The sequence below is a fragment of the Barbus barbus genome (assembly GCF_936440315.1).
Source record: "Barbus barbus genome assembly, chromosome: 8".
Lineage (NCBI taxonomy): Eukaryota > Metazoa > Chordata > Actinopteri > Cypriniformes > Cyprinidae > Barbus > Barbus barbus.
This window is the reverse complement of record NC_136736.1, coordinates 27,889,835-27,950,782: the sequence shown is the minus strand read 5'-3', so window position 1 is coordinate 27,950,782 and position 60,948 is coordinate 27,889,835. Positions and strand designations below refer to the sequence as shown.

Sequence of the window (60,948 nt, the reverse complement as noted above, 5' to 3'; positions counted from 1 at the left end):
CGACGACTCATCCAAGAGGTCACAAAAGAGCCCACAACAACATCTAAAGAACTGCAGGCCTCACTTGCCTCAGTTAAGGTCAGTGTTCATGACTCCACCATAAGAAAGAGACTGGGCTAAAATGGCCTGCATGGGAGAGTTCCAAGACGAAAACCGCTGCTGAGCAAAAAGAACATAAAGGCTCGTCTCAGTTTTGCCAGAAAACATCTTGATGATCCCCTAGGAACTATGAATTCACTACAAATGTTTATTGGATACATTTCAAACTCTGATTACTAGTATTATGTTTCTGAAATTGTATGATGCGTGTATGACATTAGAAATTAGAAATGTTAGAAATACAAAAAAACCTACAGCATCAGCAACTATATGACCTTCATTGTCCTTAAATTTATATTGTAATTCTGTATTCCGTTTTCTATCTCTATTTACTGGCATAATTGGAATTTAAAGGCATTCTGAATAGTGCAGATTCTGCACAAACCTACATACACAAAATGGCACATTCACCCCGCGGGAGACAGTTAGAGGGAGTCACAGTGGACAGCATCCATCTTTGGGTTGATGAGGTGTTTGGAGGACACTGTTGTGCGGTGAGGTGACAGTGACATAACACACATCTTCAGCCAGCAATGACTCAACCAGATCCTGTCCACTCAGCTGAAGAAATCATTTTCCACCCTCACACACACACACACACACATATTTTCATCATGTCGTCTAGAGAGGTGACTGAAGAGATTATTATTGAAGGAGTGGCAGGAATGAAATTTGTCCCAGGAATATAACTACTATTGTCCCTCGAGACACAGATCCGGCATTTCATTTGAACTCACATCCTTATCTAATGTGGGGAAGACACGATCATGCTGTTCATACACAAAAGTAGCGGCCACACTGAAAATTCAATGTCATCACACAATGACCAGTGAAGCAACACTTTTCAAACAGGTAATACCTCCATCACTGAAGAAATGTAATAGAACTGTCAGTGAGTAATAGGACTTCACTCAAGGGCCCTTTAGAATGCAGTTCTTTCTAACCTTATCAGTCAATCAGTGAACTTATAAAGAACCGTGTGGAAATTCAGACACCTTTTCAGTAGATGCACAAAGCCCTATTTATTTACACCACGACAATGTGAATTGCTGGTGAATATCACAAACAAAACCATGGAAATATATGAAAAGCTTTCCTGAATCAAAAACCAAAAACAATACAACCCAGAGGATACAGTTTTTTTTTTAATTAACTTGCAATTGTGACTCTCTTGGAATGCAATAAAAGTAAAATAGCATGTTATAACAGTATATCTTTGTTTATGAAAACATTTTCCTATTGCTACCAGTTGCTTGCCATTTCATTTGTTGAGAGACAGCAGTATCAACAGCTTGATGTCTCAAATGTCTGTCCCAGACAAACAAACAGAAAATACCTACACTGAGAAATTGATGATTGGTAGGCCATAGCAGCACAACACAAAGAAATGTACACAGCAAACAAAAGGCCACAACACAATGGAAATACTCCCAAGAAGAAGAAACAGTTGCTCCTAGACATCTCGCAGAGCCACACACATATTATTATACAAAACCTCTTAAAAATACTCACACAATGCACATTCAAAATTATTTCATTAGCCTATAATTACTTCACTTACATTGAGAGACTGTTGTCATCTTCTTGAGTTTCATAGGATTTTGATGCATTACTGCCACCAGCTGAACTGGAGGGTTAAAAAAGATTAAAAACGCAGTAACAAGTGTAATATTATTACAATATAAATAAGCAGTTTTTAAGCAGTAATTTATTCCTGTGATGGCAAATCTGAATTTTCATGAAAATTCTTAAAAAAGTAAAATTATTCTTCAGAAATCATTCTGATTCAGTGCTCAAAAACCATTTTAGATCAAATAAAAGAACATTCATTTGAAATTATTTTTTCTTATAACAATCTTTACTCTCACTTTTGATCAATTTAATGCATCCTTGCTGAATAAAAGTATTAATTTCTTGCAAAAAATCATTTGAAGTTTAACTGTAATGCTTGTCTTTCAAAGTTATATACAATGCAGGATGGTATGTGTCATAGTGAGTTTTCATGTAATTTTTCATATTTTGTTTGTTTTTATGTGTATGTTTGTTGTGTTGTGTACCTAAGAACCACAATATTATAGGAATTAAGTATTTCCTTGTTGCCGTGCCAAAATTTTGTAGCAAATATTGCCACTTAAAAGCCTTCAAGAGCACAATCTGGAGCTTTCTGTCATAGACATTTAGATCATGTACATGTTGCATTTCCTGGGAACCGAAACCAATACTTTGACATTTATAGTGCCATAATCTACCAGTTGAGCTACAGGAATGTTAGAATTGCTTGTCTAATCTAAATGATTTTAAGCAAATAGTTCAGAAATGCATTGATTCTGCCTCAGTGACAAACAGCAAAGCAAAACTATTTTGTTTAGATATTATAAAAAACAGACACTTATTTATCTTAAAGTTTGCCATAATATACAGTACATATTATCAGTAAGTGTTTGCTGAAACTGGCCTACATACATTTAATCAGAGGGCAGAGGCCAGTCTCAACAAAAACAACAGGTGAGCAAAGATCAGCACCGGCTGCATACTGAGCTTGGATCCGCCGCAAAACATTTCCATGCAAATCATCCCATTCATCACTCTCCGTGTCACACGCGTACACATGCACATGCATGCAAACACATAGTACACATACGGCCTCACACAAACACGCTCGCCTATCTGTTTACTGAACTGAAGCATGCTGCCTGTATGATGAATGGGGATTTTTAAGAAAGCTCTCCAGCTGCCTCTCCTCCGCCCTGTTCTTCCCTGTCTTTCCCACTCGCCCCTCCAGCTCAAGTCTGTCTGCCTCTGCTTTTGTATTTTGAAAGTCTCCCTTCTCATTAGTATTTCACAAGTCTCTCCAGGGGTCTTCGTTCTACCCTCTCGACAGACTGTCTGAGAAGCACACTGCCGTCCACTCATTTATCACAAACCTGTGAAATATCAGAGTATGACTTTGACTTGATCATGGGGCTGAAGTGTGAAAAGAGCTCATTTAAAAAGTGTTCATACAGAGGTAAGACAACAGAAACCTAGTTTTAAGAACTGAAAGGGGTCTGAATAATCAAATAAACAGAAAAGTAAAATGTATTAAGGCTGTCAATCAATTCAAAACTTTAACTGCATGTGACTGAGGTGAATTAATTGAATAATTTGCCATTAATCATATCAATATCTGCTGAGAATGAAACTTAAATAGAGACAAGTCATCACGTTATTTTGGCAGACTAGTAAATCATGTAGTAAAAAGTGGGTTTAGAAGCCGATATATTTATAATAGAATTGAAGAATCAGTACACAGAAATCTATTTTGCAGTCAAGTTTGACAAACTGTCTCAAGTAGACTTCATTATAACTAAGCCATTCATTATAATAAATTACATTAAAGGAATAGTTCAATCAAAAATGAAAATTTACAGTAGATCAGTTTGTTTTTTCATCAGAACAGATTTGGAGAAATCTAGCATTACATCACTTCACCAATGGATCCTCTGCAGTGAATGGGTGCCGTCAGAATGAGAGTCCAAACAGCTCATAAAAAAATCAATTGCAAACAACATCGCAAAACAAGTAATCCAAACAACTCCAGTCCATCAGTTAACATCTTGTACAGCTTATTTTGTAATAAACTAATCTATCGAGATGTTTTTAACTTCAAAACATTGCTTCTGGCTAAAAATATAAATTTTCCATCCAAAACCTGTCTTATCTGAATCAGAAGAAAAATATGCACATATCAAGCACCCTTTACATGTGAAAACATTTCTAAACAAATATTTTGATGTTTTTAGCAGATGTTTGGATTTTCATTCCGATGGTACCCATTCACTGAATTCACAAAAAAAAAAAAAAATAGTTTGGATTCTCATTCTGACAGCACCCATTCGCTGTAGAGAATCCATTGGTAAACAAGTTATGTAATGCAAAATTTCTCCAAATCTACATCTACATTTTGGATGACCCGAGGGTAAGTCATTTTTCATCAAATTTTCATTTTTGGGTGAACTACTTTTAAAGTAAAATATTAAAATGACACCTATAAAAAATTTAAAAACCATTTCCTGATCGGCTCAATGAAAGGGACAGTTTGAGAAAGTTAAAACAATGGCCCTTTTCCAAATGATGCACTTAATATGAACTTGAGTTCGTATGGCCTTTACTCTTCTGCTCTGGTCCACAAAACCATAGGGTCTCATTTGTCATTTTATGATTCAGCAAGTGCTCATAAAAGCCACCTTTACTGCTATGATTCACCCTTGATAGTTCTTTTTGTGAAGAGTGTGAAAAGTGGACCATGACCCAACAGCCCATGTGGCCAAGTGTGGACTTAAAGCAGGACTGCAAGGGCTAAGGGCACCATTTGGAAATCAGAAACGGACACAAACTTTTCCATTCCAAGGATCTTGCCATTCATACAAGAGGTATGTTAGCAAAGCAGCAGTGTAACACTGTCAATGTAGCTTTATACAGGAAACACACTGATTTCTGGGTTAATTATTACTTTCACTGTTCCTTTTAATTATGACCATAAATTATACAATAGTAAAATATGACCTGCAGCGAGATCACATTTAGATTGAAATGGAAATTAATTTACACAGAAGTGTGGCTCAAATCATCAGGATTTAGTTGCTTACTGAATGTTCTTGTTTGAATAACTATTGCTGCATTTTTCTTAAAAAGAAATTGAAAAGTTTGCTACAGTATTTAAATTGGTTTATAAAAGCCAATGTTCCTATAATTAATTGTTGTTAAATAGATTTGTAGTTCTGTCGAGTTCAATATATATATATATATATATTTTAAATCTATGCTACACTATCATGAGTTCCCCAAAAAACATTTCAGGAAACATTTAGGTATTTTTCTTTGTGCAAAGAACATTTAAAAAATTTCCCCACAAAGAAACTTATGTATTTGAAACGTTCCATGCACTCTTTAGAATTAAAGTTCTTCTATGGCAATGCTGAAATACGGTATGCTCAGTTTAGCAACTAAAATCACTCCAAACATGTTGAACTACTACACAAAAACTCTCAAATGCATTAGCTAATTAAATGTTCATTTTAGCATATAAAACTAAGTGGATGTTTAAAAATGAACCTCATTCAAACCACAACATATGCTGCAAGTATTATAGTTTGCAAAAATAATGAATGGTACACTGTAGAAGCCAATTACACAGGATAATGTCAGTGCATCTCCATGAACTAAAGCCTAACAAAATGTGGGTCAGGCCAAATAGCAACGATCCCGAACGCACAGATATTTCAATAAAGAAAGTGAGTATGGCATTAATATACCAGTTTCGCAAGAAGGTCAACTCACTTTTTTTTGCTTAACAAAGCAGGATGTATAATTCCAGAAGGTCATCAACTCAATTTTCACAGTTTTTGACAAAGGCCACATTATTGGAGAAGTTTCTCTCATTGCAAATCACACAATAGCTTACACAAATTTCCTGCAACCTAATTTTCCCCCATATCGTTTCCTGCCCCCCCTACTGTGTTGCTTTCCTTTTTTTAAAAAGATTCAAATGAACAGAGACTTGCAAAACTATTTGTCATTTGAATGAAGGCATAAATCCAAACTGCACACATCAGCAGCATCTCAAGCATTTTAAATATTCTTTTGATTTTTGACATAGTTCCAAAATCATGTGCCTATATGAATCCAGATGAGGCTTCGTGGGTGGGTGTGCCACGAAAGAGGGAGATGTGTAGAACACTGTCCAGGATCTTTACACAATTACAATGCCGTGTTTTTCAAAGACATAAGGAAGGCTTCAAGGCATGTCCGATTGCAATATTTGCCTACGGTTGTCATGGTGCACACAGCAGAGAGGAAAAAGGAACACGCAGATGAGGACGTAAACTCAAATAGTAGTCTTTAATATAGACATCAGGACAAGACATGGCAGGACAGGACAGGACAGGTCAAGGATTACATACAGGAAACACCGGGGGGTAACGAGTAGACCAGACATCATCTAACTGAACAGACAGGACTAATATACAAGGGATAATCATAGACAATTAGACAAACACGGCTGGACAAGAATTAACTAATAATCACATCAGACAAGGACAGGAAACAAACCAAATATGGACACAAGAGGCAGGAACACATGACACACACGACAGAGGACTGACATAGGTCATAATTATAAGATGCATCCTTTACTAATGATGAAATTCCCCAATCCTGCGTGTGTGGCTCAGCAGTTGGCTAAAAAGAAAAAATTCCATTCCATTTCTGCCAAGAAGTAAGCATTGTAGTCATTAAATATTTGATGTCTTAAGCCTTGGAATGCCTTTGGCTTTGTACACACTCATTTTATTGTATTTTTGATTAAAACGCCCCATTTTCATATTAAGTATTTTAAGAAGATAAATCTTTTTTAATTGATTTAATACTTTAAATCAGCTAATCTCTGACCTTCCCAGAAGCACAGTAAAGGGGTTCTTTTTCGTTCAAGAGAAAACACATTTAAAATAACAAAACAACAACAGCATGAAGTTTTCCAAAACGTTTGCACTGGCAAGTCATTCTGAATCACTGAGATGAACACCAAATTTGCATTTTGGCAAGATTTTGTTCAAAATATCTGAGTTGTTCATTCCTCAGTTTGTTTGAAGTATATCAAGGCCTTAACTTTGAGGACTTTTATTTTATAAGTTCATTATAGAATTTTCTTAAAGGCTGGCTGATGGCCCAATTTTATGTAACGATCTTCTTTGCTGTCAGAATTCAAAAGATATAAAATATCAGTTGATCAGTGGTACGGCAACAACGCACACATGCTGTCAAACATAACACTGCCTGTGTTTCCATTTCACTTTGGTCTTTACAACATTCCAGAGAATACTGGATCGTATTCTTCTAAATATTTACACTTCACTCCGAAAAGAGGAGGATAACGTTCCCTGTTGAATGCATCGTATCACATCTATAATTCAGAATGCTATCACAGCAGAAATCCTGAATAAAGAGTTTCCTATAAATATGCATTCAAGACTTGATAGGGTTTTCAACTAGGAAGGAAAAGTTGTGGTGGGGCTCTTATTTTCCCATTCTCTCCTCTGGTGTGGCTGATCAGCGATTCTCTAAGAAGCTGTTTTGAAGATGCTTACTCAGGCCCTTTTGTTGTCCTGTGCTCATTGAAGTAATCTTCAGCACTCATTGTAGGAATTTGGTGATTGACATGTTTGCAAAAGTGCTTTGCTAATATATAGTGACAGTTACAGTGTCAAATACATTGATGTGAAATATTGAAGAGTTGGAGTTCACTGTAACAAAATCCTTTTTTTTTTTTTTTTTTTTATAAATGTATTTTTGATTTCACTTTGTAAAACTGATTTAAAGGTGCCATGGAAAACTAAATTTACCTTGGCATAGTTGAATAATAACTTCTGTACATGGAAATGACATACCGTGAGCCTCAAACACCATTGTTTCCTCCTTCTAATGTAAATCTCGTGAATGCAAAAGACCACTGAAAAATAGGCGAATCAGAACATAACACCGACTGTGACGTTACAGTCGGGATCACTAATAGTTACACCCCCAACATTTGCATATACTCGCCCATGTTCTAGGCCAGCTGCCAGCCGAACCTGCATAGCCGAACCAGTACAGCCGAACCATCTGAATTTCTTCAGGTATTGTGAAGAAACAAGCGAGGACAACAGCGAAAATAGCAGATCATGGAAATAAATGTTATGTTCCAGGCTGTGCAGGGGATGTGAAGTGCAGGGATGGGTGTCTGTATTCAGAAAGGCACGGAAAGCAAATAACGCGTTCTAATAAAATAACGCTAGGCATATGAGTCACTAGGCATATGGTTAGCTTCGTGCTAGTGGTAGCCTGTTACATAAGATTTCACTTACCACATAAACAGAGTAAAGAGAGATGACTGAGGATGAAGGCGAATGATTTACAGAACCTGAGCACCACTGACAAGCAGCTGATCTTGTAAAATATGTGGTAAGTACTGTCGCTCCATAGAATAAACAGAGTACGAGCGATCGCGAATCTCGAATGTGAAAGTGAAACTAAAAATCGATCATGCATTCCAAAGCAGTTTCAATGCCCTGCATTTTAATGGCAGCTCCCTGATGCCCGCATTTTATTTACAGTATAATTAACCAACGATATAACTGCACGAGAAAGTATTGAAATATGTATTTTCCCTATGTTTCCATCCTGCTGTGTGAGCCGCACTGTGAAACAGCCAATCAGAGCAGAGCTCAACATTATTATTCATGACCCTTCCAAATTATTTTACAACAGACCATTTCATTCTAGGGACAAATCCTAGGGTTTTAAATGGACATGTAAAACCGTTTCTGGAGATTTTTTGCCCTTTACCTAAGCCACATACCTTCTATACAGATATCAGAGAGCAATTTAAAATATTGTATCAATGCATTCTATGCCACCTTTAATACAAAATAAGGATTGTTTATCCATTATGTTGATGATTGCTACATAAGTGTACTCTGTGAAATCATTGAAAAATGCAAAATGAAACAGGCTTAACTTCTGAAAAAATACATAACGGACACCATCCCAAACCTTTCAATAAACAATAAATACTACACTTATATAGTAGCCTTCTCCAAGGTACATGTTCAAAAAAATCATGCAATGACACAGTATCTGTACTGTCTTGTTGATACTAGAAAAATATCTTTACCTGCAGTACAGAGTTGTTCCAAAACGTCACAGAGGTGTTGAGAACGGTCTTCATCGCTGGCAAATGCTAGAACTCATTTCAGTTGATTGTAGATAAACCTCCACTTCATCCAGCAATCTTCTAGTTAATAAGAAAACAGACTACAAACACGTGACATGAGTGCTAAAATATAGAGAAATTTACATGCATTACCCTGATAGCACATATACATCACGGAGACGTCTGCATTTACATCTGGGAGACTATTTTTTAGTGTTTGCTCATCTGCAATACCTCTATAGGATGTTTCCTGTCAGATGTCAAATAGACATTAATCAGATGTTTTAAAATGTTTATGATTTAGATTGTATGTAAAATTGACATCTTAAAGACATCTGTCAGATATTTCGCAAGTGATACATCTGACAGTAAAATAAGGGGTGAACGCCATTTCATGTTGACTTTAAAGGTGTAGTTCATCAAAAAATGACAATTCTGTCACTATTTACTCACCCTCATGTTGTTCAAAACCTGTATGAGTTTCTTTCTTCTGTTGAACACAAAATAAAATATTTTGAAGAATGTTATTAGCCAAACATTTGCTATAGTTGCCATTGACTTTCATAGTATGGAAAAAAAAAAAATACCACGGAAGTCAGTGGCTAATGTTTGGTTTTGTGTATTGTTCAAAATATCTTTCTTTTGCGATCAATAGACAAAATATATTCTTATGGGTATGGAAGAACATGAGGGCAAATAAATGATAAAATTGTTTAAATTTTTTAAGTATTTTTGGTCATTTATAGTTTCTATACAGCCAAAACTCCAATCCAAGTCTCAGTGAAACTGTGGATAAAATCAATCATTTTAGATGACTGAATCAAGCTCTGTGGAATGAGCATCTCAGAAATGTCTCTTCGAGAAAGATCATGAAGAACTATTCATTTCAATTTTCTATTGGTTCTATATCTATTCTGTTGGTATTCTTGAAGCATAATGGAATGTCTGTCTACTGAAGGGAAAAGCACGCTGATGGATCTGGTAAAGGATTTAGTTTGGAGATGAAACTGATTACATCCGTGATGGTGAATGTTCTCTTTTATCTTAAAAATGATGAATAGTACCTGGTCTGTTTATCACAAGTGCAAATACAAGCATATAGTGACAGATCATTGCCCTAGACATTTATGAGTTGTCGTGTTTAAAATGTTTCCCTTAAATTCAACAGTGGCATCCCAATCTTCCTGCAGCTGCTGTTTGGGAGCTGCTGTCATGGTGATGCTCACGTGGGTCTTCCTCACCTGGGAGAACCAAGTATGAAATCAGATATTTAAGATTCTGGATGGAAAACAGATGAGTAAGGCTTTGCTACTTTGCTACCCTCTCCCCCCCCCCCCCCCATTTTCTTCCAAAGTTCACAGTGTTTTTTATAAGCTTGAGCCTCTACTAATTTTTGGCATCCTTTATCCTAAATGTATTGTCTGGGATGCATCAGAATGTATTATCAAGTCCCATGTGGCCACATGCATTCACAAGAGCGCAGCACAAATCAGATCAGATCACTCAAAGCACATTCAGAGGTAGTCAAAAACATCCATTCATGTAGCATTTGGAGTGTTAAAATGAATGCTTCCTGATGTGTGCAGGACAGCAGCGAAGAACCGCCTACAGACCTGTCAATCATCCACCGTACTAAAACAAGATTTTTCTGGTAAATTCAACATGCAATAGCACAGACTTTACATCTGAAGTAAATTTAACAGTAGTCAACAACAACAAAAAATTATGTTCACAGCATTTAGAATGTAAAAGTATCTTTAGAACAATAGAATGGATGAGCAGAAAATAAAAGAGTCACATTTGAGATGCATGTTAATTGGATCACTTGAGACATTTTCTAGTTTGTCTACAATGTTCTTTCTTTATATCTCTTGCTTTTTTGTGCTAATTAGATGAAAATATAAAATCACTTTTTCTCCTCTTCTTTGAGCCACGCTTACCTTTGATGCATATTCAACATGTGTTTGACATAAGCACATATCTGTGTGGGTTGCAGCGTTCCTCATAAGCAAAAAGTTAGATCAAAGAAAGTGGGTTGCTGCGACTGATCAGAACAGGCAGACCAATGTTAAAGTTCCTTCCAGAACACTGTAAATTGTGGGTTAACAATCTCTCTGTCTCACAAAAACTAAATGAAGGCTGACCTAGTCACCACAGGCAGGAATTATTCTTCTTGTGCTCATTTAAAACACAGACACACATTACACAATTATAATGATAACTCAGATATTCATCACACACTTATCCTATCTTTAAGTCCTCTTGGGAAGTTCCTACTTACAAGTTTATAAATCATGAAGTGTGTTCATGTGATTTTGGTTGGAATAAAATGCACTCTGGACAGACTCATAGTGAAATTTCAAACATAATTTGTTAATTCACATAGTCTTTTCCGCAGGTATTTATGACATTTTGGTGCTATTCATGTGTGTTCATCTCATAAATGTGATCATTCCAACATGACCGGAAGGCAGCATTAGTTCTTGACTAAAGAGTAAGTAATGACTGCTCTCCTGTTGGATATTGAGATTGATTGTTTTTGCAGATTAAATGAAAGTGAAAAGCTCTTCAGTGCCTCTCAATAGCAGGATTTATGTTAAAATATCATAATATTATTTTTCACATCAAATAGTATAATGTCTGGCGCATTTTAAGAAATATTTCAAGTAAAATCTGTCAAACAAATACACACAGGCACACTGTTCATATCATTATTTGTCATGTCATGAAAATATCTATTTTTGTCTTGCTTGATGTAATAGCCAAGGCTTTATATTTCAATATTTCCTATTAGGTTTTATTATTAGTATTTTCTAAGGGGACAGATGGACAGCAAGGACTGCAGGCAATTCGAGGAGAGACTGAAAGAGATTGAGCGAGACACAAACAGAGGGAAAAAGGGAGCATAAATAAATGCTGAAATATAGGTCAGAGACTGGTGGCAGCCGAGCCTTTGTCATCAGGGAAGACCAAAGCAATCTTCATGTGCATGTGCGTGTGCGTGTGTGTGTGTGTGTGTGTGTGCAATCATGCAGAAGGATAAACAGCATGCATTGTGTGTTGTCATGCAGAAAACAACTGAATATAAAGAATGAAGCAAGTAATGAAGGCATGTGGACACTGAAAAGTCCTTAAACTTTGAGCAGAAAAGGAACAATCAGAACAGGAGTGAAACTGCTTGGAGGTTGCTCCTTTAGAGCGAGAGATTTGATGGAGTCTGATCTAAGTCTGATATGTTTCTCTTAAATTCGGAAGATTCTAAGTCAAACTTATGAGTTAAAGACATACTTATGACATAAAAAGTCAACTTTTTGTCCTAAAATTTTATCTGACAATTAATTTTCATGTTACTTAATGTCATAATTTCGATCTCATCTCTTTTTATCTCATAATTATGACTTTGTATGTCATAATTCAGATTTTTTTTTCTCATAATAATGACTTAGTATGCTGTTGTTTTGACTTTTGTCTCATAATTATGATTTAGTAGGTCATAATCTTGACTATTTATCTCATATTAATGACTTACTATGTGATTTTTGACTTTTCTCATAAATAAAATTTATGTAATAATTCTGACCTTTCTTCTCATAATTATTGTAGATTGTCTCAAGAACTGATGCAATGCAGAATAGGATAATCAACAGAACGTGTTGTTTATTTCTCGCTACCTGTACTTCTACCACCGTCTGCCTGTTCCTGCATCCCAATGTTCATACTATCAATCCTAAATAGTATGTGAAATTAAAATAAGTGTGTCCCAAAGCATAGTGCGTTGAAAAAAGTGAGCCAAAAGTCCCCGGATGGTCTGCTATTTCAGGTACAATAGATTTTTGAAGTTTGGATCTGTGCACATTTTAATGGATAATACTGCCCAAAATCCATTGCGCTTTGGCGAAGTATTCGGTTCAAAACTACAAACATGAATAAAAATTGTTACAAAAAACTACAAACATGGTGAATTTGGCATCCAAACATCCATTTGGCCATTAACTTTTAAATGCCCCATTTTGTAAAAACTATGAGCAGAGCTCTCCATATAAAGACCCACAGCTGGCAGATCAACGTGCTACTTCTTTTCTCTCTGATGCAATAGGAAGTTAACTTACAACTTACAAACTTGCCTATACACTTCTACTACACACTCTAAAGTGTGTACTTTTTCCTCACCAAGCGAGAGGCCTACATATTTTAAGGGCGTAGTATAAGTAGGCACATTTTTCTAACCCCTGATGACCCACCTCACATATAACACCAACCTTAAAGGCAACATTTAACAATTCTACATCCCTTCCCTCAAGTAACACTCACTAACTGAACATGCATAACGTAATATTCAAAACTAACTAGGGAATAAGTACAACATAACATGTTACATTGTGAATTACTAAAAGAAGTGCCGTTAACTAGTTAAATAGTCCTGATAACGGGGGTTGGAACCGCTAACTCTTCCTGAACGAGTCACTTTAGGCTGGGCGTTTGCAGAAACAGCATCAGTGGCAGGTGCTTCACTCTGAGATGGCAACACTGTAGATTACAGGGGGGCTGTAGGAGGTGAAGCTGGTCAAAGCTCCCTATAATCATCCTCTGCACCTTCAGTTGGTTACCACAAAAGCAGGGCCCTGTATGACCACCAGTTTATCAAAACCCTGAGCTGTCTGCATCCTTCCTGTCTGACCCTGTTGTAAAGGTGGAAGGGTTTGGGCATTGCGGTCATAGTATAAGGCACATGCAAGAATCTGTACCTGCCAAAGGGCGTCGTGAATATGGTCACCTTAGATGATGCCTCATCTAAAGGGATTAGCCAAAATCCGCATTTTGCATCAAGGATGCTGAAAACCTTGGCAGCTGGCATGTCAGCTATGACGTGTTCAATAGTTTGTTTATGGATGATGTGGTCTCAGGTAGGGTAGAGTGAGTACAGTAGAGACACTTTCTGCTTTTTTTCATCACTACACAAAAACTATATGCTGAAATGAAGTGATTTTTCACATGATATTTTGCTTGTGTACTAAAATATCATAAACTGATAATAGCCATAAGTAGTTTATATTTTCCACAATTAGCTCATATACATGAGGTGCATTTTTGTCTCAACTGTACCCATGTGGTGTACAGTTGATACAGTACCATGGTACAGTTGAGACACCTATTCTTAATGCTCTAAAGCTGGCTAACCATTTATTGCAAATGTAATAAATTACAAAATTAAAGTTTAAATAATTACTGTTTAAAAATAAATGTATTTATTTGCTTTATTTAATTCAGATTCAGCTAAACAAAATAGGAACAAATATTTAACACTAGAAAATATATGGCAAACTGTACAGATGTAAAAAATTACAATACCTGTATACCATTTATATTCGATAACCCTACCCCTAAACCTACGCATCACTCGAATCATTCTGTATGATTTATAAGCTTGTTTCATCATGGGGACCTAAACAATATTCCCATAAGGTTAGAATTTACTGGTATTACTATACTTGTGGGGACATTTGGTCCCCATAATACAGGTAATACCAGTACAAACACAGCCTCTGTATGCATTTTATTTTCTATGATTGAACTGTTACTGTATACAGTACATAGCAACCTATAAAGGGTGTCTCAACTGTACCCACTTTACCACCTTGTATATTTCTGAAAATGCTATGTAATCCTTTTAACATTCATGTTAGAAAATATGTTCCATTAATAATAGACAGTTGAAATATCACAAATATCATTTTTTTTTACAGAATTTGCATAGCATAGCCTATGTGTAAATGTGACTTTATGCACATGCATTTAACTGTGTCAGACCCATTGCTATACTGTCTTGCAATGCAAGCAGTGGTCAAACCTTTCGATCTACAACATGGAATCTGAGTTGACCTTGTTCACAGACTAATAATGTGGTGCTTTCAGTGTTGATAGTTTGCCCCCCATATGCAATGAGATTCACTTTTTCAGCAGTGTTTATGTGAGCTTAGGGCACAATGATGTGTAGCTGTTGGGCAGGTGTAATGATAAATTTGGCACCTGTGTCCACTATCAGTTTTAATTGGCCAGAACCATGTTCCAGATGTAGTGTTGTGAATATTTCACCTTTCTGAGAAACATCACCCACCGTCTCACAATAGAAAGTATCCTCAGGGGCATCCAGAGTTGTGTCCAATTCATTCACTCGGTTAGACTTAGTTTCTGAATTGTGCTGCATTTAGTTTAGGATGATCATCACGAGTCACGACTTTGAGACTGTGGTGATATTTTATGTGATCTGCAACACTTCGCAAAGAAGTTCCATTTACCACAGTTGGTGCATTGTTTATTGAAAGCAAAGCACTTGAGTTTATCAGGAATGTGTTATGGCACATACTTCAGACTCATGTTTAAGTTCTTCTGTGATCTTTTCAGATTGCGCATACACTCTAAAAAAGAATGGTGCTATAAAGTACTAAAAGTGGTTCTTTGGCTCGTAATCATAGGGGAACCACTTTTGGTGCTGTATATTGTACCACCAAATCTTGGTGCTTCAGTGGTTCTTCAGCGGTTCTTCACCGTTTATTTGGCATGACTGAGTTGCTATATAGCACTGCTACCATATACAGAACCTGTTAAACTCCTGTATGGTTCTTCAGCGGTTCTTCAGTGGATCTTTGGGGTGATTAAGGTACTATACAGCACCACTGCCATGCAAAGAACCTGTTAAGCCCCTTTAAAGGTTCTTTACAAGCCAAAGAACCACTGTTGGTGCTGTTTAGCACCATTTTTGTTGAACAAATACAATGCAATATGGCACCTCTTATGGTTCTACATAGCACTTTTTGACAAAGGTACTGTATAGCACCTTTAAAGATATGGTGCTATATAGCACCAAAAGTGGTTCCCCTATGATTATGAGCATTACGAGCCAAGAACCACTTTTAGCGCTATATAGCACATTTTTTTTAGTGTGTATAACAAGCATATATTAACTGCGGAGTCCAGCGTGAGCTTTTTCTAATGGCGCAGATGTTTCCACACACTGTCACTTTCAATCCCACAAACGATGTAGTCACGAATCAGTTTGTCATTTAAAGGTCCAAAGTCGCATTTTATTTTTTGTGAGTATTTTGAGTGTGAAAACATACAACTCACCAGGCTTTTGATTAGTTGTGTTAAAGATGTGTCTGACGTATAACACCAAACTTTAAGGGCTATGGCAACATTTAACAACTCCACAATTATGAAGTAATATTTCATTATTCTGATTATCCAAAACATGTCTTTTTTTGATTATGTGGAAGAAAAGGGTTCCAGAGGCTTCTCGAGTCAACAGCTCACTAATATAATGATTTAGGGCAGGTATAATAACTCACAAAATGTCTTATGGCCAACACAAAGCAAGCAAAGATAAGGAGTATTTAGAGCTTGAGTGTGTGGACGATTTGATGGCATGAAAACTTGATATGCCAAACTTAAGTATTGTTGCTATAACCTTAAACCTATATAAATTATAAATACTGGACAACTGAATAGTGCATATCAAATTCAGAGTCATTATTCTAAGACAAATCTTGAAGTATTATAGGCTTATTTAACAACTAGATTATAGAGCTCGATTTGCTATAGCTAATCATGGTAAACATAAAAATTTGATATTATTCAAATGTACATGCAACCAGAGACTCTCAAATACTCAAGACTCATAGAATTTGCTATCAGGTTTGGGCCTGGATCATCAGTGGCTTGCACAAAAACATCAATTAACTTCCTGTCTGTTTGTTTGCACACACCAGAATGTTAATGAAATGATAATGAAAATTATTCCAAAATCTGCTTTACAACCAAGGTGTGATTTGCTAGACATCAGGTTAAAAAACTAATCAGGATGGGAAAGGTAGAATCCTGTGTAAGTATGCAAGGCAGCGTGCATGCAAATACAAATATAAACACACAAGCACATACATATCAATTTCGCAACCTTCCTCTAACCCCCAAGCATAGTAAACTGAATATAATTAGCCTTTAATGCAAAGTGGAATTCTTGATTTCTTCTTATTTTTCACCCAAAACCTGCTTCCTATTGGGTTTATCGCAGACAAACAGAGCGGGAGGTAATTATGGGGGTGGGGAGCGACGGGGTTCCCTCGGGTGTGTGTATCTTCGTGTCTAGGTGTGTGTGTGAGTCCCAACCTCCAGTCTCATTGTTAGAGTAAACTCACATGTGATCTTGGAAAGTTATTTACTTTCTGTAATTGCATTTCTTAATCAGCCCATTCGCTTTTTCAAAGTGTGTCTTTGGTGATACACAGAGACAGAGATGGGCAAATGAACGTTGACACCCCTGAATACACGGATGCTTTAATGTTTATTAGAGGTTCATCGTAGTCTGTAATTATTCATTTTAAAACGGAGGATAGGATGGCGACAAAATGACACTGCCTTGCTTTTACTTGCTGAAAACATGTTTAAATACTATTATGTGGACAAACGAGCAACATAATTAAAAGTCTGTTTGAATGTTTCAAGCACCAATTAGCATTATGCCCTTGAGCAACACATTTACAATGCAAAAATAAATAAAACATTTTCTTAACATCAACAATTATAATAAATGTTATAATTTTACAAAATGGAACAACAAAAGATAAGCTAATTAAATAAAACAAAATAAATATTAAAAACAGTAACAAGAAAACATGAAATTAAAAAAATATATATTTTTAAGGATCTTTCAATAATATTGGTGGAAAAGAAAAATAGTGAATGACTTTATTTACTTGCTTACTTATTGCAGTATAGCTGCTCCAGTGATTTTTGTCCCTGTAATAAGCGTTTTCAATGGATAAATTATGACGATGGATAAATTAAAACACATGTATCACAACGATGCCTGATAATACTGATACACAGAGACATTTTCTGTAATCTCAATTGTGTGCATGCATACTTAAGCAGTCGAGCACAAACAGGTGTGTGACAGAGTTCACAGAAGCAGAAAGAAAGAAAGAGTGACTTTAAATGAAACAGCACCTTGCTGTGATTTGAGCTCCAGCACCCACATAGTGCAAATATCTCGCCTGCAGAGTCCTGCGAGCTGCCTGAACATCACCTAACATTATGCTCTTAAACTACATACAGCACTGCATAAAAAAGACATATGCTTGCATGAACAATGCAGCTTTGAAAACAAGCAGGTCTTGTGTTTCCTAAAATATTTATTTCCCCTGTTCATCATAATGCATTAGTGAAATTTACATGGTGATTCACAGCAGAGGTTTTGTTTAACAGTTCACCCAAAAATTTAAATTTGCATTTATTCGTCCTCAGGCCATCCAAGTTTGTTTCTTTATCTGAACAGATTTTGAGAAATTTAGCATTACATCACTTAAAATGGATCAGTGAATGGGTGCCGTCAGAATGAGTCCAAACAGCTGATAAAAACATCACAATACTCAACAAACAATCCACAGGACTCCAATAAATCAATTAACATCTTGTGAAGAGCAAAGCTGCATGTTTGTAATAATACCATCAAGACATTTTTATTCTGAAAACCACTGCTAAAATACATGTCCTCTATCCTTAATATTGCTTTATCCAGTGAAAAGGTAATTTTGTCACAATTGTCACCAGAGGACACTCGCTCACCACATTGACTCTTGCTCTTCACTAACTGTTGCACCTCACCCCAGACTACAATTCCCATCATCCATTGCACTGATGACACACAGCTGATTGCACTGATCACACCATAGACATATATAGACACCCTATTCGACCGCTCCAGGCACGTAGATGCGACCACTATCTTGGAACGGTATTTTTGACATCATTCACCATACTGTAGGTTCGCACAGAGCTGTTGAGCCGTTCTGTGCATGGTTGTGGCATCTTTCGAATATTCAGTGATTACTATGGTGAATGAAATCAAGTTTACCGCTGCAATATGGCGGACGGCTTACCTATAGCGGTCCATAGAAACAGTCGCTAATGAGGCATCTACATATATATATCTATGGCTCACACAGCTGATTCCCATCACACGCCTTACATGGAGGCATGGACTTCCTCAGTCAGATGGCCGAGTATTGTTCTAGCATTTAGCACTCTCCTAGTGTTAGCTGCCTTACCGAGCCATTCTGTGTTTCTGTTTAGTCTCAAGTATTGTCTACGTTTATCACTCTCCTAGTGTAGCACTTTACAGAGTCATTTCCAGTCATAGTTTCTAGATTAACCCTTTGCCTTGCCGTTCTGACTCTGTTTGTACGCTTGGACTATTGCTCATGTTATTGGACTACCCCTCTTCTCAAGCCCTCTGGATATTGTTCGCCGCTCAAAGACCCACACTTGCCCTAGGATTACTCTTTGTCTTGCCTGTGTTATACCTGTTTGCTGATGTTTTGACCCTGCTTGTGTTTTTGACCATATCTTGGAATAAAGCTTGCAAATGGATCTGCACGTCACACGTCTCGTTCGCCCCGTAACAGTTAGCCACAGTAGAGATCTATTTCAGAGTCCTTGAAAGTCCTTAATAAACATTTTGATCATAAAAATGACATCAATCAAGAGATGTTTATTTGTTTCTAGCTGCATTGCTCTGCTTGTTGCATTACAATGTGCAAATGATCAGATTCAGGAAAGAGCTGTTTATTTAGCAGTCTTTCTCGAAAGTCGTTACAAACTTATGCACTTTGCACCTTCACATTGCAAGAGCTGTAATCTTGCCATGCTGTAGGTTGCCCTTGGGTCACACCAAGCTGTGATTTGACCTGCAAACCATAAGTGAAAGTGTGTTTGTGCAGTCATCAGTCATACAGTACAGTGATGGGAAGAACATGATGAAAATGGCATTAAGGCTTGACAACAAGAGAGGAGCACAATAATATTAAAGGCATTTTTAAAAATGTATTTGTTGTGGTCACTGGCGTTGTGTGACCAGGAGCTGTTAAAAAGCATATTTACGTGGTGCATTTCACACATGCGTTCACATGAGCACACACTAACTCACAGCGGGAGTGAGAGAATCACAGGCAGAATGGTTCATAAAAAGGTTCATAAAGAGCACTCATACGTGCTAATTAGCCTGAAAGCTTTTTCATTAGCCAAACTCTTGTCTAAAATGTAATAAAGCAATGAATGAACAGATAAAATACTCCCTTCCATTCTAATGTACCTCTGACTGTATTGATATTCTAATCATTTGATTGAGCCACAGACTTGTAGAAAAATATTAACAGTTTGTTTGTTGTTATATTTAACATCTGGTGATAATTAGAAACACCTGGTATGAAATTAAGTTGCATTAATATAATTAAAATTTCCATAAATAGTTACTTGAAATAAAATAAATGTTAACAAATTAAATATAATTTTTTTTCAGATATTTCTTATTTTAATTTAGTTTACCTTGATGTACTAAAAAAACGAATGAATAAATAAAATTAATACATAAAATAAACTATAAAATTAAAATTAAAACAGAATATAAACTGATTCAAAATATTAAAAAAATATAATATCTCAATGACCGTAAATAACATTACTGGATAGGTAAGACCTCATGGGTGGGTGAATGGGAGTTTAATGAACGTCCTCCACTGTGATCAGATAAGTGGGCATGAAGCTCCATCCACTGGATAAACAGTGATACTACCATACCTCAGCAGTGGGGTTGGTTGTGTTGCATCTTTTAGTGTGAAAAATTGCTTCAATCCAGGCCTGCCTTAAGCACTAAGACATAAGGCGTGCAGGATATCATGTTGTGCTTTAGGGTTTTTTTTTTTTTCAAATAATTCACAGGTATAAATGTGTTTTAGAAATAATATCAGTTGAAACCAACATGTGCCATCAGTTTATTTTCAAGGGGTAAATTCTATTTGATTTTCACTAATATTTTACTTTACTTTCTAACTTGAAGCCACTGTAATTTTTCTTTTTTTTACCTTGAAATACCAGTTTTGAAAGCATTCTAATGGTCTGCTGAGGCAAATGGCTTGTGTTTCTTTCCCACGCTCTCCCCAAAACGTCTGTTCAGGCCTTCTCAGAGTAGAAGTGAGTTGGGTGAGAAGGTACAAAATACCAAAAAGGGCGGACTGCTTTATGGCAAAAACAAACGCACATGTACAACCTGATATAGATAGAAGATGCTCTGACAATCTTGGGTGGGTGGTGCATTATATTCTTTAAAAAAAACATCAATGCAGATTCATCATCCATGTGAATAAGCTATACAGTAGGTGGCGGTAATACTCCTAAAGCCCAAGACATACTGCACAATTTTCGGCTGTCCCAGATGAAAGATTGGCATCCTGAAACAATCGTGGCTCCTAATCGCTGGTTCTTTGTCGTACAGTGCGAAAGGTTCAAAGACGGCGGTTGTCACGGTCTTGCGACTAATGATATACGATCGTTTTCTGACAGTGTCAGAAATTCAGCATGATCATCGCACAGTGTTTGCTGCTAGGACCCACGTTTACTGACCAGCCAATAAAAATGCAACATGAAATCAACGCGACATGGTGCAAAAACATAAAACTGCTTACCTCAAGCTCTTATCCCTTCCACTACTGGATCTTAGCACCGCGTTTGATACTATCAACCACAACATTCTTTTAAATAGACTAGAAAATTATGTTGGCATTAGAGGAAGTGCACTGGCATTGTTCAAATTGTACTTATCTGACCGCCATTAATTTGTGGCAGTAAATGAAGAGGCATCATACCAATCACAAGTGCAGTATGGAGTACCTCAAGGCTCAGTACTTGGCCCCTTACTTTTCACACTTTACATGTTACCCTTGGGAGATATCATTAGGAAACATGGTGTTAGCTTTCACTGTTATGCTGATGATACCCAGCTCTATATTTCTTCACGACCTGATGAAACTTACCAATTTGCAAAACTAACGGAATGTATAGTTGATATCAAAAACTGGATGACTAGCAATTTCTTAATGCTAAATTCTGAAAAAAACAGAAGTGTTAATTATTGGACCAAAAACTTTTGCATGTAATAACCTAGATCACTGTCTAATACTTGATGGCTGCTCTGTAAATTCTTCGTCATCAGTTAGGAACCTAGGCGTACTTTTTGATAGCAATCTTTCCTTCAAAAAACATGTTTCTAGCATTTGTAAAACTGCATTTTTCCATCTTAAAAATATATCTAAATTACGACCTATGCTCTCAATGTCAAATGCAGAAACATTCATTCATGCATTCATGACCTCGAGGCTAGATTATTGTAATGCTTTATTGGGTGGTTGCTCTGCACGTTTAATAAACAAACTCCAGCTGGTTCAAAATGCAGCAACTAGAGTTCTTACTAGAACCAGGAAGTATGACCACATTAGCCCGGTTCTGTCAACATTGCACTAGCTCCCTATTAAACATTGTATACATTTTAAGATCTTGCTAATTACCTATAAAGCCCTGAATGGTTTGGCACCTCAGTATTTGAGTGAGCTCTTATCGCATTACAGTCCTTCACATCCTCTGCGATCTCAAAACTCTGGCCATTTGATAATACCTAGAATATCAAAATCAACTGCGGGCGGGAGATCGTTTTCCTACTTGGCGCCCAAACTCTGGAACAATCTACCTAACACTGTTCGGGAAGCAGACACACTCTGTCAGTTCAAATCTAGATTAAAGACCCATCTCTTTAACCTGGCTTACACATAATACACTATCGTATTTCTATAATTCAAATAATGCAGCCTTAAGGACTGTTAGGCTGCATTAATTAGGTCAACCGGAACCTGGAACACTTCCCAAAACACCCAATGTACTTGTTACATTGTTAGAAGAATGGCATCTACGCTAATATTAGTCTGTTTCTTTCTTATTCCGAGGCCACCCAGATCCAGACTGTATCCAGATCAGATGGTGGATCAGCACCTAGAGATGACCTCTACAGCCAGGACACCTAGATGAGCCCCAGAGACTGATCCCCAGTGAAGACCCTGTCTCCAAGATGGCCATCGGGACAAGACCACAGGAACCAGATGAGTCCTTTGCACAATCTGACTCTGCTTTAGCCTAGATTTAAACTGCTGATTTTGTCTGGCCAGAGAATGACAATATTTCGACAAACTATTTTCCCGTCTAAATACTGTAAAGCTGATATAAAGCCACCCAGCTTTAAATCAAGCCGATGTAAAGCTGCTTTGACACAATTTGTATTGTTAAAAGCGCTATACAAATAATATTGACTTGACTTTTTGATCAAATATATACAGCTTTGATGAGTTTAAGAGACTTTTGTCAAAAACAAAACAATTCATGAAATAAACAAAATAATACACTATTAGACATATTATATTAACTAAATTCTGATTCTTAATTGGAAGATGTCCAAATTTTTCTTATTTTGTTGAAATATATATTTTTTCCATTTAGTACTGCCCTTTGGAACCAACAGAAGATAGTTTCATGTTTCCCAGAAGACAAATTAAGTACAATTTACCTTGATCTTCAAATTCAAAAAGTTTTCACCCCCGGCTCTTAATGCAACGTGTTTCCTTCCGGAGCATCAGTGAATGTTTTTTAATAGTTGTTAAGTTAACTTTTGAAGGGGGGATATTTTACTAATTTCAGCTATTTGTTTGTCTTGTGGACTATGTCAACATCTTTTATGTAAATATCTTACTCAGGACAGTACTAAATAAAAAAAATAACACATTTTGTATGATCTGTCTTTTGTTGAAATGATTCACATTTTCTGGAAGGGCTTCCCAAACTTTTGCATGCCACTGTGTGTGTGTGTGTGTGTGTGTGTGTGTGTGTGTATATATTTATATATATATACACACACTGAACAAAATTATAAACGAAACACTTTTGTTTTTGCCCCCATTTTTTTGAGCTGAACTCAAAGATCTAAGACTTTTTCTATGTACACAAAAGGCCTATTTCTCTCAAATATTGTTCACAAATCTGTCTAAATCTGTGTTAGTGAGCACTTCTCCTTTGCCGAGATAATCCATCCACCTCGCAGGTGTGACATATCAAGATGCTGATTAGACAGCATGATTTTTACATGGGTTTAAAATATTTATATGAGTTTAAAACCCATGATTCATACATGGGTTTAAAATAACATACAACACTTACTGAAAAAAGATTAACTATTTTATGTTTCCACATTAACCGACATTAGAGACTAATGAACATGCAAATGTTGAAATGTTAAATTACTGAAATATTAAATAAATCAGGGGGTATTTCAAGCAAATATTTTACAAATAAGGGGTTTGGTTGACAATAAAGCTTGGGAACTTTTGTAGAAAACTTGCATATACATCTTGAAAATTTACAGTGGCGAAAAAAAAAAAAAGTAAAAATTTAATTAGACTTGAGACTGAATATCTTCCTTTATTAAACTGCTGTAAAAAGGTCTCAAACTGTTACACAGTATATTCTCAATAGCAATCTACTATATTCTCTTCACTCTGCTGGGCAGCTGAAAGAATGTCGTCCATTAGTGATCGGGGGGAATTCACAACATGATCACTACTTAACGTCAACATCCTCTGCATGTCATCTAGATCTAGAATCTGCAGTATCTTGGGTAGGCTAATGTCATTGATGCATTGTAGACCACAGTCCGTTCCTTCATCAGATCCTGTAACTCCATATGTGACACACACAGATGCTTTGGCCTGTTGTTTGTTGAGGTATCTTCTCTGCACCTCATCCCCCCATCTGTTCCCACATACATTTAAGACAAGAATGCTGTGATCCAAATCTGCAGTCTCAGCAGTAAGTGTTCTGAGTTTGACCAAGAGTGCACAGGCTTTCTCACAAACTGGTCTGTCACAGTCAAACAAGCTGTTAAACAGCAAGTCAAACAGCCCAAAATCTTTAAACTTGATCAAGGCTTGCGTAAAGTGCGTCTCTTCGGAGGAACCGAAGTTCTGGACTGCGTACGGACAGCAGGTCAGTGTCTTCTCCATCAACACTTCTGCTAGCTCCAGTGTGTGCATTTTCACTTCCCAGTCAAAATCGTTGCCTCCCAGTGACAGGATGGAGCTCAGGGACGACTCCAGGGCTGTTACGAGGTGTGATCCTTTCAGCCATGATGTGAAAGTTTGGACCACTGCTCTACGAGGAAAGCCCTCTGTGTCCTGAGAGAGAATGTCCATCATCTGCACCAAAGCCTCCTCCTAAAGTCCAATGTTACATAAAAAACCATGTGATTAGACTGAGAAACTAAACAAAACCAAGAATATCAACATGCTGCCAAGCTTCAGATCATTAAAATGATCAATAAGCTACAATTACACAAATACACAAGATCAGGAAGGTGTTGTAGACTCTGGTGGTCCAAACTTTTCATTTTAAAGGCATATCAAATGAGTCAACCAGTTGACTCAAATCTGGTCAACTGGTGGGTTGCAACAGTCAGTTTAATTCTTGATTAGTGGAGAACAGACTGTTTATGAATTATGTAGTTTAAAGGGATAGTTCATCCAAAAATGAAAATGATCCCATGATTTACTCATCCTCAAGCCATCCAAGGTGTATCTGACTTTGTTCTATCAGACGAGTACAATTGGAGTTATATTAAAAAAAATGTCCTGGCTCTTCCAAGCTTTTTAATGGCAATGAATGGTGGTGAGATTTTGAAGCAAAATAAACTGGGTCCATCCATCATAAAAAGTATCACTTTAGAAAAATGCAGGACCATTCTAAAGATTGTATTTGAAGAGCTGGAATTATGTAAAATGAGTAGTTGTCTCACCAGAAGTTTGCTATTGCTCACAAGCACCGTCTGATGGAAAGAAGCAGTAACTGCCTCCCCGACAGCAGCCACAGCACTTGCTCTGACATAGCCTTCTGCATCTGCCAGTGCAGAAAGGAGAACGGAGACCATACCGCTGGTGTGGAGAGCTTCAGTGAAACCACTGTTATCTGGGAGAAAGAGACAAGAAGTACAATAATAGGAATGAAAATGATCACTAAAATAGTCTGCACAGCAATAACTGATATAATGTAAGTGTAGAGATAAATATGCTTGTGGTACCATTGAGGGCAGCAGTCAGCTGGGTGATGAACTCTAGTGTGGAGTCTCTCACTTCCCATCGCAAATCACACATCCGTTTCTCCAATACAGGAAAGAGGTCTGCAAAATACACAAGCAAGCTTCATGATCATCTACTGACAAAATGTCAGCACATCGAGATGTTTCATTTCAAAACAATAGGTTCATATTTGTTTCTTTTCAAGGGATTGTTCATCCAAAAATGATTTCCTCATGTCATCCCAAACCTGTATACAGTGTTGGGTGTAATTAGGTACTGTAATTTAATTACTTTTCCTTTGAAAAAGTAAAGAAAGGGATTACTCTTGTTTTTTTCTGTAATTTAATTAGTTACTTTTATGCAATTGAACTTAATACTGACTAGATATAGACTGTAGAACATTCATATACAATACAATAGTGGATTTAACAAACATTTTAAGTCTAACCTTAAAATACATGCTTTTTATGTAACCTTCTCACTTTAAATACTTTGGTGAGTTAATAAGAATATTGGTAAGACTTTAGTGTCCAGTTCTCACTATTAACTAGTTGGTTATTAGCATGAATATTACTGGGATATTGGCTGTTTATTATTACTTAAAAACACATATTAATGTCTTATTCTGCAAGACCTTATTCTAAATCTTTAAAGTCCTTGCACACTGAGTCCGAAATTTTCGTATATGCATTTTTTTGTTTTTTTTTCATATTCGTCATCCTTTTCTATCAAAATGCTTGATACGGATGCGAAAACACAGAAAATCGAACGTGATCCAAAAATTTTTTTTATGACAGACGAAAGTTTCGGAGGCAATGTGTAAACGTGATTGACATAACGTGAGGTCGTATTTATTTTTCAACGTGTGAAAATTTCAGACTCAGTGTGCAATGACCTTTAATCCTACCCAACTTAACTACTTTACTAAGTATTAATAAGCAGTAATTAAGGGAAAGGGGAAATGGTGTGTGGCCAAGTATGGTGACCCATACTCGGAATTTGTGCTGTGCATTTAACCCATCCAAGTGTACATACAGTAGTGAACATACACCCGGAGCAGTGGGCATCCAATGATGCGGTGCCCGGGGAGCAGTTGGGGGTTTGGTGCCTTGCTCAAGGGTCTCACCTCAGTCGTGGTATTGAGGGTGGAGAGAGTGTTGGTTATTCACTCCCCCCACCTACAATCCCTGCCGGACCTGAGACTCGAACCCATGACCTTCGGGTTACAAGTCCAACTCTCTATCCATTAGGCCACGACCGAGTATATTGAGGCAAACGTCATAGTTAATAGATAAATGGATAATTGGTCTCTAATCTAAAGTGTAACCAGAATAATTTATGTAGTTATCTATTATTTATTTGAAAGAATTAAAATAACCGTTTCATGTCTATATAGTCATGTCTGTTAGAGCTCCTCACCATGGCTGATAAACTGCAGGAGATCAGGTAAAGGCGAACACACAATCCAACTTTTAACGGCCTGAAATGTTTTCTTCAAGACCTTGGAAATCACAGAAAGCTTTAAGTAAATAAGGCGTTTCAACAACCAATCAGCTTTGAAGCAGCTAATATTAGTAACATACAGTATACGAATATGCACATACTTACTGTGGCATGGGAATCTGGACTCTGTAAATAGTCCAAGAGAACACCAAATATGTCCTTTCTTAAATCCAGGTTTTCTGGATATAGAAAGATTGATCAGATAATAAAACCATTCAACATTAACCCTGATCGCTTTCAAGGTCAATGATGCCAAAACCAGGGCTGTCACTGACCTCTAAACTTTTTTTTTTTTTCAAATAAGTAACTAAAAACATTCAATTTATAGTTTTAATTAAAAAAGTAATATACTTTTGGTTTTGCCTTGGGTTATAGATTCAAAATCAATGTCTGCCAGCATAATATATCATCTCCCATGTAACTACAAAATACACATATACACTCACCTAAAGGATTATTAGGAACACCTGTTCAATTTCTCATTAATGCAATTATCTAATCAACCAATCACATGGCAGTTGCTTCAATGCATTTAGGGGTGTGGTCCTGGTCAAGAAAATCTCCTGAACTCCAAACTGAATGTCAGAATGGGAAAGAAAGGTGATTTAAGCAATTTTGAGCGTGGCATGATTATTGGTGCCAGACGGGCCGGTCTGAGTATTTCACAATCTGCTCAATTACTGGGATTTTCACGCACAACCATTTCTAGGGTTTACAAAGAATGGTGTGAAAAGGGAAAAACATCCAGTATGCGGCAGTCCTGTGGACGAAAATGCCTTGTTGATGCTAGAGGTCAGAGGAGAATGGACCGACTGATTCAAGCTGATAGAAGAGCAACTTTGACTGAAATAACCACTCGTTACAACCGAGGTATGCAGCAAAGCATTTGTGAAGCCACAACACGCACAAGCTTGAGGCGGATGGGCTACAACAGCAGAAGACCCCACCGGTACCACTCATCTCCACTACAAATAGGAAAAAGAGGCTACAGTTTGCACGAGCTCACGAAAATTGGACGGTTGAAGACTGGAAAAATGTTGCCTGGTCTGATGAGTCTCGATTTCTGTTGAGACATTCAGATGGTAGAGTCAGAATTTGGCGTAAACAGAATGAGAACATGGATCCATCATGCCTTGTTACCACTGTGCAGGCTGGTGGTGGTGGTGTAATGGTGTGGGGGATGTTTTCTTGGCACACTTTAGGCCCCTTAGTGCCAATTGGGCATCGTTTAAATGCCACGGCCTACCTGAGCATTGTTTCTGACCATGTCCATCCCTTTATGACCACCATGTACCCATCCTCTGATGGCTACTTCCAGCAGGATAATGCACCATGTCACAAAGCTTGAATCATTTCAAATTGGTTTCTTGAACATGACAATGAGGTCACTGTACTAAAATGGCCCCCACAGTCACCAGATCTCAACCCAACAGAGCATCTTTGGGATGTGGTGGAACGGGAGCTTCGTGCCCTGGATGTGCATCCCACAAATCTCCATCAACTGCAAGATGCTATCCTATCAATATGGGCCAACATTTCTAAAGAATGCTTTCAGCACCTTGTTGAATCAATGCCACGTAGAATTAAGGCAGTTCTGAAGGCGAAAGGGGGTCAAACACAGTATTAGTATGGTGTTCCTAATAATCCTTTAGGTGAGTGTGCATTGTTTAATCAGGTTGTTTCATGTATCAACTAATTTATTTACTGTATTTATGCAAAAATATTGTGTATATTGATAAGGATACCTTTTATATTTATGATAATATGGCTTACTCATCACAGCCTCACCTTCATACACACTGAGTGCACTTAATGTATCCAGGCCACACCTCTGAACCTTGCAGCAGCCAATCAGGTGAGTGAATGTATTAATATGTAGCAAAGGGGAGGGGCAATGCCCAGAGCACATCCTCAGAAGCAACACCACAGAACTGGTGATCGAGTGAATGGAAATATCTTCAAAGAGGTATTTCTAGCAAAAGAAGGATACACATTTCATTGTGTAGTACACGCATTACCATATTTAAATTGATTGCCACAGACTTTACAGCGAAATAAACATAGACAATGAAAAAATCTGTAGAATGCTTATGGGCCAGACATTTTGAATTTGAACCTTTAACTTAACACAGTGCCTTAAAAACATTCCGTTCATGGTCAAAGCCATTCATCTACAGCACATTTACATAGAAAAACATTTGAAAAAGCAGTGCAATGGAACACAAGAAAGTGTTCAGTGTGAACCAGCCCTAAGAAATTCTTTACTGGAGTGACAGTCTAAGCAAAAGTCTACTTACTGTGTGTGCTAGCTGAGCTAGGCTTGATAAACTCTGCATGAGGAGGGAAATACATGAGGCTTTCTGGGATAGCTGTTCCTTCAGGACTACATTCATTTCCTTTTCTGCTTGAGTCTGTGTTGACACACACTGCAGGGGAAGCATGATGATATCCATAGCCTTCCTCTTTAAAACCTCAGGACTAAAGGATAAAGTGAGAGAGAAAACCTGAGTGAATAATACAACACAAAACAGACTGCTAGTTCAAATGTGTGTATTTTGCAATATGTATATGTACAAAAGTCTAGGGTAATCACCATTTCTCCAGCTTTACAATAAGTGCCGCACACTGAAAACACTCCTTTCTGTTTCCATCGCCCAACATGGCTTCTAATAACTCCTCCACTTTATGCTCTGATTGGCTGAGCAGAGGCGTCCTGTAACAAAAACCTTAATTGTTTAAATTTAATATCAACAGTTACAAAAGCATCTCTGAGAATAACACCGAGTACATATTAAAGAATATACATTGTTGTAAAGTCTTGCCTTCAACAGGCAAACTATAGTAATATTGTACAGCATAATAATCCGTAAATGAAATGAGAAATGTGCAAAAATACATTTAAAAATGTAATATTACCACTTTAACTACAAAAATTAGAATAATGAGGATTAATTAATGTAACCTGTTGAAATATGTAAGGGATAATATACATGTTTCATTATCATGAAACTACTTACCAAATAAATAATTGCATGGACAAGAAACATAGAATATACACTACTGGACAAAATTTTGTAATAATTAAGTTCTTCTATTTTTATATATTTTTAAAATGTAGTTTATTCCTGTGATGGCAAAGCTAAATTTATTTGCAAAATGTTATTACAATTTAATATTTTTATTCAAATGTATTTTAAATTTGTAATTTATTCCTGTGATAGCAAAGCTGAATTTTCAGCAGCCATTGCTCCAGTTTTCTTTGTCACATAATCCTTTAGAAATCATTGTATTGTCATCAATAATTCTAAATCATAAATAATTCTTGCAATCACAGGAATAAATTATTTATAAAAATTAAATAGAATTCTGAAATTTAAATTAAATATTACTGTTTGTACTGTATTTTTAATACTTCATTATTCCACACTTTTGACTGGTAGTGTATGCTATTATAATGATTTTTTTTTCTAATATAAGGATTTCAACTTCAATGAATAGATATATAAATTGTAACAAATGCCCTATTCAACTCACCTCACAGCAGCTTCTAGAACAGTTATCAGAGTCTGAATCAATGATTCAGACCCCCTGTTGACCAAGACTTCCAGGGGTACTAGCACATCTTTCCACAGCGTGCTTCTGATAGGCTCTCCACACTGAGAGAGAACCAGTGACAGAAGCCGTAAGCCCTGGAGGACCTGAGGATGATCCTCTGAGCTCAACGCCTCAACCACTGCATTCATAATCACAGAGGAGACCAAGACACAATCAGGCCTCAAAGATGATTCACTTGATCCCACTACATCACTGCCGTTGGCCATGTTTGATGATGTGAGAAAATGTAGGATATGCACTAACAGCTGATTAGCCAAACAGGCAACAAACAGACTCCTGTCGTTCTGCAGCTGGAGAACGACTTTGATGAGTCCTGTGGACACAACAGCATTCATAATAACACTTAAAACTTGAAAGGTTCAATAATATTTTTTTCATTCTTTCAATCCAAAAATTATTCAGACACCAGATATAATTTTTGATATATCTTTTTACTAGTGGGTGCAGGACACTGTAGTTCATTTATGTTAGTGAGGACAGCAAAATAAAATGCACTGTGACATATTATACCCAAAGATTCTTCATACAGTGGACTACCAGTAGCACTGATAAAACTTTGGGACCAAAAAAATGATTCAGACACTTTGACCTGACCATGTTTGGCTTAAGTGTTAAGTGTGCTAATGCGACATTTTTACACCACAGACTGAACAAAATTAACCACTGCTTGGTAACTGGTTGACCTAAATTGGTTTTATCTAATAGTTTACTTAAAGCTGTCAGCTTAGAAGAGCAGCCTAATTCATTATATACCTTTCTATCAAAGTTATCTGATATTATCAAGATGAATTTGTTCTGAAGCAGTTTAACTCTGAGTTCTTGTCATATTTTATTACCATTGTCTAAACTATAGTGAATAAACTGTGATTATGTGTGAAATGTTGAAGCTGTTTGAAGAAATTTTGGTTTGACTGTGCTTTCTGAATAATTTTGGAGCTGTTCTCACCATTTCCACACATGAAGTCCAAGGCTTGCTGGTGTTTCAGCATATTCAACAGTCCCTGCAGCCAGCCACTGCGAACTGAGGCATCCTCCCAGAGATCACACACACCCCAGGCTTCCCGCTCAAGCACACACGCCAAAAGACCTCCCTCCTGATCTCCATAAACAGACAACACATAAACCGGATGTTATTGGAAAACGCTGCAAACTGCAAAGTATATCATTGTACTTTTTGTTGTTGTTTTGTGTGTGTTTGTGTGTGTGTGTGTGTGTGCTAGACCAGAGCTGAGAAATATTGTATTGGGTAGAAATTGCTATTTGTATGTATGTATGTATATAGAGAGAGAGAGAGAGAGAGAGAGAGAGAGAGAGAGAGAGAGGGAGAGATACACATATATATATAGATATGTGAAAATATTGTGGAAGCTGTCTCACATCAAGCCAGTGGAATCCCTGCGTTGTGGCAGCCAGAAGTCCAGTCAGTTTGAGGGTGAAAGACAGGATAGCAGGATCTGTACTTTTAGACGTACAAACACTGGAAATGAACTCCAAGAGGCACGGCTGATGCTGTAAAAGCACCTGTCCATTACCTGAAGAAACATACTAGTTACCTATACAGTAGATGCACTACAAGTACTACAATACATACAATGTGTTACTCTTCCAAAACTTCCCCAAAATATATCAATTTGATCCCAGGTTACTTACTTTGGCTGTGCAGCGCTTTGAACCAATCGAGCAGCTTCTCTAAAGAGGTGTCATCGGGTGGAGACTGCTTTGGGTCGACCAGCACCAGGCAGACCGCTGGCAGCAAAGATAAGCACTCACTGTCCATGATATCAAAGTCCCTGGATCACCAGCACAGAGTTTCTCCAAACAGAACAAGGCTGTTTAATGTAGTACTCTGACAATCATATTGGAAGTAGCATAGCAACAATAAAATATGTAAGTTACCTTGACACAACAGGGTAACGTTACGTAAGTATGGAGAAATTATTCAAACATTTATCAAACGTTAACTATAATGAGGAAAAACACCCATTTATCACATTTAAAACAGCTCGATATCAAAGTTGGCTGCACTTACTGTACTTTCGCTCCGTACGGCGAGCAGGAAAGGACACAAATATGACATCCTGAGCGTTGACGCCTCTAGCGGTGTTTGCGTAAATTCGACGCATTTTAATGTTCTTGAATAGTGTAACCGCCTCGCACTCACTCGCATGGTTACAGCAGCAGACGCTTCGAGAGTTCCTAGCTGCGCAGTCAGGAGGCAGCCAGCATCAACATTATCTGACGCATTTCTACTAGTTGTGTAACTAAAAGCAATCACACTGCATCATACTCAACCATTCCAGCTCGTCAAATGCAGGATACGGTAAATATGGCGGCTGAATCGGAATTTGATGAAGAAGAGGAGCCTTCGTTCAGCGAACCGGAGGATTTTGTGGATGACATCGATGATGAAGGTAAAGAGGATGCAATGAAATCCGCTGCGCGCGCGGCCTCAACGCAAGACATCAGATCAACTAGAACTGCTATATAAAACAAAAAAATCCTGAGCAATAATATGACATCTTTCTTTAATGTTTATTTCTAGGCGCTTAGAATAAAAGGACAATGTCTGATAATTTGACAGCAAGCACTGTCATATGTGTCATGCATCATCTGTCATTTTTTTTATATTCATTCAGTTCTGTTTTTGCCGGGCCTTGCAAATAATTTACATGGTTTCCGCCAGAATACATTTATTTTAATCAAAAAAATATTACATTTGTAAATGAATAAAATGTTTAATAAACTGTATATTAAGGCATCACGTGATATTTTTTATATGATGCTAATAAAACCATTAAATAAATAAAACATTCGAAAAAAAAATATTTCACCAAAAATGTGACCCTGGAACACAAACCAGTCTTAAGTAGCACCGGTATATTTGTAGCCATAGCCAAAAATGCATTGTATGGGTCAAAATATTTATTTATATTTATTTTTATTTTATTTTTTTATTTTTTTCCTTTATTTATTTTATTTAATTTCTGTATTTTCTTAAATGGGTGGGTATAGAGTATTTACAGAGTGTTAACTTTTAGTTTTAGTTACTTTTTCTTATTTGTAAGTCGCTTTGGACAAAAGCGTCTGCTAAATGACTAAAAGTAAAGTAAAAGTAAGTAAAATTATCCATTTTTCTTTTATGGCAAAAATCATTAGGATATTTAGTAAAGATCATGTTCCATGAAGATATTTTGTAAATTTCTTACTGTAAATATATCAAAACTTAATTTTTGATTTGTAATATGCATTACTAAGAGCTTAATTTTTTGCACCCTCAGATTCCAGGGTCACAATTGTTCTTTACATGGAAACATTTAAATTAACTGGTTAATTAATATTATTTAAAATTACTGAATCCACTTGACTATATTAGGTTGCACTTAATTGTCAGATTAAGTTTTTTGTGTGTTTGCACTTTTAAAGAAATAATAATGATTTTAAGGAAAGGAAAGGACGTGATGTGTGGCCAAGTATGGTGTCCCATACTTGGAATTTGTGCTGTGCATTTAACCCATCCAAGTGTACACACAGTAGTGAACATACACCCGGAGCAGTGGGCAGCCAATGCTGCGGCGCCCGGGGAGCAGTTGGGGGTCCGGTGCCTTGCTCAAGGGCACCTCAGTCGTGGTATTGAGGGTGGAGAGAGCGCTGGACATTCACTCCCCCCACCTACAATCCCTGCTGGACCTGAGACTCAAACCCGCAACCTTCAGGTTACAAGTCCGACTCTCTATCCATTAGGTCACGACTGCCCTCAATTTATTAGAATTTTATAATAGTATTTTTTTTATTTTGAGAACAGTATGGTAAGGGTGCAAAAAAAATCAGATTTTTTTTCTCTACTGAGGCTAAACTACTTACTTTACGGCAATTGTAGGATCTATTTTATGAAATATCACATTTTAAATTTTAATGCAGGTATTAAATTAACATCGTTAAATTTTTTGTATAATATGTTTTCCAGTAGCCCAATTTCTACTAATGATTGGTTATCTGTGTTGATTTGTGCAGAGTTGTTGGAGGATGTTTTGAGGGAGAGACCTTTGGAGGCTGATGGGATTGATTCGGTGGTTGTGGTGGACAACGTTCCCCAGGTGGGACCTGAACGTCTAGAGAAACTGAAAAATGTGATCCATAAAATCTTCTCCAAGTTTGGAAAAATCACAAATGAATTTTACCCTGAAGCAGCTGGGACGACAAAGGGGTAAGTTACAGACTTAAATTTGACATTTTATCAGATAAAACTATAAACTATGATCGCAATGATTCTGATTTTTGTATAGACCATGATTTAGTGATAAATGTGAAATGTTCTCAGGTATATCTTTCTGGAGTACGCGTCTCCTAACCAGGCTCTGGAAGCTGTTAAGAATGCAGATGGCTACAAGCTGGACAAACAACACACATTCAGAGTCAATCTGTTCACTGATTTTGATAAGTATGTTTTCAGAGGGTTTCATGTGTTTAGAAGATCATAACTGGTTATGACTGGCTTATGACTGTTTTTTGGCGAGCTGAAAAAAATGACAGCTTTCTGTTACTATACAAATATTGAGGTTCACTAGTGATTCAGATCTTACGGACCATTTATCTGTGTGTTTTTCAGGTACATGAATATCAGTGACCAGTGGGAAACCCCTGAAAACCAGCCATTTAAAGACTTTGTACATACTTCTGCTTCTGTTATTTGAGATATATATATATATATATATATATATAATGATAAAATATACATATATATATATATATCACGCTTAGCTTTAAAGATTTATCTGTGCCTGCATTGTCTTTATACTTAAAAACGTGGTATTGTAAAGAGCCAGGAATGAGACATTTCAAGATTATTGGACTATGGGTGTGCGAGTTTGGCCTTTTCTTTTCTTTTTTTTAATGTTTTTACCCAATGACAATGGCATTACATTATTTTCTGTCACTGTTTACCAGGGCAACATGAGGCACTGGCTGGAGGATCCAGACTGTCGTGATCAATACAGTGTAATTTATGAATCGGGAGAGCGGACTGCCATATTTTCCAATGACCCGAAGGAGCCGATTCTGGTTGAAGAGAGGGCTGTGAGCACATTTCCTTTAAAACAAACTTGTTTCAGGGTTATTTTAGTATTATTTATTTACTATTAAATAATGAATATAAACGGATTTGCTTAAGTGTTGTTTTAACTATTTTAGAGGGCTTTAGTGTTAGTATTATTTATATGCTAAAATATGATTAATATTTCGAATTTGAATGTTTTCAGTTTTAATCTTAATTAATTAGTTTAGTTTGTTTTTTAGTTTTAGTTTTGTGTTTTTTGTTTTAATTTAAAAAAAAAAAAATTATTTTTTTTTTTTTTTTACCCCCGGTTTCACAGACAAGGCTTAAGCTAGTCCCAGACTAAAATGCATGTTTGAGCTGTTTTAACTGAAAATATCTTGCTCTGACATATCTTAAAATATGTCAGTGTCATTGTTCTGTGTCAAGATGCACACCTTAAGTTTTCTTCTAAGGCATTTTTATAAAAGTTGCTTAAAAACCTTAATTTAACTAAGGCCTAGACATGGCTTAAGCTAAGCCCCGTTTGTGAAACCAGACCTTAATATTTTTATTTCAGTTTTAGTAGTTTTAGCACTTAAATTATTTTAAGCAAAATTTCTAATTTTAGTTTTTTTAATTTAGTTAGTTTTTTAAATCTAATATTTATGTAATTTTGGTTTATTTAAATTAGCAAAAACATTTCTTTAACATTTAATTAACAATAATAAAGCTGATTTGCTTTAAATTAGTATGTGTTTAAAACCCAGTCTTTTGAAAGTATAAAAATTTGATATTTGTTCTAGAGATTATCATCTAGACATCGATTGGTGGAATAGTAACGTTCAAATTACTCATCCACAGTATTTCATTTACAGTATTTATTAAATTTAAACACTTTTGATCACTAGGCTTGTAATTAATAATTACAATAAAAGTGTTTAATTTTTTGAGGTCTACACTTACTCTAAACTACTTTGTCACGTCATTCTACCAAGCAAATAAATGCGGTATAATCCTTACATTACTAACTCAGATTTGGATCTTTCTACAGTGCTGGACAGAGACTTATGTCCGCTGGTCACCCAAAGGGACGTATCTGGCTACCTTTCACCAACGAGGAATTGCATTGTGGGGTGGAGAGAAGTTCAAGCAGATACAGAGATTCAGCCACCAGGGTGTCTCTCTCATTGACTTCTCTCCATGCGAGAGGTAAACACCTGAGAAAGAGAGCGAGAGCAGCTATTACAGAGTCATGCATGTGAATAACACATTAAAAATATTTGTCAGGTATGTGGTGACTTTCAGCCCACTGGTGGACACTAAAGAGGACCCTCAGGCTATCATCATCTGGGACATCCTGACTGGACAGAAAAAACGTGGCTTCCATTGTGAGAGTTCGGCACACTGGCCTATTTTTAAGTGAGTGTTTTAACTGCCCTTTGTTTGTTCATGTTAATGTACCTATACTGTACCTATAATGTAAAGAGTTTCTAAATTGATTCTCTCACAGATGGAGTCAAGATGGAAAGTTCTTTGCCAGAATGACACAAGACACTTTGAGCATCTATGAAACCACAGTAAGACAAGGCATTATCTTTAATTAATATGCCTTTTTTGCATTTACTCTTTTATTTTTAATAAAATACCTTTGTTAATTTCTTCCAGTCAATGGGTCTGCTAGATAAGAAGAGTTTGAAAATAAGTGGAATAAAGTAAGTCTTAAACAACCTATGCAGTATTGTAGAAAGGCACAATTGTAATTTTAATATTATGCAAATACCGATATATATTTTTAAATATTTTGAGTTATTTATTCTATATATATATATATATATATACTGTTTTGCCATATTTAATATTATTTGTTTTAATTAAATATGTCTGTATAGTTTTTGTATTTCTTTTCATTTCCGTTATTTTGGAAATTGAACCTAATGAAGAAGAGAAATGATGTCACTATCTGAAATAAATTTATGTTTTTAATATTTTATTTTAGTTATTTATTTTTGTAAGTAACAATTTTTTATGGTTTTAGGGTCAACAAAAGAACTATAAGAGCAACTTGGAATCATTAAAAATTATCTGAGTGTTATCAGGAAGTCAGGTCTTTGTAAAATGCAACCCTAAAGTTTTTTCTTGTTCGACAGAGATTTTTCTTGGTCCCCGGGAGACAACATCATTGCCTTTTGGGTCCCGGAAGACAAGGACATTCCAGCCAGGCTGACGCTCATGCAGTTCCCGTCCCGTTTAGAGATTCGGGTGCGGAATCTATTCAACGTGGTGGACTGCAAGCTTCACTGGCAACGACAGGGTGACTACTTGTGTGTGAAGGTGGACCGAACACCCAGAGGAACACAGGTGTGTGTGTGTTTGTAGAAAGTCTTTATAGGACTTGTCTTCACCTGTCTTCATATTTCCCCTATTTGTTTTCTGTTCTTTAATAGGGTGTTGTCACAAACTTTGAGATTTTCCGCATGAGAGAGAAACAGGTTCCCGTTGATGTGGTAGAGATGAAAGGTAACCAAGACCTTTAATTTTCTTAAAGGCCTTAAAGAGCATTTAATAGTATATTGGACTACATATAACATCTGATCTTTATTAGAGAGCATCATTGCATTTGCCTGGGAGCCCAATGGCAGTAAGTTTGCAGTACTACATGGAGAATCACCCAGAATAAATGCCTCATTTTACCACGTCAAAAGCAACGGCAAGATTGATCTAATCAGTAAGTGCCAATCTTTTTTTTCACTTAAATTTAAGTTTTTATAGATGAAATCTATGTTAGTATATTTAATACTATATAAATCTATGTTAGTAATATTATCCTAATGGATTTGATATTCAGAAAAAAGTCTTGTGACTATTCTGTGGTTTTCCAGAGATGTTTGATAAGCAGCAGGCCAACAGTATCTTTTGGAGTCCTCAAGGTCAGTTCATGGTACTGGCAGGACTGCGGAGGTTAGTTTATATATTATATTATATTTATTGTACTATATTTAAATTGCAAATACCATTTAAAAGTTTGGTGTTTTTGTAAAATTGTTTTGTTTTTGACAGAAGTCTCTTAAGCTCATCAAGGCTGTATTTATTTGATCAAAAAGTCAAGTCAATATTATTTGTATAGCGCTTTTAACAATACAAATTGTGTCAAAGCAGCTTTACATCAGCTTGATTTAAAGCTGGGTGGCTTTATATCAGCTTTACAGTATTTAGACGGGGAAATAGTTTGTCGAACTAGTTTCATTCTCCTCTGGCCAGACAAAATCAGCAGTTTAAATCTAGGCTAAACCAGAGTCAGATTGTGCAAAGGACTCATCTGGTTCCTGTGGTCTTGTCCCGATGGCCGTCTTGGAGACAGGGTCTTCACTGGGGATCAGTCTCTGGGGCTCATCTAGGTGTCCTGGCTGTAGAGGTCATCTCTAGGTGCTGATCCACCATCTGATCTGGATACAGTCTGGATCTGGGTGGCCTCGGGATAAGAAAGAAACAGACTAATATTAGCGTAGATGCCATTCTTCTAACAATGTAACAAGTACATCGGGTGTTTTGGGAAGTGTTCCCGGTTCCGGCTGACCTAATTAATGCAGCCTAACAATCCTTTAACGGATTTGAATTATAGAAATGCGATAGTGTATTATGTGTAAACCAGGTTAAAGAGATGGGTCTTTAATCTAGATTTTAACTGACAGAGTGTGTCTGCTTCCCGAACAGTGTTAGGTAGATTGTTCCAGAGTTTGGGCGCCAAGTAGGAGAACGATCTCCCGCCCGCAGTTGATTTTGATATTCTAGGTATTATCAAATGGCCAGAGTTTTGAGATCGCAGCGGACCTGAAGGACTATAATGCGATAAGAGCTCACTCAAATACTCAGGTGCCAAACCATTCAGGGCTTTATAGGTAATTAGCAAGATCTTAAAATGTATACGATGTTTAATAGGGAGCCAGTGCAGTGTTGACAGAACCGGGCTAATGTGGTCATACTTCCTGGTTCTAGTAAGAACTCTAGCTGCTGCATTTTGAACCAGCTGGAGTTTGTTTATTAAACGTACAGAGCAACCACCCAATAAAGCATTACAATAATCTAGCCTCGAGGTCATGAATGCATGAATGAATGTTTCTGCATTTGACATTGAGAGCATAGGTCGTAATTTCGATATATTTTTAAGTTTTACAAATGCTAGAAACATGTTTTTCGAAGGAAAGATTGCTATCAAGAATATGCCTAGGTAAATAAGGTAAACAATTCAGCTTCCTTACTCCTGTCTTCAGTGTCACATGATCCTTCAGAAATCATAATATGCTGATTTCGTGCACAGAATTCCTTTATTATTTCCTATTTTTTTTATTTTTTTGCTTTTCAAATGTTTTTTTCTTCTTAAATAGTTATTGCTTGGCTTATACTGGTGATATTTCTCTTTTTCTGTGCAGTATGAATGGAGCTCTTGCATTTGTGGACTCGTCGGATTGTACTATTATGTATATTGCGGAGCATTACATGGCCTCTGATGTGGAATGGGACCCTACAGGCAGATATGTGGGGACTTCTGTTTCCTGGTGGAGCCACAAGGTAATATGGCATGTTCACTTCCTTAAGTTAATTTATTTTTATCCTCATAAAGTTTTTTCTTTTCTTTTTTTTATTTGCTGGTCATATATTTATGTACTCTGTATACAGGTGGACAATGCATACTGGCTTTGGACGTTCCAGGGACGTCTTCTGCAAAAGAACAACAAAGACCGATTCTGCCAGTTGCTATGGAGACCACGCCCTTCTGCATTACTCAGTCAAGAGCAAATAAAGGTGACGGCCTTTTCTGCTGTTCACATTTGTAACGTCTTCACACTATTTTGTATTATAAGAGCCTCACCCATAAAAATTGTAACATGGAGGTTTTGCTTATTTTAAAAGGAAATTAAGAAGGACCTCAAGAAGTACTCAAAAATCTTTGAGCAAAAGGACAGACTGAGCCAGTCTAAGGCTTCTAAGGTCAGTTTTTTCCTTCATAATGAGTGAAGGTGTTTAGCAGGATATTCTACTGTGTTTTAATGAGATATAAAAATCAATTCAACAGAAATATCTGTAACTAATTACATTGACATGTTTGTCTTTTTAATTGTAATTAATTAATTATCCATCCATTATTAACTTATTATTTATTTATCATTATTATTCATTTATTTTTAATTTATGTACATTTATTTATTATAAATGTGTTTATTTTATTAAAAATATACATTGTTTAATTGGCTTTGATTAATTTGCTCTGTATTTACACACACACACACACACACACACACACATATATATATATATATATATATAAATATCCATCTTCAAGAAACAGCTAAAAACAGATCTCTTCCAATTACACTTGACCCTCTAACACTAGCAATCTCTATTCTATTTCTGTTATCTATTTGTTTTCTTTTTATTTATTATTAAAAAAAATTACCCTCTAACAGTAGCAATCTCTATTATTTTGCTGTTCTTTCGACTTCTTTTTATTTGTTGTAAAAACAACAACCTTGCTATGTGTTCTGCATTAGACTAACCAAGACTTGTCACAGCATTTACATATTATTGCTGTTTTGTTGGTTTTGATTGCTTCTATTTTTCTCATACTTAAGTTGATTCGGATAAAATCGTCTGCTAAATGACTAAATGTAAATAATATACTAAATGTATATATACACACACACACACATTTAGTCATTTAGCAGATGCTTTTATCCAAAGCGACTTAATAACGTTTAATTTTACAATGTTTCTGTAATGCTCTTGATGCAGGAGTTAGTGGATAAACGTCGTTTGATGATAGAAGAATACAGGCGGTACAAAGACAATGCCATTCAGCTTTACAATCAACAGAGGGAGCTGCGCCTTCAGCTCAGAGGAGGTGAGAAACACTGTCCTTTTTTACATCCTCATCCTCTATTAACATGTATTTCCATCAGCTAAACATTGAATTATTATCTCTCAGGTGTGGACACAGATGAACTGGACAGCAATGTGGAGGACTGGGAAGAGGAAACCATCGAGTTCTTTATCAGTGAAGAGATCGTTAATCTTGGAGACCTGGAGTAGATGTACATAGAAAGCACTGTTGTTTCCAGCTATGAGACAAAATACTCCCCCCCCCCCCCCCCCCCCCCCAGAGAGTGCCACAGGTCCTTTACACGTGCTTTGTATGAGAGACACACTAAGTATGCTTACATGCACAGTTACAATCAAGCTGGGTTGAAGTTCACACAAGTGCATAATCAAATATTTAAAGGATGAAATACTTTGCACAACTGGGCTGATATGATTTCAGTCGGACTAAATCATTTACAGGACATTTTAAACAGATAAATGATTGTTTTAGTCTGACTAAAATCAAAATGCATGTAAACACACTGACTAATTCATTTTCAGTATATTCCTGCTGATAAGGGATGTTGTTTGATTCTAATATGAATTTTAAGTAAAAGCTCATATAGTTCATAACCTCCCTTCATACAATTTTTTAGTAGGAATCACTGAAAGGAGTAAAAGGCAGCGGTTTATCATTTGCAGTTCTTACTAACAGAGCAAGACATTTCTCAATAACCAGTGGTACTGTTTTGTGGGTAATCATTTCTGAAAACAAAACCTGTCTGATTCAAGAGAGGAATTTCTTTTGTATTGTGGTCTGGTCTTTTGTATAAGTACATTTTGGAAATCTTTCATAATGCATTTTCCCCCACCATTATTCCAATGGAAATACATATAGTCTTCACGGATCCTTCAGTAGTGACTTGGCACGTCGGTGTGCTGCAGTATCAGGATGAATAATGTGAATCCAAGCTGCCCTTAATTAAAAATTATTTTTAAATTATGAGGGAATTTTACAACATTTGTTAGGCAAGTGTAATTTATGACATTAGCAAGAATGAGTCTTTCACAAGTACCATCACATTTTTTATATGAACATTTTCTTTGTATTTTATTTAATTTACTTAATGTTTTATTTTACTTCAATTTCCCACAAACTCCATACTAACCTACAAGAATGTGTATGTTTAATCCTATAATAAATGTAAATGACTTGATGTTTCCCCTGTGGTTGAATGTTTTAAAAACTAATTTGTTGCATTAATGTTGTGTTTGTTTCATGCCCCCCCATCAAGTATCCACCTTTTTCAGCTTAACTTAATGTGCCAGGCTTCCGGTGACATTCGCTTCTGTACAGAAACAGTCCTTTATGCTTAATTATATTGCAAACGCATATTTAATTATCATATTATTCTAATGCATTATTATAGTAACAAACACACTGGTTTGTACGAAAAAAAAATAATTTTACAGTTTACTGCTCTCTAGCTTATTGTTGCAGCTGCTAATAAATCGGAAGTCGCATACTGTAGTATAAGCAAAATAATAATTTGAAAGAAAGTTTTTCTTAATGTGGTAAGAAAATTAACAATAAGCATGTAAATATATAAACATCACTTATAACTCACTACATCATTTATGGGTTCATTGCAAAAAAAGGGAACCCCTGCTAAAGGTAAACATTAATAAAAGGCCCATACTAAAACAAACCAAGAGAGCACATGCGAGCAAATTATCATAAGAAAACGACAAAATATGACAAATATTATTAGCTGGGCTGACTCATTTTGGCGGGGAAAAAACTCAATGTAACCGAGTGTGTACTTCTCTCCATAGCAACGGTAACAGTATCCTCGCGCTAGCGCGCTACACTGAAATAGGCACAAACACAGTTTAACATTTATCCTTCACTTGTTAAATCCTTAACACTTGTTTACTCCTAATATGAGGATGACTATGGTTTGGACTGATGAAAAACTCTTTAGCTTCTCTCGAGAGCATGAGTTGACACAGTCCCAGCGTGGTGTGGTAGGAACACCTCCTCTAGGGGTTTAATCGCCGTTAACAACAGTCCGCTGGTGACTTCAGGACCTCCACAGGGGCCAGCACACACACAGTCCTGCCTCAGAATGAGATTACCCAGCCACCAAGAAGATTAATTAACCCACGGTAAATCACCGGTATATTCTAGGGTGGCTCTAGCTGAGGCGTATTTTGAATTTGTCTGTTAAAACTGGCTTTGATACAGCACAAGGTTGGAGTAATTTGGGGATAAAAAGATGAAGGATTTGCCAGGAGAGTGGAAGGACCATCAGCTTACGGTAAACTGTTGATCTTTTGTTAATGCACCACAGTTAGGTAAGGTTAAACACCTGTTACTTGAACGCGCCAAGATTACTAGTGCATAATATACAGGCTTCTCCAAGAGATGCATGATGACGTGGCTCCTGTGGGACAAGAGACCATCAACAAATGTATTGATGTACCCTTGTCTTGAGAACACAGTTCAGCCTTTCAGTTACAACTGATGTTTATGAAAAAAATGGTGCAGTATGTTATATCTCAGTGTTACTGGATCTGTTACTGTGAATTCTTCCATATGTGACCCTCAGTGTTGGGGAAAGTTACTTTTAAAAGTAATGCATTACAATATTGCGTTACTCCCTAAAAAAGTAACTAATTACGTTACTTAGCTACTTTTTATGGAAAGTAATGCGTTACGTTACTTTTGCGTTACTTTTAAAATATGAGCAGGGCTTGATTGTTTTTAATACAAGACATTACATTAATACAAATGTAAAAGCCCTGTATCTTGTGAAGGAAAAGTAAATTCATGTGTGTAAAGTAAAACTCAGGATAAGAAGGTTTAACACTCTTCGGCAATAAAAAAACAATGAAGTACAATTGTTAGTTTATCTAAAGTAATTTTTGCTTATTAGTATGGTTGAACTGGATCATCAAAGGTCAGCAGCAAAGACATTGGTTAATAAAATGGGATTAGATACATTTGTGTTAACATATTTAATTATTGCAGGTTTGCGTCATATTCTGAGTTTGCATTTCACTGTTTTAATTCATTTTGATGAATACTAAATCTGTTTTTTGCGAGTGAATTAATGCACATTCACATTTAGCTCTATAGTAACAGCATGCTCACACAGCGTACTGTCAGTCAATAAATGGGGAAAAAGTAACTGGCGTTACTTTTTTGAAAAAGTAACTAAGATATTTTCTTGTAAATTAAAAAGTAATGCGTTACTTTACTAGTTACTTGAAAAAAGTAATATTATTACGTAACTTGCGTTACTTGTAATGCGTTACCCCCAACACTGGTGACCCTGGACCACAAAATCAGTCATAATTGTCCATTTTCTGAAATTGAGATTTATGCATCACCTGAAAGCTGAATAAATAAGCTTTCCATCGATGTATGGTTTATGATAAGACAATATTTGGCTGAGATACAGCTATTTGAAAGTCTGGAATCTGAGGGTGCAAAAAAAATCTAAATACTGAGAAAATCGTCTTTAAACTTGTCAAATGAAGTTCTTAGTAATGCATATTACTAATCAAAAATTAAGTTTTGATACATTTACAAAATATCTTCATGGAACATGATTTTTACTTAATACCTAATGATTTTTGGCAGAAAAGAAAAATCGATCATTTTGACCCATGCAATGTATTTTTGGCCATTGCTGCAAATATACCCCAGCGACTTAAGACTGGTTTTGTGGTCCAGGGTCACATATGTGACAGCAAGCCCCATTCACCTATAGTGGTTAACAGATCAGTTCTTATAGATTCAAATAAGAATATCACATAAATCAGAATTTCATTGCATTCTGAATGTTAATGTTGTAATATGAATGTTAATGTTCTATGCACCTAATAGGGTGAAGGCAGATTAATTAGTATAATTTTTTTATAAATGATCTACACATGATTCAAGGTTGCTCTGCGCATCCGACCACTGAACGATGCAGAAATCGAGGAGGGTGCAACAACAGTTGCTCACAAGATTGACAGTCAGGTAAGGGAAAAAACAACAAACAAAAAATCACAAAAACCATTGCGACACATGTCCAGCATTACTTATGAAATAATTATTTAATTTATGACTTTTTACTTAAAACCAACAAAAATATGGACAAACCCAGCGATTGGGTTGTTTAGACCGGGTTTTATTTAACCCAGCATTTTTTAGAGTGTAGTTACGAAGATATAGCCAAAAAACATTGGTCTCCCCTATATATTTTTGTAAACATTACAGATTTTGGAAACATATGCTTAACATTCACAACTCCTGGTTAGGAATCTGTTGCAGAACCTGTCATGATGAATGATGGTCTAAAGACCTAATCCTCCTTTTCATCTTCAGTAAATCCTGTTTACAGTCAGTAAATAAGGTTTACTGTCTTCTTTACTTACGCTTGATGTCTTGGGATTCTCAAAAGCGAAGAAACATGCCGCAGACATGTCTTTGTGTGCATATTTTTAAATGTCCAAACCACATCAATCTTGCTGATTAGGGAGGGCTTACCTTACAAACACCTTATGATGAAGAAGAGACGACACTTAAAAATTACAAAAGAATGTGTCATGCTGGAGGTTTGCCAAAAAAGGGAAGGTGCAAATTAAGTGCAAAAGACTTTGTCAGGTGTCTCCAGATGTAGGTGTCACGTTCTCAGAGACTCTGCTAAGTGAAGGAATGTTGAAACACAACCGGCCATTTAATAAGAATCCATGTCCAAAAGCACAACATGAAACATTTTTCTTGCCATGTACACAAGTTAAGGGTCAGTATTTACTTATTTATTTTTGTATTTTGAAAACAATTTTTATTCAACAAGGATGCAATAAATTGATTAAAAGTAGAGTCTCCTACTTGTCTCCTAAAGTGACAGTAAAGCCTTTAACATTGTTGCATATTTTAAATAAATGCTATTCTTTTGAACTTTATATTTCTCAAAGAATTATGAAAAAATCGAACAAAATCCAACAAAAATATTAAGCAACACAACAGTTTTTAACATTGATATTGAGAAATGTTGCTGAAAATTCAGCTTTGCCATCACAGGACTAGCTCACATTTTACAATAGTATTCAAGTACTACTTAAAATAGTATTCATTCATTGCAGAATGTATCTAATAATTGGAGTTAATTCTCATGTCTAATTACTCATTCTGATATCTTCAGATGGTGGTGCTGATGGACCCCTGTGAAGACTCTGACAATGTCCTGAGGGCCAACCGCTCGCGTGAAAAAACATACATGTTTGATGTGGCATTCGATTATACTGCAACCCAGGTGTGTAGTAGTGCTGCTCTTCCACACAAAAGAATTCAAATGTTAGTAAGTCATGGGATCCTTGATCATCGCCCTACATGTTCACTTATAATTTTATGAGCAGCTTCTTGAATTAAAGTCTTCAGTTTCAAGATTATGTTTGTGTTACTGGTCAAATAAAGGTTTTGAAAGATTTAGCATGATCACAGTTCCAGACCTAAATGTTACTTACTTTTTCTTTATTTCAGGAGGATGTTTATGTGGCGACAACAAAAAATCTTATTGATGGTGTAATTGCTGGTTATAATGCCACAGTCTTTGCATATGGACCTACGGGTAATGTTGATGTGACGTTTCCTGTTTAGTGTTTGGATACAAATTCACATAATGTATATTCAAAAACCCTGCAAAATAGAGATCATCCTAAATTAAAATTCTTAGCTAAAACAGAAAATTCTGAACCCAATGGGATGAAAAATGAAATTTCTAATTTTAACTTGATCACAGACACTTCACCATTGATTGGGTCTGCAAATTACCACTTACCTCCACAGATCAGACAATACAACCCTCTAAAATTAAGCATATTACTAAGCAAATAAAGTAAACTAACCAAAATATCTGTGTTCGCATTTCCTGCTTCATTTCCTCATTTCATTTTTTAGGAGCTGGGAAGACATACACTATGTTAGGGTTAGATTCTGAGCCTGGCATTTACATCCGAACACTCAATGATCTCTTCAGGGCCATTGAAAACAGCACCGAGGACTTGGACTGCAGTGTTTATATGTCATACATAGAGGTCAGTCTTATTGTTTGTAGGTATTAAAAAATAGTGCATCAGGTTTGTTACTGTCTGTCTGGGAGGTTATAAATGGAGTGCGTCCTGAATGTATTAAACACTAATCAACTTGTTCACAGATTTATAATGAGATGATCAGAGATCTGTTAAATCCATCCTCTGGATACCTTGAGCTGCGTGAGGATGCTAAAGGGGAAATACGAATTGCAGGCATCACTGAATTCTCTACATGTAATGCTAAAGAGGTACACAGACTCATTCCAGTTGGTGGCCATCTTTGCCGTCCATTCATTCAATTTGCTACATTTGGCCTGTCTACTTCTTATAATGTCTCCAAAAAAGGATGATGTCCTTCTGAACCTGGTGTTTGCCTGTGATTTCAGATAATGGCTCTTTTGACCAAAGGGAATAAACAGAGGACCCAGGAGTCAACAGCTGCTAACAAGACATCATCTCGCTCTCATGCTATACTTCAGGTTGAGAACACACACACAGACACTAACCATGTTCATGACCTCAAATTGGCACACTGTCGTCTGAGTGTGCGTCTCCTGCTTTGTCTGCTCCACAGGTGACAGTCAAGCAAAAGAGCCGTGTAAAGGATATCAACGAGGAGGTCAGGATGGGAAAGCTATTCATGGTAGACTTGGCAGGAACTGAGCGAGCATCACAGGTACGTCCTGTTTGTGTTGATGTGCTGAATTGGAAACGCAAGCTTTCAAATTCCTAAGGGATGCCAGATTTTATAGTTCAGCACCCTTTCTCATCTATCACCAAAATTAATATTTAAGCCCTTCTGGTCTTCATTATTCATATGCATATAATGTGAGACTGTTGAAGGAATTTGAGCATGTTACATCTCATATGGCAGCCAAAACATCACCCTTCATTAAATTCAGACATTCTTACATACAATTGCTTTGTTTGTGAACGGCAAGAGTAATATGTCAAGTTCTAAAGCACATATTCTCTTCTTTCAGACTCAAAACAGAGGAAAGAGAATGAAGGAAGGAGCACATATAAACCGTTCCCTGTTAGCACTGGCCAACTGCATCAATGCCTTGAGTGAGAAGGGTGGGAAAGGAGCTCAGTTTGTCAACTACAGAGACAGCAAACTCACTCGAATTCTTAAGGTTAGCAAAGTCTATGGAAGCTTATATCCACCACGGAATCTTAAAAAAAAAAAACTTTTTATTTCACAATTCTGGCATTTTTCCTAACAATTCTGAGTTTATATCTTATAGATCTGACTTTTTTTCAGAATTATGAGATATTAACTCAGAATTGCTAGAAATAAGATAAAAAGTCGCAATTAGGGTTAGGGTAATTTTTTAAAATGTATTCAGTTGTGAAAATAAGCTTAAAACAGTCATATGATGCTTTTTTAAAGATCATTATTTTGTGTCTTTGGTGTAACAGAATATGTTGACATGCTTTAATGTTCAAAAAATTATTTTTCAAATACTGTACATTATTGTAGGTCCTCTATGCCCCGCCTCTCTCAAAGGCTTCGTTTTCTACAAAGTCCCTCCTTCCAACAAGCGCAGTCTGCTCTGATTGGCCAACTGGCACAGTGCATTGTGACTGGCCAAACACTGCAAGCATTCGTCGGAAATGTAACGCCCCTTTCCATAATCGCGAGCGTCATCTTTCAAAATAAATGTAAAGCCAGTTAATAATGTCCTTAGTTTTATCATCAGTTCAAGCCCAAGAGGGGAACAGAGTCGCGTGACAGACACAGTGATGAAGCTCGTAACGTTATGTGTTTGCACACAAGCCACGGTTAAGAAAGCTGACTCCACTGTGATGTGACCCTGTCTCTCTCTCTCTCTCTCACTCAAACACACACACACACACACACACACATGACGCGCAAAACTTTGCATTGAACAGTCAATAGCAAATACAGTCGCTGATTCAAAAGCGCCAGATTGTCATAGCAAAGTTATAATTACCTCCTCTACTAGGTTCACGAAATGGTCGTCCATAAAATGCATTGCTGTTCTGTTGTAAGAAATCTTAATGATTCCTAAATGCATCTACTTTCGCAAGGCCAAATAAAGTGCTTTTGCCTAGAAACACACAGTGTCTCCCTGTCATGGCAACATACAACTCCTTAATTAATAAAAAGACTCACGGTTGCAATATGTTTTTATGTGGATTTCAGGATGCTTTAGGAGGAAACAGTCGAACAGTCATGATAACCCATATCAGTCCTGCCAGCTTCAATTTTGAAGAGTCAAGAAATACACTGGTTTATGCCGACAAAGCCAAAAATATAAGAACCAAGGTAAACACATACTTAATAGTATTTAGAATAGTCTAGAACTATATGATAGTATTACTGGACAAAAATAACCACTGTATTACACAAAAATAGTGTCAATGAAATAAGTTTAGGTTTATAAGGAATTTACACAACCGTTCAAAAGTTTGAGGTTGGTAAGATTTTTTCAAATGTTTTTTAAAAGTCTTTTATGCTTACCAAGTTATATTGTGTGTAGTATTATATTGTGAAATATTATTACAATTGAAAACATCATTGTTCAATTTTATATATATTTTTAAAACAGTTTATTCCTGTAACACCAAACTGAATTGTCATCATCCATTACTCCAATCTAATATTCTGATTTGCTCAAGAATGATTTCTTACTATAAATGTTATCAATGTTGAAAACTGTTGTGCTGCTTAATATTTGTGATACATTTTTCTTCAGGATTATTTGATGAATAGAAACTTTTGAACGGTATTCCATTGATAAGTTATTTATTACTATTGACGACTTTATTTTGTTGAGATGCAGCCCAGGTCTCTCTCTTGCTATTCTGTTTTAAATTCTTCTAGGTGAAACGTAATTTGATGAATGTTTCATATCACCTGGCGCAATATACACGCATTATTGCTGATCTGCGGAGTGAAATCGAGCGACTTCGTGCAAAGATTGACCAACAGAGTCAAGAGCAACAAAAAGGACAAAAAGCAGGTAAAGATTCGTGAAAGTCAAGGTGTGCTTATTGTATTTCAGAATTTGGGTGCAGTAGCTGACAAATAATATTGAAATAAACTTTTTTATTAACACCAGGATTTTAAGATGAAATCCATTCACTATTTGAGTTATGCACCAATGTTTAATAATAAATAGTTTGTTCAAATCCATAATTGCAAGTAAGAGTAATAATATGAGATTCTTTTCTGAAATGGCAGTAAAAAAGATGTTTTATGCTTGGGATCTGGTTTCTCTATATGGGCTGTTTTTAGCTGAGGTGCAGCAGTACAGTCATGGTGAGATGGCTTTACTGCAGGAGCAGCTCTTGTCTGCCTTCAGGGAGCAGATGGAGATCAGACGCAGCCTCATGGAGCTGGAGAACTGCAATATGGAACTCCATATAGACACGTCTAGACATCTGCTCACCATCTCAGAGTAAACACTTAAACATACAGAGTTCCAGTCATCAGCAATTCTTCAATTAGAGACGGTTGGGGATAGTTCAAGCAAAAATGTATTTACTCACCTTCATGTTGTTCCAAAACTGTATGAATTTCTTTCTTCTGTTGAGCACAAAAGAAGGTCTTTGGAAGAATGTGTGTAACCAAACAGGTAGTCATTGACTTCGTAGTATTTTTTCCATACTATGAAAGTCGATGGCTACCAGCAACCGTTTACCAACATTCTTCAGAATATCTTCATTTGTGTTCAGTATAAGACAGAAACTTACAGGTTTGTAACAATTTGATGGTGAGAAAATTATAACTTTTTTTGGGTGCACTATCCCTTTAACTGAATTAAAATTATATACACACACATATATAGGCAACACTTGTAATTTTCAGATAGTTTAACATTTACTAAAATAATTAAAAGGTATATAGACAACTTCATAAAAAACAAGGGGAAAAAAAGAAAAGATGTCACTAAAACTTGAACTAAAATGAAAATTCTAAATATGAATAAAAAGTATACTACAACAACACTGATTAGGGGAACCTTTCTTTCCCCTAGTATAATTTTGAAGAAAAATGTTTTTAAGGATACATCTGAATCATTTTAAAAATGTCCCGTTAATTACTTTTTCTGTATTATTAATAGTTTTAAAATGGTAAAGTGTTTCTGTTTGTGTCATTACAACCTTATATAATTTCCATTACTTAAACGTGAAAATCTACACCATCACCCATTATACCAAAATCCACTTGATATTTTGCAGGAGGATTGAGATAAAACAAAAAGTTTCATCCATGTGAAAACATTTATGTAGTAAAAAAAATTACTATACTCCTCAGTATACATACTGTAGTTATAGTATTTCAGCTTTTTCATATTTTCATCTTACATCAACCCTCTTTCTTTTTTCTTCATCTGGTAGTTGGGAGCGTGATCGAGCACGTGCCCGGCGAGGGAGAGATGAGGTAACTGGAGAGAAAACAGACAGAGACAAGGAGGAAGAGCAAGGGAGTGGACCAGAGGAGCCTCAGTATGTCACAACAGCTCGAGAGCAGATCGGCCCACTACTGGCTGAACAGAGAAAGACAATGGAGCTCAAAGTAATTAAGTTCATTACATTATGAAGATTATTTTTTGAACGAGTCATAAAAGCAAATTGACATAAGTGACAGAAGTATACTTCAGATAAAACTCATATTTCTTCATTTTTTTTATGCAAGCTGTTATATAACTTCCGTTTAAATAAATGGTATTATAAAAAAAAAAAAATTCTTTCACTATTGGTTTCTTTCCTTATTTCAGCATGATTTGGAAGAAAAATTATTGAACATGAAACTAAAGTCATCTAAGATTGAGGAGTTGCTTCCTAAACGCATAAGTAACCGCGAGCAGAGAGACATTCTGACATTGCTTTGTAAGATTCATGAACTGGAACTTGAAAAAACTGAAATCCAGTCAGCTGTTCTCTGTAAAGAAAACATTCTCCGAACAAAAGACTTCATCATTCAGCGCCACGAGCAGCAGCGGACGCTCTTTGATGACATTATACACCAGCAGAAGGCTCTGATTGAAGGTTGTGGATCATAGCATCTGATGTTTGGTAAATAAACATTATATAAAATATATTTATTCATTCTGTCCACAGATCAAGGACTCCGTGTACCTGAGGAATTACAAGAACTTTATTCACTGTACTTTAGTGAATTAAGTGATGGAAGCATCGACCAAATACTCAACCTTCATACTTTCACCACAAACCCCAGAGCTGTAAGCTTTTATTTGATCTTTCTTTCTTTCGTTCTCATTTACCTTTCCCTTTTTACCTGTTTTTTAAATATACATTTCTGTTCAAAAATTTAGGGTCAGTATGATATTTTTTAAAGAGTTCTCTTATGCTCACCAAGGCTGCATTTTTTAAATAAAAAATACACTAAAAACAGTAATATTGTGTTATTGGTATTGTAATATGTGACCCTGGACCACAAAACCAGTCATAAGTAGCATGGGTATATTTGTAGCAATAGCCAACAATGCATTGTATGGGTCAAAATTATCGATTTTTCTTTTATGCCAAAAATCATTAGGTTCATCATACTTATTTCACACTGTTGAACAGTACTGTATTGATTTATTTCTGTTGATACAGGAGAACTCTCTTATGATTATGGCCAGCCAAATGAGACTTGATGTGATCTCAGATTTAGAAGAGGTAGATAAAACACAGCAGAACAACAGGAAGTTCAGTCCTTTAGATAAACATCCCCATGATTCTTCTTCCTCTGGGCTGGACTATGACAGGTAGAGTATGTAATGAGAAAAGTAGACTGCCATTTTCATCTGGAATATAGTATGCTTTCATAATTTTTTATATTTTCTATCTTCCTTATTATAGTGACAGTAACAGAGTTTTCAAATCGCTGTCTAAATTTAAGCCACAGAGACGGCACCACTTATCTTCTAGCCCAACTCGTTCAATGAAGGTAAATACAGAAGTGCCCACAGACACTGAGTCGCCCTGACTGACAGAATCGTCTCATCTTTTACCATGTAAACAAATGACTTAACATGAGATAGTCTCACAAGACACACTTTTGACTATCAGAATGAAAGTATCAGTAAATAAAATCAAAGAGGTAAACATGAACTCAATTTGATGTAACTGTACATTCCCAGATCTTAATCTATTTTGAAGACTACAATTGATTTTGGTCAGTTTTGTGTAGTTTGTAATGTGGCTGACTGTCTTTGAGCAGGTTTGTGCTGTTAAGGATTCGACTCCTATATGTCCTACTGAAGCTGTGAGTCCAGACACTCTGAGGGAGATTGTGAGTGACACCAAGAGCATATCAGTCGTTGCAGCAAAACGTCGCTCACACCTAGCAAAGGAGACCAACTCCAGAGTGGCTGGTTTGGCTTTGGCCGCAGGGCTCAAATCCTCAGTAAGCATGGACAGTCTAGTTTCAACTTTGGCAGATGAGTCGACTGAGGTCAAAAGAAACCCCCCAAGACATGGAGGCAAGACCCAGTCAAAACAGGACTTAAAGACATCGGAAGGCAGAATAGAGCTCTCTGAGAGACACCAGCGCAAGAAACGGTCCAGATCTTCTGAAGCAAGCAAAAGGGTAATGAGCATATCAATATGTACCTCCATCTCTGTTGTTTCAGTGAGTTTTGATTTTGCTAAATATACACAACTATTCAAAAGTTTGGGATCAGATTTTGTTTTTTAAAGAAATTAATACTTTTATTCAGCAAGAATGCATTCAATTGATCAAATGTGACATACTGTTGCCAAAAATCTATTTCAAATAAACTTTTCAACTTTCTGTTTATCAAAGAATCCTGAAAAAATGTATCGTTTCCACAAAAATATTAAGCAGCTGTTTTCAGCACTGATAATAAGAAATGTTTCTTGAGCATCAAATCAGCATCAAGTTGTCAATGTCAAGTAACATAATCTAGGAAGCTGCTTAATTTGATCTGTTTGTAACACAGCAGGTACAAAAACCAAGACAGAACCCTTCCAGATATCCAGTTTTGGAGATTATCTCAGACAACCGGCTTGTGAGACCAGCATTAAACGTAATCCAACCACTCAACAGTGGTACTGGAAACCCTGCAACACCCCCAGTAGCTAAAGTCAAAAACCCTGTCTCTCACTTTACAGGTACAGAACTACAGCCGTTTCAGTTTCACCGCTTAGCTCTGTTTTCCAAACTCAGGCAAAATTCTTATTCAGACAAGCATTTGTATGTAATCTCTGTTAGAAATTTGTATGTAATCTCTGTTTTTAATATGGTGCCAAAATCAGTATGTGTGGGCCTAAAAATTAGCAAAATTTGATATTTTGTCTATATGATTTTAGGAGAAGTGCAGCTTGAGAAATTAGAGATCAGGGGAACGCCACCCAGCACCATCCATCAAAAACACTCAGATATCAAACGAGGACAAGCAACCTACAAACAACAGCGAGGTGAGATTTTATTTTTCTAGCTATTCAGCAACATTCTTTTATTTTTAATAGTGAAATGAAGTGGGCAGGTTGTGGATAGTTTTGTAGTCCAATCCAAGTTAACAAAAATGTGTTTTAGGCCCAGGAGATGTTTCTTACTCCAGCAATCTCCTACATCAACCAGGCAATTACAAGAAGTCCACCAATGAAAATCCTAGACAAAAAGGAATGGCCGATGTTAACAGAAAGAGTGAAGCACGGCAAAAAAACAGACATACTGTAAAAAAGTCTTATGTCTGAGTTTTTCGTTCTTGTACAAGAGAACATGATCTTTTTTTGCACTAAAATGTACAGCTGAGACTAATGATTTGTGAAAATTTGAATGTTATTTAATAATTATCACGTGTTGAAAATCTTAAAATTCAAAAACCTTGAGATATTAAGTAGAGATTTTAGACAGTTTGTCTCTCATAATCATAATTTTGAACTTGAAGCAAATTTATTTGAAAAAAACAAAGCTTTGTAATAAACATGTACATATGCTTTGATATAAAGCTTGTTTCAGAATGGCTTCATACTGAGTTAACTCCTGCAACACTGATGAAATGAATATGGTTTCATTTATTTAATAAAAAATGAATTGTATAAAAATTTCAAGTGTGAAAGCCCATATTTGTTTCTCCAGGGGGGATTGTCCCTGCTGTGATTGGGATTGGGATTGTCAACTGCTGTGAGTCACTTTGGATAAAAGTCAACCGAATTGACACAGGCACAAACTGATCCCTGATCAACCTTAGTGAAACTGAGTGTGTCTGGTGTTGAGTAACATCAGCTTACATCACCTGTTTAATGATGGATCAATACAAGTATTGGATAAATAATCAAAATTTGCATATTACATTGTAAAAGATGATATAGACTATATCAGTATACTACAGCATGAAGCTGTTATCTAAACCTTTTAGCACGTCATATTATTCTGTACCTCTTCAAGTGAACCAATCCCCTTAATGATGCATTCTCATTTGAGACCCTGGACCACAAAACCAGTCATAAGTAGCACGGTTATATTTGTAGCAATAGCCAACAATACATTGTATGTTTCAGAATTATCGATTTTTCTTATATACCAAAAATTATTAGGATATTAAGTAAAGATTATGTTCCATGAAGATATTTTGTGAATTGTCTACTGTAAATATATCAAAACGTTATTTTTGATTAATAATATGCATTGCTAAGAACTTAATTTGGACAACTTTAAAGGCGATTTTCTCAATATTTAGATTTTTTGCACCCTCAGATTTCAGATTGTCAAGTAGTTGTATCTCGGCCAAATATTGTCCTATCATAACAAACCATACACCAATGGAAAGCTTATTTATGATGTATAAATTTCAATTTAAAAAAAAACTGACCCTTATGACTGGTTTTGTGGACCAGGGTCACATATATATAAAAATAGGGCAAGTTAAATCATTTAGATGTGGCTTTATTTAATAATCACTTACATTAATACAGCCGAAATAATGTTACCATATCTGATATGGCTTGACAAGGAACAAAATATTAAGCGAATCCATGAGATTCATGAATCATTTGGATGCATTTCTCTCTTTCAAATCCAGAAATGCTTTATTGGCATGATTGTAGACATTTATAATATTAAGTATTTTTATTTATAGTATTTTATGTATTGTATAATATTCATTATATTATAGGTGACGTAAATAAGGCCACAATTTGAGTCCTTAATACGGTTATGTTCACACTGTACGGTTATTTACAGGAGTGACACTCGCAAATTTGAAGGACTCTTAAAGGCATGTGTGAATGGAACAGGACTCAACAAGTGTGAGAGAGCTGCTCACAAACGCATGTCTATATGTGTGTTGCGTGTGTGTGTGTGGTTTCGGTGACTTACAGTATTCCTAACGCAGATATGAGCAGGGTGTCATCTGAAGGTTTTACATCCAGTTACTTGAGTGGAGCAGCTCCTGTCAGTTGTGTGTGCTTTGCGCGACTCAAATGTTCCGCTCTGTCTCCACCCAAATATAAAGGCTGCTGTCGGTTAAAGAAGATTTGAGGGATGAACTCGCAGCTCGACTGGATACGGACTTGACTCCCATTGCACGTTCATACTGACAGTATTCGAGACGCTAAGCTGCTGTGTGAACGGGACATGTTTCCAATTTAATTCCTTTTTAAAGTTTTTTGTTTTTTAATCATTCCTAATAAATAACACAGGACAGGAGTAATCTCTGTGTTTGAATGTGTATCTCCCTTCTCACATACTGTAAAAACAATCCCACTGAAATCCTATGAGAGGCCACTTGATCTCAGGGGTTAGGCTATTTTTGTAACCGTGTGACAATGCTGTTGGTGGTAATTTTTTGTCATTCTGAAGTCGACATTACAAGCCGGTCCGTTTATTTTCAGCTGTGGTTTCCTGTGAATATTTGTGGAAGAGAGCTGAACTCTGGAATAACAGCATATGATTTAGTTCTGGCTGAAAGGCGGAGCATTTCTCCTGTGTTCACACCCTACTGTGAGTTTACATATGTAGCTTCAAGCATTCCTGCCCTCTTAACAGTTTGCACGTAGAACATTCTGAAATATAGAGCACAAGAAGACAAGATTTAGGTGAGTGATGGATCATATTTTATGGGAAAAGATTTTGAAATGAAACCGCAGTGTACTTGTCCTTATTTTTTGTGTTTTTCTCCAGAATTCTGAACTTGACTCATTGCAGAGATGATAGTTACATATTCCAGTTGGGTAGTTTCCATAGTTTCCACGTCATTCAATAGTTTCCAGTGAAAATGCTAAAGCAGCTGCAGTTTTTCCTTCTGTTGGGAACATTATTTATCATATTCTTCATAATAATTCACTGGGATGATGTGAGAGATGGGACTTTTTATATGCACGTGGCTGCATCATCTCCTGCATTACCCACGAACATGATGTCCTCTGGACACTGGATAAGTGAGGATTCATTTCTCTGGAAAAATTCAAGCAGGTCAGTCAAACCAAACTTGACAATCATCACAACTCACCTAAAACATGATCAAGGCCCAAACAACCTAACGCAAACTTTAACAAAGTCTTCTCCGGCACACCTTGAACTGCGTCAAGCACATCGTAGACATTTAATAAGAGAAATTTGCTCAGCCAATAGCAGCTTCAACTTCCCTGGAAAATTTAAGACATTTGATCAGATTCCAAGCAAAGCCCTGGACCATCTCATTGTGGATGATCGTCATGGTGTTATTTACTGTTTTGTACCAAAGGTAGCCTGTACCAACTGGAAACGAGTCATGATTGTACTCAGCCAGAACCTGAAGGCACCTGATGGAGCTCCGTATCTGGATCCTCTAGACATACCATCAGCGTTATCCCACAATGCTACTCTGCATCTGACTTTTAACAAGTTTTGGAGGCTGTTTGGTCGTTTCTCTCGTCCTTTGATGCATCACAAACTGAAGAATTACACTAAGTTCCTTTTTGTACGGGATCCTTTTGTACGACTCATTTCTGCTTTCCGGAACAAGTTTGCTCTGCCTAATGAGGATTTTTACAGACAGTTTGGCTCTGTAATGTTTCATCGTTATGCTAATATCTCAAAGCCCCCTGACTCCGCTCAAGAAGCCTTCGCCGCAGGTATCAGATTGTCCTTTACTCACTTTATTAAGTATCTGTTAGATCCACAGACTGAGGAGAAGCCTTTTAATGAGCATTGGCAGCAGATGTACAGACTCTGCCATCCATGCCAAATTGAGTATGACTTTGTAGGCAAACTGGAAACTCTTGATGAGGATACAGAACATTTGTTGAAGATTCTTGGGATGGAAAATCATGTTCGCTTTCCCCCAGGGTACCGCAATAGGACAGCTGAAAACTGGGAGCGAGAGTGGTTTGCAAACATTTCAGTAGCTGACAGGAGAAAACTGTACGATCTTTATGAAGCAGACTTCAGATTATTTGGATATGACAAACCTGAGACACTTCTGGACGAGTGACAGAGACAGTTGTTCTTTAAAAGAGATTACATGCATATAATGTGATATAAAAGTGGATTGTACAGATGTTTTGGTGCTTACACATTTATTTGACTAAAACAGTGAATTGTCAGGTGCACATTTTTAGATTTGATATAAAACATGTTATAAAATTGTTGTATTGCTGATGAATGATTTGAGTAGAAAACAGATTGATGTTTCACTCATGGAAATTTTGTAATAAAATTACAAATTAAATGAACTCAGTAAATGAAATTGAATTATCTAAACTGGCTGGAATAGACCTTATCGGTAGCGCCATACTCATTTTTTGACAAGAAAGAAAACAATGGCATGCATTGCATAAGGTCCTAGATCATGTACGTTTAAAACCATTTTATCTACCACTTTTGGAAGGATGTTTTGTCAGCTGAACAATCAGTACGTTGTTAAACAACAGTACAACTGTTGTACTTCTGTCCCTCACAGCCTCTTTTTCATTCCTGTCAAAAAAGTATTTGGCTCTGTACCTTGACTACTGACCAAACCAAAGCATTCATTTATTTTGGCCACAAGAGCGCAGTGTGTTTCAATTGATTTGTTGAATACTAATTTGTTGATATACTACAGCCATGTGAGTAGCACTCAGAGTTCTGAAATTTGACTGAACTTATGAATCTTTAATGCAGGAAAAAAAAAAGCAAATGTAGAATTTATGAAATGAGGCATATTTTGACAGCTCTCTAAGGCCCAGTGAAAGTGAAGTTTCTTTTTTGTATTTGAAACAACATCTCTGAGCAAAAAGTAGAGAGAATAAAATAATTGGAGACAGTTACATTTCACATGATCTGAAAGTTTAATGTCAGAGTTCTTATTAGGGGAAAGTTTTAAAAATATAAAATGTTTTCAGGAATAGATTTTGATATAATTTTAGCACATTAATCTGTTTGGGGTTATGTTTTCATTACTTTTTAATTCAACAGGTAAAAAGACCTATTACCTTCATTAAAAAGTCATCTGAAAATCAGCATTCATAAATTTGCCAAAAAATAAATAAAAAATGTTAGATTTTTAGCCTTGGTAAAGACATGAAAATACGCTGACATATATGGACCATTCTACAGAATTGATCCAAACTGCTGTCCCACAACCAAAAAAAAAAAAAAAAAACACATTTAAAAAGCATTTAAGTATTCAAATCGTAGATGTTTACTAAGATCCTTCTATTATCTATTGAAACTCACAATAATATTTAAAATATTCGTAAGCTTAATATATATAAAATCATCATTTATTGTGCAGAACCCTAACCTCTATATTTCAGTTTATGAAATATTATGAAATATGACAATTTCTTTCTTTTTTTTCATTGTTGTTATTAAAAGTTTATTTTTGATTCTTTTAAAATGTAAAGTTAAAAAAATATATTTTAGATTTTCTTTGTAAATTATTAAACTTGTGGGGAAAATGTCCCGCATTTTTCATACACAAACAGTGTATGCTATAGTTTATTGGCTGAGACTGATTTTAACCACACCCCTAAATTTATGATCAGGAAATATTCCAGTGTCCCCCTCTCTCATAGCTACATGGTGAGTAGATCTCATCATTTTGAGATAAATGTGTTCAAAA

The 60,948-nt window shown here is 36.3% G+C and overlaps 4 protein-coding genes across 7 annotated transcripts; 3 read left to right on the top strand and 1 right to left on the bottom strand.

Moving 5' to 3' along the window:
* Window positions 1-24,150: 24,150 nt before the first annotated feature.
* LOC306874135 (BRCA1-associated ATM activator 1-like) lies at window positions 24,151-33,570 on the bottom strand. 4 transcript variants are annotated; one of them, XM_079423939.1, is made up of 13 exons: window positions 32,972-33,570; window positions 32,593-32,754; window positions 32,320-32,474; window positions 31,889-32,036; window positions 30,862-31,255; window positions 29,921-30,040; window positions 29,625-29,805; window positions 29,116-29,299; window positions 27,433-27,506; window positions 27,244-27,325; window positions 25,827-25,925; window positions 25,545-25,714; window positions 24,151-24,966 (listed from the first exon to the last, which is right to left on the bottom strand). In XM_079423939.1, the coding sequence occupies exons 2-13, from the start codon at window positions 32,717-32,719 to the stop codon at window positions 24,223-24,225; spliced, it is 2,478 nt and encodes an 825-aa protein (XP_079280065.1). In that variant the 5' UTR covers window positions 32,720-32,754; window positions 32,972-33,570; the 3' UTR covers window positions 24,151-24,222. The 4 variants fall into 4 exon arrangements, with proteins under 4 accessions (XP_079280065.1, XP_079280062.1, XP_079280064.1 ...); XM_079423936.1 differs by having other exon boundaries at window positions 32,593-32,788; window positions 32,972-33,381; XM_079423938.1 differs by having other exon boundaries at window positions 32,593-32,771; window positions 32,972-33,044.
* On the top strand, window positions 33,204-43,089 carry LOC306874136 (eukaryotic translation initiation factor 3 subunit B-like). Its single transcript, XM_079423940.1, has 18 exons — window positions 33,204-33,353; window positions 34,954-35,146; window positions 35,261-35,380; window positions 35,549-35,606; window positions 35,887-36,015; window positions 37,026-37,183; window positions 37,262-37,393; window positions 37,485-37,551; window positions 37,640-37,686; window positions 38,122-38,332; window positions 38,419-38,491; window positions 38,577-38,699; window positions 38,854-38,932; window positions 40,402-40,540; window positions 40,649-40,774; window positions 40,883-40,960; window positions 41,762-41,870; window positions 41,955-43,089. Exons 1-18 carry the CDS (start codon window positions 33,251-33,253, stop codon window positions 42,056-42,058), a joined length of 2,049 nt encoding a protein of 682 aa, XP_079280066.1. The 5' UTR covers window positions 33,204-33,250; the 3' UTR covers window positions 42,059-43,089.
* Window positions 43,090-43,690: 601 nt separating this feature from the next.
* LOC306873502 (kinesin-like protein KIF19) lies at window positions 43,691-55,964 on the top strand. The gene is made up of 21 exons (XM_079422835.1): window positions 43,691-44,148; window positions 45,780-45,860; window positions 47,029-47,139; window positions 47,367-47,454; window positions 47,784-47,920; window positions 48,040-48,165; window positions 48,304-48,396; window positions 48,492-48,593; window positions 48,901-49,053; window positions 50,088-50,210; window positions 50,769-50,907; window positions 51,183-51,345; window positions 52,289-52,466; window positions 52,669-52,939; window positions 53,012-53,133; window positions 53,513-53,664; window positions 53,759-53,846; window positions 54,120-54,488; window positions 54,862-55,033; window positions 55,232-55,339; window positions 55,458-55,964. Exons 1-21 carry the CDS (start codon window positions 44,107-44,109, stop codon window positions 55,616-55,618), a joined length of 2,979 nt encoding a protein of 992 aa, XP_079278961.1. The 5' UTR covers window positions 43,691-44,106; the 3' UTR covers window positions 55,619-55,964.
* Window positions 55,965-58,278: 2,314 nt separating this feature from the next.
* LOC306874329 (carbohydrate sulfotransferase 12-like) lies at window positions 58,279-59,337 on the top strand (the record flags this gene model as incomplete). The annotated part of the gene is made up of 1 exon (XM_079424298.1): window positions 58,279-59,337. One exon carries the CDS (start codon window positions 58,279-58,281, stop codon window positions 59,335-59,337), a length of 1,059 nt encoding a protein of 352 aa, XP_079280424.1.
* Window positions 59,338-60,948: the final 1,611 nt, after the last annotated feature.

Excerpts from the sequence above, each read along its gene's own strand:
- LOC306874135 (XM_079423939.1), bottom strand. The coding sequence starts at position 32,719 with ATGGACAGTGAGTGCTTATCTTTGCTGCCAGCGGTCTGCCTGGTGCTG. Across the intron at positions 25,926-27,243 it reads CCTGCAGTTTATCAGCCATG|ACCTCTTTCCTGTATTGGAG; the intron begins GTGAGGAGCTCT and ends TGTATTTTGCAG. Across the intron at positions 24,967-25,544 it reads TGAGCAATAGCAAACTTCTG|GAGGAGGCTTTGGTGCAGAT; the intron begins GTGAGACAACTA and ends ATTGGACTTTAG.
- LOC306874136 (XM_079423940.1), top strand. The coding sequence starts at position 33,251 with ATGCAGGATACGGTAAATATGGCGGCTGAATCGGAATTTGATGAAGAA. Across the intron at positions 37,687-38,121 it reads TTGAAAATAAGTGGAATAAA|AGATTTTTCTTGGTCCCCGG; the intron begins GTAAGTCTTAAA and ends CTTGTTCGACAG. Across the intron at positions 40,961-41,761 it reads GCCAGTCTAAGGCTTCTAAG|GAGTTAGTGGATAAACGTCG; the intron begins GTCAGTTTTTTC and ends CTCTTGATGCAG.
- LOC306873502 (XM_079422835.1), top strand. The coding sequence starts at position 44,107 with ATGAAGGATTTGCCAGGAGAGTGGAAGGACCATCAGCTTACG. Across the intron at positions 47,921-48,039 it reads TTTATATGTCATACATAGAG|ATTTATAATGAGATGATCAG; the intron begins GTCAGTCTTATT and ends ACTTGTTCACAG. Across the intron at positions 49,054-50,087 it reads AACTCACTCGAATTCTTAAG|GATGCTTTAGGAGGAAACAG; the intron begins GTTAGCAAAGTC and ends TGTGGATTTCAG.